At 38.1% G+C, this 60,948-nt stretch overlaps 5 protein-coding genes and 1 pseudogene across 5 annotated transcripts; all 6 read left to right on the top strand.

The window, feature by feature from the left end:
- Positions 1-1,359: 1,359 nt before the first annotated feature.
- Positions 1,360-10,673, top strand: LOC128528206 (extracellular calcium-sensing receptor). Its single transcript, XM_053500962.1, is given in 7 exon segments — positions 1,360-1,562; positions 1,801-2,086; positions 2,213-3,019; positions 3,095-3,322; positions 3,405-3,528; positions 4,533-4,779; positions 10,022-10,673. Coding segments are annotated over 7 exon segments (2,547 nt in total).
- A 673-nt stretch (positions 10,674-11,346) lies between these two features.
- Positions 11,347-14,899, top strand: LOC128528205 (extracellular calcium-sensing receptor). The gene is made up of 6 exons (XM_053500961.1): positions 11,347-11,552; positions 11,801-12,086; positions 12,437-13,249; positions 13,399-13,623; positions 13,730-13,853; positions 13,986-14,899. The coding sequence occupies exons 1-6, from the start codon at positions 11,347-11,349 to the stop codon at positions 14,897-14,899; spliced, it is 2,568 nt and encodes an 855-aa protein (XP_053356936.1).
- A 3,845-nt stretch (positions 14,900-18,744) lies between these two features.
- Positions 18,745-21,873, top strand: LOC128528204 (vomeronasal type-2 receptor 26-like; annotated as a pseudogene).
- Positions 21,874-26,979: 5,106 nt separating this feature from the next.
- LOC128528203 (extracellular calcium-sensing receptor-like) lies at positions 26,980-29,795 on the top strand. Its single transcript, XM_053500960.1, has 4 exons — positions 26,980-27,123; positions 28,227-28,454; positions 28,562-28,685; positions 28,888-29,795. Exons 1-4 carry the CDS (start codon positions 26,980-26,982, stop codon positions 29,793-29,795), a joined length of 1,404 nt encoding a protein of 467 aa, XP_053356935.1.
- A 4,329-nt stretch (positions 29,796-34,124) lies between these two features.
- Positions 34,125-37,453, top strand: LOC128528202 (extracellular calcium-sensing receptor-like). Its single transcript, XM_053500959.1, has 6 exons — positions 34,125-34,336; positions 34,469-34,760; positions 34,976-35,767; positions 35,907-36,134; positions 36,245-36,368; positions 36,546-37,453. Exons 1-6 carry the CDS (start codon positions 34,125-34,127, stop codon positions 37,451-37,453), a joined length of 2,556 nt encoding a protein of 851 aa, XP_053356934.1.
- Positions 37,454-49,471: 12,018 nt separating this feature from the next.
- LOC128528201 (extracellular calcium-sensing receptor-like) lies at positions 49,472-52,862 on the top strand. The gene is made up of 6 exons (XM_053500958.1): positions 49,472-49,683; positions 49,780-50,071; positions 50,257-51,048; positions 51,270-51,497; positions 51,652-51,775; positions 51,955-52,862. The coding sequence occupies exons 1-6, from the start codon at positions 49,472-49,474 to the stop codon at positions 52,860-52,862; spliced, it is 2,556 nt and encodes an 851-aa protein (XP_053356933.1).
- The last annotated feature ends 8,086 nt before the right edge of the window (positions 52,863-60,948 follow it).

The following is a 60,948-nucleotide window of genomic DNA, read 5'->3' as shown; positions in this document are numbered from 1 at the left end:
TGCACTCTATTTAGTCATTAGCACTTGGGCAATGTCTATGGGCAACTGACTGCACTCAGACCAAAGGGGGCTGAATAATTACGCACACCCCACTTTGCAGTTATTTATTTGTAAACAATGTTTGGAATCATGTATGATTTTCGTTCTACTTCTCAAGTATACACCACTTTATATTGGTCTTTTACGTGGAATTCCAATGAAATTGATTTATGTTTGCGGCTGTAATGTGACAAAATGTGGAAAAGTTCAAGTGCTGCAGAATATTTTTTGCAAGCCACTGTATATATATATATATATATATATATATACACACTACTGTTCAAAAGTTTTATAACACTTTCTAACACCATGGTCGTTCCCTGATTTTTATTTCTTTCTACATTGTAAAGGAATGCTGAAGGCATCCAAATAATGCATTAATCTCCTTTGAACAGTTTGCATTGAGATGTTTCTGCTACTTATGCCCTGTAAAGACTTCATAACGCCTCTAATCTGAGGTGCTGTTAATTGGTCGTTTTTCAGACTGATAACTCTAAATGAACTTCTCGTCTGTGGCAGAGGTAGGTTTTGGTCTCGCCCTCCTGGGATGGCCTTCATGAGAGCCAGTTTCATTATGGTGCTTGAAGGATTTTTCAAATGCACTTGACAATACTGTTCTTGCAAGAACTATTACAGAAGGGCTGACCTCTGTGTTTTAAAATAACAACTAACTGTTGTTTTTTTTTGTTGTTGTTATGTAATTACCATATGGTATTTTATAGTTTTGAAATTCCCAATATTGTTGTAGAATGTAGAAAATATATCACTAAACCAAAAATAGAAAGTGTTCTAAAACTTTCGAACGGTAGTGTGTATGTGTGTGTGTGTGTGTGTATATATATATATATATATATATTTTTTTTTTTTTTTTTTTACTTAAGTAAAAAAGAGTAAATGTAACTCGTTACTACCCACTTCTACGCGTGTGGCCAAATACAATAATAATTACTTGTATTCACACTAACATGGAAAGTGACAGACAACTTAACCATAAAGCATGCATTCAATATAATCACAAACATATTGTAGAACCTATTGCTTGTGTATCATTTCTTTCATTTATGATTGATACTAATTATTCATAAGAATATGTTCTGTCCTAATTTTTCTGAAAGGGCATTGTTTTGATCATTAATATTGTTAAATCATCTTTGAGTTGGCTATTCATAATTTTTTTTAATTTCATACTTAAAATGACACGTTGTGATATGTGATCACATGATTGCATACTAAATGCACCCAGAAGGATCCATCAATCCTTATATAGCTTGCTCTTCCATTTCTTACATGGAAAAGCATTTGTGCCTTAGAGCCTTTGTCATGTTTCTATGTACATTATTGTTCCTCAGCATCTATAAAGTCAATGGAGAAAAGGCTAATTGTCAAATGATTGGAAACCCAGAATATCCTCAGCTCTCTAAGGATGGTGATGTCATTATTGGAGGAACTTTTTCAATTCACAGCAAAATTGCATTACAGACACCATCATTTACTGAGAAGCCCCAACAGCTAATCTGCACAAGGTTTGTTTAGCTTTCTTTCTTTTTTACTTACTTTCTTTCTGTTTTTATATGTTTATACTTCTATTGTAATCCAAAGTCAACATTAAATTTATCAGGAACTGTTAAAGTACAAAGTCAAACACTACACTAAAATTTCAACAAGCAAATAAACAAACAATGTTAAAAATGTAGTTAAAAAAAGAAGTTATGTATGTGGCTAGTTTGAAACAGTATTGACATGATATTTTACTTTATTTAGTCTGAATTTTGAAGAATTCCGATTTGCTCAGACCATGATATTTGCTATTGATGAAATAAATAAGAGTGGCCTGCTTCCTAATATTTCCATTGGATATAAGATATTTGATAGCTGTGGCTCAGAATTAGCCTCAATGAGGACAGTGGTGGGTTTAATAAATGGCCAGGAGACAACAGCTCAAGAAACATGCCCTGGGCATTCAGCAGTGCAAGCCATCATTGGCGAATCAGAATCTTCCTCAACCATAGTGATGTCAAGAGCAACAGGGCCATTCAAGATTCCAGTGGTAAAAATATATGAACATATGTATTTATAATAATACTAATAATAATGATGATGATGATGATGATGATTATAATTATTATTAATTAGAATGTGTCACATGAATAATACTGTCTCTTACTTTGTTTAGATCAGTCATTTTTCAACCTGTGCTTGCCTGAGCAACAGAAAAGAATATCCCTCTTTCTTTAGAACAATCCCCAGTGATTACTACCAGAGCAGAGCTCTGGCTCAGCTAGTGAAGTATTTTGGATGGACTTGGGTAGGAGCAGTAAGAAGTGACAATGACTATGGCAACAATGGCATGGCCACATTTGTAGAGGCAGCTGGAAAAGAGGGGGTATGCATTGAGTATAATGAAGCCATTTTGAGGACAAATTCCAAGGAAAGCATTACTAAAGTTGTAAAAACGATTAAAAAAGCCACATCCAAAGTATTAGTAGCATTTGTGGCTCAAAGTGAAATGGATGTTTTGTTAGAAGAGTCCTTGGTACAAAATGTGACAGGGCTTCAATGGGTAGCCAGTGAGTCCTGGATAACTTCCAGATACTTAGCAACGAAAAGAACATCAAAAGTTATCAGCAGTGCATTAGGATTCACCATTAAGTAATCTAAAATTCCAGGTCTGAAGGACTTCCTTTTAAAGGTTCACCCATCCCAGATTCCCTTAAATTCTCTTTTGATAGAATTCTGGGAAATGACATTTGGATGTCAGTTTTCACCAAATACAGACAATGTGAAACTTTGCACTGGACTGGAAAAACTCGAAGAAATAAATAATGCATTCACTGATGTTTCTGAGCTAAGAATTGCTAACAATGTATATAAGGCAGTTTATGCCATAGCTCATGCCATACATAATTTGTTGGATTGCAATAATGATGTTGCCTTTGAAAATGTAAGCTTTGCCAAAAAGGATATGGTCCTACCAGGTCAGGTAAGAAAAAAAAAATTATTGCAACGGTACTGAAAGAATGACAAGCAAATGCATTTGCATGGTTTTCCCTTGCAGGTACTACAATCCTTACAGAGAGTAAACTTTACAATGCCATCAGGTGAACAAGTGTATTTCAATGCTAATGGAGACCCTACTGCAAAGTATGAGCTGGTAAACTGGCAGAAAGATTCAGCTGGAGACATAACTTTTGTTTCACTTGGTTACTATGATGCCTCTCTCCCAATTGACAGACAGTTTGTCATGAATTCTGTTAATATTTCTTGGGCTGGAACTAGTAATACGGTAGGTATGGAGTACATAACACAGAGACTTTATAGTAAATGTGTCATTTTCAAAAGTATAACTAAATCGAAATGTGTCTCAGAGGCCAAGATCTGTGTGCAGTGAGAGCTGTCAACCAGGATTCAGACAAGCACAAATTAAAGGAAGACCACCATGCTGCTTTGCCTGCATACAATGCCCTGTGGGTGAAATCAGCAATGAGTCTGGTAGGAGACTGTATGTTATTTACTGGTTGAAATATGAATGTAGCAGATACATATTACAAAAAATAAAAAATGTGTGCACTCCTATATACTTCACACACACACACACACACACACACACACACACACACACACACACACACACATTAGCATATATGCAGTATATATATATATATATATATATACTTAGCAAATAAAGAAACGTCCTCTGACTTTCAACTGTTTTTACTTTCAGTAAACTTAATGTGTAAATATTTGTATAAACACTAAAAGAGTCAACACCATAAGACATAAACTAAAAATGTTTCCCAATGTGTCCCTGAATGAAGGGAGGCTCAAAATCAAAAGTACCAGTCAGTATCTGGTGTGGCCACCAGCTGCTTGAAGTACTGCAGTGCATCTCCTCCTCATGGACTGCCTATTGCAGACAGTCTGAGCACTGATGGAGGGGTTGTGTGTTCCTGGTGTGACTCGGGCAGTTGTTGTGGCCATCCAGGTGTGATATTCAGATGTACCGATCTTGTGCAGGTGTTGTTACACGTGGTCTTCCACTGCGAGGATGATCAGCTGTCCTCATGGGCATCTTTCTTTGGGTGTTTTTTTACAGTCGGTAGACAAGTCTCTTTAGTGTCCTGCGTTTTCAGAACTGTGACCTTAAATGCCTACAGTACATTCTGTAAGCTGTTAAGGTGCATGTTAATTAATTGATTATGGTTAATTGAACATGCATGGAAAACATTGTTTAAACCCTTTACAATGAAGATCTGTAAAGTTATTTGGATTTTTACAACATTATTGTTGAAATACACAGTCCTGAAAAAGGGACGTTTCTTTTTTTGCTGAGTATATTTTTATTTTGAACAGTAGTGTGTGTGTATACATATATATGAGATGTGTCTGCTACTTATGCAATGTAAAGACTTCATAACGCCTCTAATCTGAGGTGCTGTTAATTGGTCAAGTTAAAATCATAAATGATTTTGCTAATTTCCTTTCATCATTTTTAGATTCTGTTGAATGTATCAGATGCCCTCTGGAGTACTGGTCAAATGAAAATCATAGTCTGTGTGTTCCAAAGAAAGTGGAATTTCTGTCATTTAAGGAAAACATGGGGATTCTCCTGACAGCTGTTTCATTAACAGGTGTTTCTATTACTGTAGCTGTAGGATTAGTATTTTTCTATTTTAGAGAAACACCACTTGTTAAGGCAAGCAACATCGAGCTGAGCCTCCTGCTGCTCTTCTCTCTTACTCTGTGTTCCCTTTCAAAGGCTACACTCGATGCTGCGTGAAAACGCTATGGGAATATCTTTTCGTGTTGCCGGTTGTGAAGCATGTGTGTACCAAACACGCCAAATTTTGGCTTATATAACCTCGGTCAGGTGACGTCATCTGATTAGATGCACCTGCAGGTTATAAATAGGAGTGAGCCGGCAACATTCCTCAGATCTTTTTCTTCACCGCATTGTGCGCGTGTGTGTGTCAGCAAGCATACCAAAATAAGCAGAATTAAATCTATAAAACTCACCAGTCATTATGGCGGAGTTTAGAACTAGATGTCCCCCTCCTTGTGAAAATTTCCTTTCGGAGGGCGATATGCACACATTCTGCTTCGAATGTTTGGGTGAAAAGCACGCTCTCGAAGGGCTTAATGGAGAGTGTGAGCACTGTGATCTTCTCCCCATGAAGCTGCTTCGCGCGCGTCTCGCGTTCTTTAGGGAACCACGAGCCGCGCTGCACTCATGGGGATCACAAGCAGATCTGGCCGAGGCGCGAGAGACGGAGTCCCTCCTTTCTCTCGCCCTCTCCCCCGATCCCGATGTCTCTCCTTCCACTTCACGAGCGCACTCCGGTGCTTCTCGCGGGTGTGTTTAAGAGACGCGTTCTCCTGCTTCTGTGGAAATGGAAGTTGCTTCCTCAGAACGCTCCTCAAAAGATGAAAGAGAATATGAGGAATTGCTCGAAGTCATAACTCGTGCAGTCGAACGACTGCATATTGACTGGCCACAGGAGCAGGCTCACCCAAAACAATCCAAATTAGACGACAGATTTCTGTCGGGTGGCCAGGAGATGGAGCCAAAACACCGCTCTCTCCCATTTTTTGATGACCTCCACAACGAGTTGTCTTGTTCTTGGAGAAATCCTTTTTCTTCCCGTATTTTTGTACAATCGACTTCGTTTTATTCGAACATCGTTGATGCAAAAGCACGAGGTTATGTGGTGATGCCCCAGATAGAAGAGACGCTTGCGGGCTATCTCTCTCCTGGAACATCATCCTCATTAAAGAAACCAACACTTCCCTCCAAGCCGTGTAGAACTTCTTCTACCCTGGTAGGGAAAGCGTTCCAAGCAGCAGGTCAGGCCGGCGCTTCCTTGCACACCATGGCGGTTTTGCAGGCGTATCAGGCTGATCTGCTGAAAGATTTGAGCACGAGCGGCACACTGAATCAAGACGCATTCAATGAATTACGCCGGGCTACTGATTTATCCCTGCGTGCGACTAAACAGACAGCCCGTGCAATCGGCCGTTCCATGGCCTCCTTGGTGACCGCTGAAAGGCACCTGTGGTTAAATCTGACAGGCATCAAGGACAAGGATAGAACATTCCTCCTTGATGCCCCTGTCTCACCTTCCGGCCTTTTTGGTGACGCTGTGAATTCCGTCGCCACTAGGTTCCGAGAAGCTAAATTATATGAACAGGCTTTTGGGAAATTTCTCCCACGCCGTGCTCAAGAGTCGAGGCCCTCGGCCACCCAGCCTCGGCCAGATCTAAATCTCACCAGGCGAGAGGCACAAAAAGAGAGCGTCAGCAGCCGGGCACCCCCCCGTAAGGACTGGGGTACGGCTCATCGCCCCCAAAAGGCTGCCTCCAAAAGGTCAGATCGACGCACTGTCTTCTTTTCAAAGAATAAGTCCTGAAGCCTACATGCCCAGGACTGTGGGGGTGATCCCCCCCGGGGAACGGCACTCAACTCTCTTTCCTATAAGAGCATGCCCTCCCGGGCACCCCCAGGGGGTTGGTGTTCAGTTTCCGCCGCCTCTGGTGTTTCGGACGACATTGATCTCCAAAGATATGTTAGTGCCTCGGCCTTATCCTGCTATATTCCAGGATGCCGAACCACTAACACCCCCCCGCGCACTAAAACTTGTACCCCTTTCGGAGAAACTGGCAGCGTGGAAGCTACTGCCAGGCATATCTCCCTGGGTGCTAAAGACTGTAGAGAAAGGCTACAGGATTCAGTTTGCTCATCGTCCTCCGCGTTTCAACGGCGTGGTCTACACTTCCGTGATACCGGAGAGAGCGCATCTGCTAAACTCCGAACTCCAGGTGTTGCTGGAGAAGGGAGCCATAGAACAGGTTCCCCCTCCAGACAGGGAATCAGGCTTCTACAGTCGCTACTTTCTGGTTCCCAAGAAAGGCGGGGGATTGCGTCCGATTTTGGATCTTCGCGGGTTGAACCGCTATCTCAAAAAGTACAGATTCAAGATGTTAACCATCAATATGATTGTCTCGCAAATCCAACCAGAAGATTGGTTCGTGACAATAGATTTAAAGGACGCATACTTCCACATAAAAGTTTTGCCACAACACAGGAAGTTCCTGAGGTTCGCTTTCGGGGGAGAAGCTTACCAGTATCAGGTCCTTCCATTCGGTCTAGCTCTGTCACCCCGCACATATACAAAATGTATGGATGCTGTCCTGGCTCCCTTGCGACTCCAGGGCATCCGTATTCTCAATTACATAGACGACTGGCTAATCCTGGCCCAGTCTCAGCAGCTAGCGCTCCGACATCGCGATGTCGTCCTAGCTCATCTTCATTCGCTGGGATTGAGACTCAACGCTACCAAAAGCGTTCTCGTTCCGGCTCAGAGGACAACATACTTGGGTGTCAGATGGGATTCGATCACTATGCGGGCACAATTGTCTCCCGCTCGTGTCGAATCCATCCTCAGCGCCCTCAAGGAAATCAGACTAGACCAGGAAGTGACTATTTATCACTTTCAAAAATGTTTAGGCCTCATTGCAGCTGCATCCACGGTGATACCTTTGGGCCTTCTGCACATGAGAGCTTTTCAGTTGTGGCTAAGAGCCAGGGGATTTCATACAAGGGCCAATCCCCGAAGGCGAATAAGGGTTACGCTCGAAGGACTTCGTACCCTTTCTATGTGGCTCAGACCCCAGTTTCTCACCTTGGGTCCCACTCTAGGTTCGTCTTGTCGTCGCAAAATGCTAACGACAGACGCTTCCCTTACCGGCTGGGGTGCGGTCTTGGATGGCCGTCCAGCTCAAGGGCGCTGGAGAGGTCATCTTCTCGCATGGCACATCAATTGCCTCGAAATGATGGCTTTATTTTTGGCCCTACAGCACTTCCTCCAGCAGCTGAGAGGCTACCATGTCCTAGTGCGGGTGGACAATACATCGGTAGTCTCCTACATAAATCGCCAGGGCGGACTGCACTCGCGCCGCTTGAACGAGCTAGCGCATCAGGTTCTGCTCTGGGCACAGGACAAGTTCCTGTCCCTCAGGGCGATTTACATTCCAGGGCACATGAATGTGGGAGCAGATTTGCTGTCCAGACAAGCTGTGACAAACGGGGAATGGAAACTCCACTCCGACATAGTCAGCCAAATCTGGGAAAGATTCTTTACAGCAGAGGTGGACCTCTTTGCCTCCCAAGAGACAGCACAATGTCCTCTCTACTACTCTCTGACTCATCCAGCTCCCCTGGGTCTGGACGCGATGGCCCATACGTGGCCCAATTTACGCCTTTATGCGTTTCCACCAATATCTCTGCTCCCGGGAGTCCTGGCGAGGGTCCGTCAACACGGTTTGCGCCTCTTACTGATAGCGCCCCGTTGGCCGGCCAGAGTATGGTTCTCGGATCTAATATCTCTCCTCGATGGCTCACCTTGGATGATTCCAGTGAGGAGGGATCTTCTGTCTCAGGCGCAGGGGACAATATTTCATCCCCGACCCGAGCTTTGGAACCTTCACGTTTGGCCCCTGAACGGGACCAACTAAGTCAAGCTGGTCTCCCAGCCAGCGTTATTGACACTATTCTAGCCGCTAGAGCTCCCTCCACTAGAAAAGCTTATGCCCTCAAATGGAATGTTTTTGAAAGTTGGTGCATGACGAAGCAGGTAGACTCAGTCCACTGCCAAATTGTTTCAGTGCTGAAGTTCCTGCAAGATAAGCTGTCCTCGGGCCTGTGCCCTAGTACCCTTAGGACGTACGTGGCCGCTATCTCAGCCTGCCACGTTCCAATCGAGGGGATTACTGTGGGAAAACACCCTTTAGTTGCCCGTTTTATTCGTGGAGCTAAACGGTTGAGGCCACCCACTAGAGCCACGACCCCTTCATGGGATTTATCTATCGTGCTCGAAGGTCTAATTGACACTCCTTTCGAACCACTAGAGTCAGCACCGGACAGGCTTCTGACTCTTAAGATGGTTTTTCTTATGGCCATTACCTCTCTCAAGAGGATTGGGGATCTGCGCGCCTTGTCAGTCTCCCCATCCTGCCTGGACTTTGCCCCTGGGCTAGTCAAGGCCATTCTGCATCCTCACCCGAACTATCTTCCGAAAGTTCCATTTTCAAACATGCACCCTGTTGTTCTTGAAGCCTTCTGTCCTCCGCCTTTTACAGCTTCGGAGCAGGAGAAACTTCACCTATTATGTCCAGTACGTGCTCTTCGGATTTACGTCCACCGCACCTGCCAGTGGCGTAGATCAGAGCAGCTCTTTATTTGCTATGGAGGCCGCAACCGGGGGGCGGCCGCTACTACGCAGACCATGTCACATTGGGTGAGAGATGCTATCGCTCTCTCCTATGAGGCGCGTGGGATCACTTCGCCTCTAGGAATCAGGGCTCATTCAACCAGGGGGATTGCTTCATCCATTGCACTAGCAAGAGGTATTCCCCTGCAACAAGTGTGTGACGCGGCGGGCTGGTCCTCTCCGCACACATTTATTAGATTTTATAATCTGGATGTTCCTGTTACTCCGGGCTCACGAGTCCTCGAGTCAGCTTCCCAGACATAGTTCTGAGACCTCTCAGCCTTGTGCGCACACGCTACACAATGCGGGGTCCAGACACTCGCAGTGCGGCGACGTTGGTACTCTCGTTCCCATAGCGTTTTCACGCAGCATCGAGTGTAGCCTTTGAAAGGGAACGTCTCGGGTTACTTTGTTGTAACCCTGTTCCCTGAAAAGGCGGGAACGAGATGCTGCGTCCCAATGCCGCACTGCCCACGTGACCGGACGTCCGTTTAGACAAATAAATCTGAGGAATGTTGCCGGCTCACTCCTATTTATAACCTGCAGGTGCATCTAATCAGATGACGTCACCTGACCGAGGTTATATAAGCCAAAATTTGGCGTGTTTGGTACACACATGCTTCACAACCGGCAACACGAAAAGATATTCCCATAGCGTTTTCACGCAGCATCTCGTTCCCGCCTTTTCAGGGAACAGGGTTACAACAAAGTAACCCGAGACGTTTTCTTTGTTCACTTACTTTCATTGGGCAGCCTTCTGAGTGGTCCTGTATGCTTCGCCACACAGCATTTGGCATTACTTTTGCGCTTTGTGTATCCTGTGTTTTAGCAAGAACAATAGCAGTAGTGATGGCATTTAAAGCTACAGTGCCAGGTAGCAGTTTCCCCAAGTGTTCAGTCCCTGTGCAGCGAATGAGTGTTTTTTGCTGCACCCTTTTTCAAGTCATTATATGTGCTCTGTGGTTAACATTTGCACCTCCAGTTCCTCATAAAAACATGGCTCATTTCACAGATAAAATAATACTAGAGTGTAATTTGGGCTCAACCATAGGTTTCTGGGCTGTACTCATATATATAGGACTTTTGGCTATTTTATGTTTTATTTTGGCTTTTCTTGCTCATAAACTGCCTGATAATTTTAACGAAGCTAAATTTATCACATTTAGCATGCTGATATTCTGTGCTGTGTGGATCACTTTTATTCCAGCATATGTCAGCTCTCCTGGAAAATTTACTGTAGCTGTAGAAATATTTGCAATTTTAGCATCAAGTTTTGGTTTACTACTTTGTATATTTACTCCAAAATGTTATATCATCATATTTAAGCCAGAAAAGAATACAAGGAAACATATAATGGGAAAAAACAAATAGTAAACAACAGTAATTTTTGTATATATGATACTCACTGTACTAACTGAGAATTTATACTGTAAATCAAATAAGGTTTTATTTTGTTGTTGAACTGTAATACAGTTTTTAAGTTAACACAAATACAATAAAAGTATACTTTTTAAATCAAATTTTAAATCTATTTTTTTCATATTTATCTTTATTAAATGCTAAATGAAGGAATTATATATATATATATATATATATATATATATAATATATATATATATAATAACTGAAATAAATTCTACATGTGCTAGAATTATTATAGCACATGTAGAATTTATTTCAGTATTACCTCAGGAACCATGATTAACTATTTTTATAAAATTTTGATTTTCAAAGAATTTATTGTTGATAAGCACGATACCTGATAAGCTGTGTTCTTAAAAAATACATTGTCATTATGTTGTATTTATAATAATAATAATAATAATAATAATAATAATAATAATAATGACAAACTTGCTAAATGCAATCCAAAACCAACTTTTTCTTTTTTTTTTTTTTACTAATCCACACACTTGCATTCATTGGAGAGAAATGGTAAACATGCAAATTACGTCCCATGTAACACAGTTATTAGAAGGACATAAAGACAGGGTGCATTGGGCATATTCCAAGGATCAGAGACTAATGCTTCATGTATAGCATCATGTATATACTAGTGGATGTACTAATAATTATATACTTTACTGCTAATGCTGAAGATCAGCAATGCATAGCATATGGAACAGATGAACTCCTTCATTTTTCTAAAGAGGGTGATGTATCCATAGGGGGGGTGTTTTCATTTCATCAATATCCTGTTGGTATAAATCCAACACTGCTGGTCAACCCAGGAAATATGCGATGCTATGGGTAAGTTGGCAGATGTAGAGTTAACGGAATATTAATGGAATATTGTAGACATAAAATTAAATACTTCTCATACTTCCCAACACCAAAATAGTGTTCAGATAACACTAAAATAAATTTTGCAAGCAAATTAAGAATAAATACTGCATAAATGCACACGTACACACAGACACACACACACACACACACACACACACACACACACACACACACACACACACTCATGAACACATACCTACATTTTCTTTCAGGATTGATCCAGGGGAATTGCAGTATGCCATGACAATGATCTTTGCTATTGAGGAGATTAACAATAGCACAGATATCCTTCGTAACCTCACACTGGGCTACAGAATTTATGGTTCCTGCCCCAGCATTCCTCTCTCTGTAAAGGCATCGCTACTTCTCATGAACAGGCCAGAAGTGAACAGAGAAAACTGCACAAAATCTTATAATGTGCAGGCTGTGATTGGTGAAACTACTTCAACAGCAACTATAGGTATTGCAAAGACCATGGGCCCATTTCATATACCAGTGGTGGGTAAATAGGCATTTTAAAATTGCATGCGTTTTTTATTCATGTTTATTCTGAAAAGTCATTTAACAAAAAACATAGTAAAAAAATATTTAATTATACAATTATACATTTTAAAAGTATAACTTATGAAGTTATAAATTAATATTTTGAATATAATGTATATCTAAAGATACATTTGAACATTTATTTTAAAATCTTCATGTTGGATCATGCTGTTTTTTTTATTTAGTCATCAGGCAGAATATGTGCTAGTAGCTTTGAAATTTATTTTTTAGGCATATTGTCTAAATAAATATAAACATAATCTGCAATGCAATAATAATTATAAGATTGTGCTTTTACATTGCAGATTAGCCACTCAGCTACCTGTGCATGTCTTAGTAATAGAAAAGAGTATCCATCCTTCTTCAGGACAATTCCTAATGATTATTACCAAAGCAAAGCACTGGCAAAGCTTATTAAATATTTTGGTTGGACTTGGGTAGGGGCTGTTAGAAGTCAAAGTGACTATGGAAATAATGGAATGGCCAGTTTTTTAGATATTGCTGAAAAGGAAGGAGTATGTGTTGAGTACTCTGTGGCTATATACAGGACAGACTCAAGACAAAAGTTTCTAAATGTGGTGGACATTATCAAGACATCCACATCCAAGGTTATTGTAGCTTTTGCAGATGGGAATGACTTGGACATCCTTATAAAAGAGCTTTACTATCAGAATGTTACTGGTTTTCAATGGGTTGGAAGTGAAGGATGGATTACCTACAGCTACCTATCCAATGCTATAAATTATGCAGTTGTTGGTGGTGCAGTGGGTCTTGCTGTGCCCAATACCAAAATTCCTGGCTTGAAAGAGTTTATTACAAGTAGACGACCTTCTTTAAAACCAGGTAATACAGGTCTGGTTGAATTATGGGAGAGTGTGTTTGACTGCACTCTAAGACTGCCCTCACAGATGATAAAAAAATCCTGCTCTGGAGATGAGTCTCTTGAGGATACAGATACACGCTTTACAGATGTGTCAGATGCTAGCCTGCTGAACAACATTTATAAAGCTGTATATGCTGTTGCTTATGCTGTGGATAGGCTTTTGGGCTGTCACAATGGAAAAGATCTATTTTCCAATGGTACATGTGCAGATATAGGAAGCATAGAACCATGGCAGGTGACAATGTCATTCCACTACATACTGTAAATGTATTCACTTTTGACATTTCTTTTGGTCAATTTAAGTGTAGTTAATAAGTAAGTATTCAGGTAAATAAACAAACAAATATTTTTTTTACAAAATTCTAAACCCTATAAATATTTCAGGTGCTCCATTCCCTGGCTCAGGTTAACTTTACCACTAAGAATGGACAGAATGTACTGTTTGACAAGTTAGGTGACCCAGTTGCACGCTATGCCATTGTCAATTGGCAGAGGAAAGGTGAAACAATAATATTTGAACCAATTGGCATATATGATGCTTCTTGGCAAGATGGCCAGGAGTTTCTAATTAATACCACCAGTGCAGTTTGGGCTGGGAACCAGCATACAGTAAGCAAAGCAGCAAAAATACTGATTCTATTATGACTTCTTAAAGTATTATATTACTGTGTTTACTGCTTAATAAAATCTAAATGGGATTACCTGTATACTGCAGGTTCCTCAGTCTGTATGTAGTGACACCTGTATTCCAGGGACCAGCAGGGCCTTTATAAAAGGAAAGCCAAGCTGCTGCTTTGATTGCATCCCTTGTGCAGATGGGGAGTTCAGCAACACCACAAGTGAGAAGTCCAGGCTCCTTTCATTTACATTACTGCTGTTGGTGTTTTTAAAAAGTCCACTAAAAACTCATATGATTTCACACCATCAAATAACATCTTCATTTTGCATTTTTAATATATCTGTGGTTTCAGATGCAGTGACATGTCTCCCATGCCCTCTTGAATACAAATCAAATGGAAACAAGACACAGTGTGAACTGAAAAACATTGAATTCTTGAACTTTAATGAACTCATGGGTATTTTGCTGATGACATTCTCTTTGCTTGGTGGATGTCTTACAATCACAGTTGGATTAATTCTCTTTCATTACAGACAGACTCCTATTGTCAAGGCCAATAACTCTGAGCTGAGCTTCCTGTTGCTTTTCTCTCTGAGTCTCTGTTTTCTCTGTTCACTTACCTTTATTGGCCAGCCCTCTGAGTGGTCCTGCATGTTGCGTCACACAGCGTTTGGCATCACATTTGTCCTCTGCATCTCCTGTGTTCTGGGGAAAACAGTAGTTGTGCTAATGGCCTTTAGGGCTACACTTCCAGGAAGTAATGTCATGAAATGGTTTGGTCCTCTACAGCAAAGACTCAGTGTAATTTCTTTCACTTCCATTCAGGTCTTCATTTGTTTTCTTTGGTTAATGATTTCCCCTCCCTTTCCTTATAAAAATATGAACCACTACAAAGACAAAATTATTTTAGAATGTAATGTGGGATCAATTTTAGGTTTCTGGGCTGTGCTAGGATATATAGGTATTCTTGCATTCTTTTGTTTTATTTTGGCTTTTCTAGCTAGGAAGCTGCCTGATAACTTTAATGAAGCCAAATATATTACATTCAGCATGCTCATATTCTGTGCAGTTTGGATAACATTTATTCCAGCTTATGTCAGCTCGCCTGGCAAGTTAATTGTAGCTGTGGAAATATTTGCAATTTTAGCCTCAAGTTCTGGATTACTCTTTTGTATATTTATTCCTAAATGCTACATAATTTTACTTAAGCCTGACAAAAACACCAAAAGAAACATGATGATTAAATCCCACCAATCACTCACTTAATGATTTAAACACTTAACGTTGTAAGTAAGGAAGGAAAACACACAAACAATATAATAAGCACATGTTCAGTTATGGATGTTTGCTACAATAGTATAAATGGAACCACAAACAAAATTACAGAAGTTATTACAGTAATTTGATCTATAATCATTAATCACATGAAAGTTTACATTTACCTCTGTATGGGTTTGTAAATATTTTTAAAAGACTGATACAGTAGGTAGTCAATCAGAATGCCTATTACCGCTGTGCTCACGTTACAATAACATCGTCCAAAATTAAAAAAGTCGCATTTCAATGTCATTCGTGAAATGACCACCAGGTGGTGCAAAGTGACATTTTTTCTGCAGTTTTGAAATGTAATTAGAGTTTAAGTCATAAAAGGTCATAAAAATATGTTGTATGAAAGAAATACTACAGTGATGGTAATTTCCACAGCCAAGTACTTTATACAAACATTAAAAATCTAAACCAGAGCTACTGATATTTACTGTACAATAATGAGTTTAAAAAAAACATTGGGTTTAGACAGACGATCAAGTTCACTAGCTGACAATTTTATTTGTACAAGGAAAACACTGTTATATATCCTGTCTTTGTTTGTATCTGTTCATTTAGTATTGTTTAAAAAAGTTAAATTTTAAGACATCAAACTTTAAATATAGAAATAAAAAATAGACTTTCAAAATAGAACATTAGAATAACTAAAGAATTAATTCTCTTACATCTGGGTAAATGTTTCATAGGATTTTTTATCAGGAATTTTGTTGTACTAAATAATATTTGTGCAGTATAATCAGGGCCTCTTATTTCTATTTATCCCGGGTTGTTGTTTTACTGTTATTGTGTGTGCTTTACAATGTCAGATAACATTCAAATACAACTAATTCACCCTTCCCCAGGTGTGAATATGTCTCAGCTGTTCACACCTATACATTCAGAGAAACTAAAAGATACCCCTCCTCACTTCAAGATATCAGCAAGTCAGCTTCTGGGACAATTGGATCTGAGGTCTTTCTGAAGACCTGCAGTGCTTCAGGTCTCATTTTAAATATGTGCAAATTTTAAATCTTCTGGATTCTAGATTCCAAAAAATAAACATTGTTACTGTTTTGAATTCCGGGAATTAAAGAAATTAAGATTTTCCTTATCATAACATGAGTTGTATTGTTTTTTTTAACTCTATACACAGTAAATTGTTGTTTTTTATAGAATATTTACATTTTATATTTAATATATATATATATATATATATATATATATATATATATATATATAATATTATATATATATATATATATATATGTATATAAAATCAATTAGCATTTACTTACATCTGAATAGAGTCGTGGGGGGCATTACTTTTTCAAGTAACTAATTACATTACAAAATTACTGTCATTAAAAAGTAATCAGTTACATTACAGCATTACTTTCTGATAAAAGTAACTAGTTTAAGTACTTTTTCCATTGCAGAAAATTAAATCTCCTTTGTGATTCCTCATGCATGTTGTTTTAGTCCAGACCATTATAATTATTCTACCATTATCACTTTGCGATGTTTGTACTATAATCTGTTAACTACTTATACAAAGAGCCATATAAGAACAGTGGCAGCTATTGGGCTATTGTTGTTTACTTACAATTTTTTGGTTAATTTACCAATGTAATTTAAATTAGGTTTGGGCTCCAGGATGTTAAGTCAGCATCGTGATCCTTCTCTTTAATTTTCTAATTAGTCTAATTAGTGCTCAACCGCACACACAAAGTTATCCAGAGCACATGGCAGAATTAGTGATTAATGATTATGAATGCACTGAGAAAAATAGCAACGAGACTGAATCTGACTATTTGAATAATTCATTGATAAATTAGTGATTGTTTTCGGCTGATGAAGGTAATCTTGTCATCTCGTCATGTCTGCAGCAGTGCATGTGCCTATATTCACGTTTCATATGAATTACATAATCTGCAATTAGTTTTCCATTAGTTTATGAAAAAGCATGCATTTTACGTGTCTGTGAGGCAAGTATACATACAGTATACTGTAGAGTTTCGGTTCATTTTTTTGGTGTGCTCAAGTTCCCTTTAAATCAAAACATAATAGTGCATCCTGTTTAATTTAATTATTTTTACAAAATAATAACGTTTTGCTGTCATCGTGAGTGCAATAAAATAAAAGTAGAGACGTATAAAGGTTATGTAGCTTATATGGTTTTATTATATAGTTTTTGCACATAAATCCAACAATAAATGTACACCCACTTTTTCCAAACCAGAGTTTGTTTTCTGGCTATGCTACACATGATAACAACTTAAAAGTTGTTGACATTTACTTTTGATGCAAATAAAAAGTGCCTACAATTAATTCAAATGTACTGTAATTTTAGTACTGTGATTATGAATTTGTTTAACTCAAATGTTTCACTTGAATTTATCTGCTACTACGAGCTGTGGCTCATTAATCCTTGAGAGAATGAACTAAGTCTATAGTCTATAGTTATAGTGCCACTTAGTGGTAGACCTAGGCTGGAAATCAGCCCTGTCAAGCCATTGGCTTACCTGCTATAGGAAAAAAGTCTACACCAAAAACACTCAAAGTCATATTTGCAACACTGTGTTGGGGTAATTCATTTGGTGTCATCCCAATGTTATGTCATCAATATTGTTAACTGATTATATGATCAGCAAAGCTACTGAGAATATCTGGGAAATCTCCTGTGTTTGTGGGCACAAATGCTAGGACCATTATCAATACCGCTGTTCTTCGGCCCAATTTCCTGACATCTCATTAAGGTCTCATTCAGTCTACCCTGGTTTAAAGTGATAAATAAAGCTAAAACAAAAGTATATCTTAGCTCACATTTTACATTTCAACACAAAAGTTTTTGTATGGGCCAATTTCCATATTTGGATGTTCACTCAGAGTATTTTTACTTGATTAACTTTTTTCCCCACTGCCACTAGAGCTGAGGAGTAGCAGTCAAACTAGCATACTCGGTAGTATGTGATGCCATGATGCTCCAACCTAATGACACAAGAACATTCAAGAACATTTCCACATGTTTAAACCATTAAAGAAGTTCCCTGGGAAGCCAGCATTTCAGACATGAAGCAGACAGTCTGCCTCATGCATACTGACTCCAGCATACTGAGAAAGCTTTTTTATTTTGTTGGTTTTCAAGCACTAGTGAAATGCTGGGACAAGAGCATTAGTGTATCAATGTAAAATGTTAAATGAAGATTGGTTTTACTTTCATAACTGCTTTGTTTTTTTGCACAATCAATAGTCCAAGTTTGATACGAACACCGCTTGTCTTGTTTTTAAAAGAATTGTATCTTATTTTGGGTAGCCATATTCTCTATATTGAGCTTCTAATTTTGCTTTGATTGTTTGTTTAGTTTGTGTAATAAAGATAATCTTCACTAACATCAACTCTGCTTTTTCATCCCTACCAAAGGGGGAAAAAAAGTAAGTAGCCCTGGGGTAAAACAAACAAAACAAGACATTAAGGGCAACTGACTCAAGAACGTAATAATGTTACACCTCCTTTGAGTGCAGCTCACATTTGTATAAATAACTGTTCAACAACCTGGCATTTATGCCATTTATACATACACACATTTACTATTTCTATATTACAGCTGTATGGATAAATGGAGTCATTGTTTACTCTGTTACATGTGTTAATGTCTATGATTAATTTTACCAGAGCAAATAAGACTACTTGTAACCTTTATGGGGAATCTGCACACCCACACCTGTGGAAAGATGGTGACATTATTATTGGAGCTATTTTTCCTTTTTATAGTAATTGGGAGATCAATGACTTATCCTTCTCAGTCATGCCACCCCCAGTGAAGTGCACGAGGTAAGTAAGGATTAAGAATGAACATATAATAATTTATATAACAATTATAAAGCAGCTATATGATCTGATATTATACATTAATGTATTTGTTTTTCTGACTTTTTAACCAGCATGGAATTCAAAGGTTTCCATTATTCACAGACTTTAATCTTCGCAATAGAGGAAATCAACAATAGTTCTTTATTACTGCCCGATGTCATGTTGGGCTACAAGATTTATGACACATGTGGCTCGACATCTTTGGGTGTTAAATCTGCAATGACTATTGTGAACGGAAATGAGAACTCAATCTTAGATGTGATCTGCACAAAGCCAGCTCAGGTGCAGGCCATAATAGGAGAAACCTATTCCTCAGTGTCCATGGCTATAGCAAAGAGTATTGGACCTTTCCACATGCCACTAGTAAGAAGTGATGTTTTTTTTTTAAATCAAGATTATGACTACTATAACACATTTTCAAGGGTTAGCAAAAATATATAGCAAAATGGTAATTTTGTTACTTTTGATGGTATGTGACTGTCTAATATACTTGTGTGATTTACAGATCAGTTACTACTCCACTTGTGAATGCTTAAGTGATAAACGGAAATATCCCTCATTTCTTCGCACTATTCCTAGTGATTACCACCAAAGCAGAGCACTTGCAGAAATGGTCAAGCACTTTGGTTGGACATGGGTGGGAGCAATTAGAAGAGATGATGATTATGGCAATAATGGAATGGCAAGTTTTTCTAAAATGGCAGAACAGCTGGGTGTCTGCTTAGAATATTCCCTTCCATTTTTTCCAACTTACTCATATGAGAAAGTGCTGAGAATCATAGAGCAAATTAAAATGTCCACTTCTCGTGTGATAGTTGCATTTTTCACTCAGTGGGACTTTGATGTTATGCTGCCCATACTTTCTGAACACAACATCACTGGATATCAGTGGGTGGGAACAGAGGGCTGGATCTCTGATCCAGTAGTAGCCAAATTAGATAAACACAACATACTACAAGGAGCTATAGGGCTAGCCATTCCCAAATCAAAAGTCACAGGTTTAAAGGATTTTATTCTTGACATAAAACCGCTGAAATCCGTAGGCAATGCAATTTTTACTGAGTTTTGGGAGACTTTATTTAAGTGCAAATTTGCTGTGCAGGATGATTCAGCTGACTCAGTGGTGTGTACAGGTGAAGAGAAACTCTCTGAGATAGAAAACACATTCACTGATATGTCTTTTATGCCAATTTTTAATAATATATATAAAGCAGTCTATGCCATAGCCTATACTTTACACAGTCTTCTTGGCTGCCAACAAAAATGTTCTACAAAGAGGCAGCCAGACTTGTTTACAGTAAGTAAACACCATTGCAGATTTTTTTTTTTTTTTTGTACTTAAGAATTTGGCACAAACGTGTACATTAATGAAAATAACTAGAGCTAGGAAAAATGTGTAGCTTTGAAACATATTAAACACAATAAACATAAAATAAACATATTTTAAACACAATTTGTTTTATTTTATTAGTTTCTAAAATACCTGAGACGGGTGCATTTCAAGACAAAAGAAGGAGAAGAAGTTTATTTTGATGAAAATGGTGATCCTCCAGCAAAATACGAAATAATAAACCGGCAAATGAGTAATAATCGGTTTGAATTTGTCACAGTTGGACTATATGACTCCTCTTTTCCTATTACTGACCGATTAACATTAAACATGGACTCAATTGTCTGGGCAAAAAATACAAATCAAGTAAGTATAAGTAAAAAATTGCATCGACTTAATCAAATAAAATATGAAAAATTCAATTAAATTATATTTTTTCTTAAGGTACCAAAATCTGTATGTGCTGAGAGTTGCCCCCCTGGTACAAGGAAAGCTGTTCAAAAAGGAAAGCCTATCTGCTGCTTTGACTGCATACCCTGTGCTGCTGGAGAAATCAGTAATAGAACAGGTACAACATTTCTCTAAAGAACAAAAAAAGTAGATAGCAGTATGTGATTTGGCTATGACTTATTTTTACATCACATCATTGCTGTCATTAATATTCTACAAAGCATCCTTATAGTTACATTTACTGCACTTGGGTAAAAAAAAATAGGTAAATAAAAAATATAACTAGACTTCATGAATATATGACATATTTTTGTGTATTATTTGTACCAAATAGCTAATATTTCATGTTCTGTATTTATTTCCTTTACTCTGACAGATTCAATTGAATGCAAACAATGTCACCAAGATTGCTGGTCAAATGCAGACAGAACAGAATGTATAAAGAAGGAAATTGAATTTTTGTCTTATGAGGAAACTATGGGAATGTTGCTAACAGTGTTTTCTATTGTTGGATCATTTATGACAATAGTAATAGCAATTATATTTTTAAAACATAAAAACACACCAATTGTCAAGGCCAATAACTCTGAGCTGAGCTTCCTTCTGCTCTTTTCTCTGACCCTGTGTTTTCTCTGTTCACTTACTTTCATTGGTCAGCCTTCTGAGTGGTCCTGTATGCTGCGACACACAGCATTTGGAATCACTTTCGTCCTTTGCATCTCCTGTGTTCTGGGAAAAACAATAGTGGTGTTAATGGCCTTCAGGGCTACACTTCCAGGCAGTAACATCATGAAACTGTTTGGGCCTCCACAGCAGAGACTCAGTGTTCTTGCTTTCACTCTCATACAGGTCCTTATTTGTGTGCTTTGGTTGACAATATCTCCTCCGTTCCCTTTTAAAAATCAAGTGCACTATAAGGAAAAGATTATTCTTGAATGCAGTTTGGGCTCAATGATAGGTTTTTGGGCAGTGCTGGGTTACATAGGACTTCTGGCAGTTTTATGTTTTATTTTAGCTTTTCTAGCTAGAAAGCTTCCAGATAATTTTAATGAAGCTAAATTTATCACATTCAGCATGCTAATGTTTTGTGCAGTTTGGATTGCTTTTATTCCAGCTTATGTCAGCTCTCCTGGAAAATTTACCGTAGCTGTTGAGATATTTGCTATTTTAGCATCAAGCTTTGGTTTACTATTCTGTATTTTTCTTCCAAAGTGTTACATAATAATTATGAAACCAGAGAAAAACACCAAAAAGAAAATTATGGGAAAAGTACCCGTTCAGTAAGTTACTGTAGCAGTTTAAATATACATAATTAGTATAGACCAGAACAAACCATATTGTATTCTGGAAGTGTAGCTTGATTTACCCCTTATTTACAGTAGTTCCATTAATATTATTTTTTTTTTATTATTATATTTTACTTAATTTGTCAATAATTAATTGTGTGTCCCATATTGTGTCATATAACACATTACATTGGCAATGAAAATAAGATGATATGGTTAAAAACAAAGCAAGAATGGCAATAAAACAAGTTATAATGGTACAAAAGGATCATAATTTGTGGCTTATTATTTTAGACTTTGTGTAAATAAATTTGCATAAATCTGTAAACCTTAGGAAACTTATTCAACTACCAACGAAACTAGATTAAGTTATTGTTTGCCAAAAACATCAGTTTTAATAAAGGAATAAATATGACATACAGTCCTTTACCAAAACTAATATCTCTCTTTTTCATACAAATTACATGTTTTACAGCAGACAAAAATGCAACACTTTTATAGGGTCAAATACCTGATGCACACCTATTGCACAACCATGCTAGGCATCTAACTGAAATACAACTGTCATACATTTTTGCTTTTTTTTTTGTTTGTTTTTAAAGATTGTCCTTTTGGTGAAAAGTTGGTTCTGCATACTTTTCAAAGTGCAGTACCTCCTAAAACCAAGTGGCACAGATGCGTGCCAGCAACTCAGCATAGGTCAATGACGATTAAAAAAAATACAGTACAGACACTGGTAGAGACACTGTCTGGCCTTTTTCACCAGTGTTGATGTGACAGGACCATGACACGTCTTGCGTGATGTGAACACCGAGGTATCTGAAGCTGTTCACTCTCTCCACTGGGCTCTCATTGATGATGGGGGTCTGGTAGTTCCTTTCCTGCTTAGTGCTGAAGTCCAGTATCAACTCCTTTGTCTTACTTGACGTTTAGAAGGAGGTTGTTCCTCTGGGACCAGTTCTCCAGATTCCCAATCTCCTTCACTTATTGTTGTCAGAGATCAGGCCCCACCATGACGGTGACATCAGCAAACTTATAATTATTATTTTTTTTACATATTTTTAGTGTCCACGTGAGTGAGTCATGTGTGAAGGGGGTGAGAGATGGCATCATCTGTAGAGTGGTTTGGACGGTAAGAGAATTGTAGTAGATCAAGTGTGTCCGCAGTGAAGAAATTATGAAGTCTCTGACCAGTCACTCAAAGCACTTCATCACTACTGAGGTATTTTTTACTGAATATCTCTGTGAACACAGGTGCTAGCTGGTCTGCGCAGGCTCTGAGGACTCAACCTGAGATTCTAAAGACTCTCCTTGAGTCCTCTCTTCTTGTTTGAGTCTTTGTTTGTATTTTGGCATGAGGAAGATGGCAGCATGGTCGGATTTCCCAAACAGAGGGCAAGATTGTGCCTTGTAGCCATCCTTGACCATAGTATAACAATGATTCAGTGTCCTTTCGCCCCTGTTAGGGCAGGTGATGTGTTAATAGAAGTTCGGTGTTGTGTTTGGTGCTGTGTGAGTTCCTCATGCAACTCACATAAGGCAGTGTCCGTGTTTGCATATGGAATATAAATGGCACTGATTATGACTGATGTGAACTCCCGAGGAAGATAAAAAGGTGAAACATGATGGACAGTAGTTCCAGCTTGGGTGTGCAGGAGCGTGTAAGAGGAACAACGCTCACGGTGTTGCACCAGTTGTTGTTCACCATTAAACACACACACACACCGCCTCTCCTTGACTTCCCCGAGACCCGTGTCCTGTCCATGCGGTGAACTGAAAAGAACTCGGCTGACTGGATGGTGTTGTCCGGCACTGCTGGGTTCAGCCATGTCTCTGTGAAGCAGAGGAGATTGCAATCACGAATGTTTCTCTGGAACTTTACTTTGGCCCTGAGGATAGAGTCATAGAGTTTGTTCTCCAGTGACTGGACATGTGTGGTGTGTGCACGGGCTCTCAGCCTGTTCCTTACGCCGGCTCGTTTCTCTCGGGGCCGCTTCGCGTCACATCCTTTGTTTCTTCCTCAGGATCTCACTTGGCCAGCTTGGATTCGAGTTAAAAACGTTGAATTGTGAGTACATTGTAAACCAATAGAAATAAGAGTATCTCTATCTTACTTAATGCACTCAACGGTGATGAAGTTGCAGATTTAAAGTCACTGAAAATTTACTTAAAAAACAAAAACAAAGTAAAATAGGTCGGAGTAGTCGTGACGGTAGCCAAACTCACCGGCGCCATCTTGGATTACCATATAAGGAATGAGGAAGCACAATAGGGGAATTTTTTTTATATATCTGACAAAGGAAATTTATACATAAGAGATACATAATAAAGTTCACACAATGTCAGAAAAGCAGTACTGCAACACTGAGCAGAAATGTTGTGAAGTAAAAAGTACAGACTTTTGTTGTAGGATGTAGTTGAGTTAAATTTAAAAGTATCATCTAATTAAACTACTCATGTAATTTACAGATATTTAAAATATGTACTTAAATACAGTAGAAAAATAAATGCACTTTTCTTAGATACTAAATTCATGGTTAAATCCCACCCCATGCACTAAAATACTTTTTGCTCTAGTCGTTACACTGTGTATGATGACATTGTTTTGCAGAAGTCCATGGTTGGAGCACCTGAAACAATGTGTAAAAAGTTTCTGGTATGTTGGAGAATGTTGGAGTCGGTTACATTCTAGAGTAATAATAGACCAATAGGTTGTGCTACAATACAATACTTTTGCAATAGTTAAGATAAAATACAAAACAATAAGTCACTTAAACAAAATGGTAAATTCTCACTACCACAACTGCATTTATGCAAAACTAAATATTTAAAAATGAAACTGTACTTTACATCATTTATGATATCAACTGTGGCTTTTATTTTAAAAATATTATAGACATTTTATTTATGGTATTGGTTTCATGAGAATTGGTGTTTTTGGATAAGAGTGTGAACATAGCTTTTTGTTGAGAAAGTCTGGATGCCTTTGGTCACCTGGTCATTGTAAACTTTACTTCTTCACATCAGACATAGACAACATAAAACTACAAACTCAGAAATCTGTATGAACCGATAACATCTGATACTTGTCTACAGTTTTCTACAATACTTATTGAGTCCAAACATGGTAACTTTTAAATTCAGTGTCAACATGTAAACTGAAGTAGTACATGGCATGAAAAACTATGGTGGATCCACAGCACCCTCACAAGGACAAGAACATACACATACACACACACTGATCAGCCATAACATTCTCTACAAGGTGAACAACATTGATCACTAATTATCAATTATATTGGTGACCAGGTAATGGACACTCAAGGCCCATCTACACACACAGGGACCAAAGGCCAGCCTGTCTGGTCCAGTACCACAGAAAATACAGTGTAGCACAAACTGCCGAAAAAAATAAACACTGGCCACAATAAAAAGGTATTAGAACACCGCATATGGCGTCCATAATGTTATGGTGTATATAGTTAATTTTGTGTTAATCGTGCGAATATATACTGTACTGCATTTCGAAAAACTATAAAGCAACTAAACCAAAATATTTCAAGCATTGTTTTGTTTTCATTTGGCATACAGCTCATGAAAAAAAAAAATCCAATATCTTAAATCATTAGAATAATTAGATCAACTAAAAAAAAATGTACAATACAGAAAATTATTTTAATTTAAACACTCAGACTCACAAACTACTTGTTTGTGGATCCTTTAAAACAGATTACTGCATCAATACACCATGGGATGGTAACAAACAGCCTGTGGAACTGGTGAGGCATTACTGAAAATCAGTTTACTTTGATAGCAGCCTTCAGGTAAACGGTATTGTTTGGTATGGTGTGTCTCATTTTCCTCTTGACAATACTCTATAGAGAATTAGGTCAGACTAGATGACTAGCCAATCAATTGCAGTAATATCATGGTTAGCAAACCAGTTAGTGGTAATTTTTGCACTGTGGGCAGGTGCTACATCCTGTTGGAAAAGGAAAAAATATATGTTTTTTGGGATTGGACTGGGTGGACTGGCCTTTGGTGTGGCCATTTTTGATATCGGAAAACCTAAAATAATTAAAAACCTTTTAAAACTTTTTTAAACTTTCAAAAGTTCTAACCCTTCTTATGTTAAAGATGTATGTTGTACAATCACTTTTGTACAAAAAAAAGACTAGCTCACATAAATAATTAATATGCATATATTGCCATAACATCCATAAACATGATTAGTGTACCTATATAAATTTCTGACCCAACAGTAAGTAAATAAATGAACAATTAGGTCATGTTTACGCAACATAATAAGTACCAATCATTTTGCCCATTTTTTTCCTTCAACACAAATTATACATAATGGCACTCTAAAATTAATAAATGTCAAATATGGTTTGCACATTTTATTTTACATGATGAGTTTCCCCCAAAATAAGTAATATGGCAAAACGACCATTTTTAGAACAGAGATGCCACACCTTCTTTGGCTGTTACCCACATCTATTACTTTACCATAGAGGCTCTACATTTAGATCTATATAAATACAACCTATTATTTCTACTCAGTAGGCTGAAAGATCAGATCTTATATTGTTTTTCTGCTTTCAAGAGCTGGAAGTATAGATGGAGTCAATGTTTACTCTCTTACATGTATTAATGGCCATCATCAACTCATATGCCACAAGAGAGACTATGTGTAGTCTGCGTGGATACCCAGAATATCCACAGCTATGGAAGGATGGTGATATATTAATTGGAGGAATTTTCCCCTTTCATTTTAAATGGGAGACTACAGACTCATCCTATGTGATCATGCCACCTACAATGAAGTGTACAAGGTAAGTGGTATAAACTTTTCTAATTAATTACTACTAATATCCAATCTAAATATATTGTTAAATTATTTACAGAATAATTTACTATTATCTATGTTTCTACCTGATTTCTTTTTTTTACAAGCCTGGAATTTAGAGCCTTCCAGTATTCACAGACCTTGATTTATGCAATAGAGGAGATAAACAACAGCTCATCTTTGCTGCCTGGAGTTTCACTGGGCTACAAGATCTATGATACCTGCAGTTCTCCTACACAGGGGGTAAAAGTAGCAATGGCACTTGTGAATGGAAATGAGAACTCAGTTTCAGATCAGATCTGTACAAAGCCAGCCCAGGTGCAGGCCATAATAGGAGAGACATATTCATCGGTATCCATGGCTATATCAAAGAGCATTGGAACATTCAGCATCCCTTTGGTAAGAATAAGTGCTTTTTAATATAATTCAGTTCTGATTATAAAATATTTATTGCTGAACATTAGGGAAAGATAAAAATACTTATTTAACTCATTAGCTCATTTAAAACATATGACATTATAACCAATAAAAACTATGTAAATGTAATTTAGATCAGTTACTACTCAACCTGTGAATGTCTCAGTGACAAGAGGAAATATCCCTCATTTTTGCGCACTATTCCCAGTGATTATTATCAGACCATAGCACTTGCAGAGATGGTCAAGCACTTTGGCTGGACATGGGTGGGAGCAATAAGAAGAGATGATGACTATGGTAATAATGGGATGGCTGCATTTATAAAAATTGCAGAACGACTGGGTATATGTTTGGAATATTCTCTTCCATTTTTTCGAACTTATTCACTTGAAAGAATTTTAAGAATTGTTGAGACAATTAAGACTGCTACTTCTCGAGTGATACTGGGATTTGTCACTCCTCGGGAATTTGAGATTTTGCTCCATGTATTCCATAAACACAATATCACTGGGTATCAGTGGGTGGGAACTGAGGGATGGATTGCTGATCCAGTGGCAGCAACTCTGGATAAGTTTAATATACTACAAGGAGCCATTGGGCTAGCTATTCCCAAAACAACAGTAACAGGCCTTAAGGACTTCATTCTGGATGTAAAACCACTAAAATCAGTAGGCAATGCTCTTTTCACAAAACTCTGGGAGGCTTTGTTTACTTGTACATATAGATGGCAGAATAATTCTGGGGATATACCGATGTGCACAGGTGAAGAGAAACTGTCTGAAGTGGAAAACACTTTCACTGATATGTCCATGATGCCGATTTTAAATAATGTGTATAAAGGAGTATATGCCATTGCTCATACATTACATGAACTTCTAGGATGCAAACAAACATGTTTTACACAGAAGCAACCTGATCCTGTCACAGTAAGTTAATAGCATTTTAGACATGGAAATTGGGTTTTTTAATAAACAATTAAAAAAAAAAGTGCCAAGCTCCATTAATTTAAATAAACAAGGAACAAAATGGAAATTTTGAAATGGCCATTATTTTCTTAAACTGTGACATTTAATTTATTACATCAGTTTCTGGAACACCTGAAAAAAGTCAGTTTTAAGACAAAAGAGGGTGAAAATGTTTACTTTGATGAAAATGGTGATCCTCCTGCAAAATATGAAATAATAAACTGGCAAAAAAGTAAAGACCACCAGTATGAATTTGTTACTGTTGGACTTTATGACTCCTCTATTTCTACTCAGGAGCGATTAACTGTTAATATGGCCTCAATAATCTGGGCACAAAATACAAATCAAGTGAGTATAAATAGGAAATGATAATTAATATCAATTAAATTATTTGTTAATCATATTAATTATTTAGGTAATGCCTGTACTGTAATGACTTATTTTACCTAAACAAGGTGCCGAAATCTGTATGTAGTGAGCCTTGCCTGTCTGGCACAAGAAAAGCTGTGCAGAAAGGAAAGCCGATCTGCTGCTTTGATTGCATATCATGTGCTGCTGGAGAGATCAGTAATATGTCAGGTGTGGAATATTCCTAAAGAACAATATTCTATAACAAATGCTGTTTTTACGGTTAATAATAAACCCCCCACCACAACATAACATTAAATTAATCATAATCATAAGAATAGCAAGAATTGGGATTTCTGACATGTATTAATTATTTAGTTCATATGCCATTTTTTAAAATCTTTTTTTCTGTATTTTTCTCTTTCTGTGACAGACTCAGTTGAATGTACACAATGCCAGCAGGATTATTGGTCAAATGCAGAGAAGAATAAATGCGTGAAAAAGGAAATTGAATATTTGTCCTATGAGGAAACTATGGGAATATTGTTAACAGTGGTTTCTTTTGTTGGCTCATTTATGACAATACTAACAGCATTCACATTTTTCAAATATAAAAACACACCAATAGTAAAAGCCAACAACTCTGAACTAAGCTTTTTGCTCCTCTTCTCTCTGACTCTGTGTTTCCTTTGTTCACTTACTTTTATTGGCCAGCCCTCTGAGTGGTCCTGTATGCTGCGCCACACAGCATTTGGAATTACATTTGTCCTTTGCATCTCTTGCGTACTGGGAAAGACAATAGTGGTGTTAATGGCATTCAGGTCTACACTTCCTGGGAGCAATGTCATGAAATGGTTTGGGCCTCCACAACAGAGACTCAGCGTTCTTGTCTTCACTCTAATACAGGTTCTCATTTGTGTGCTTTGGTTGATAATATCCCCTCCTTTCCCCTTTAAAAATCTAAATCACTACAAGGAAAAAATTATTCTTGAATGCAATTTAGGCTCAAATTTGGGTTTCTGGGCTGTGCTGGGTTATATCGGATTTTTAGCACTTTTGTGTTTTATTTTAGCTTTTCTCGCTAGAAAGCTTCCAGATAATTTCAATGAAGCTAAATTTATTACATTTAGCATGGTAATGTTTTGTGCAGTTTGGATTACTTTTATTCCAGCATATGTAAGCTCACCTGGTAAATTTACTGTGGCTGTGGAGATATTTGCTATTTTAGCATCAAGTTTTGGTTTGTTATTTTGTATTTTTTTGCCAAAGTGTTACATAATCATCCTGAAGCCAGAGAAGAACACCAAAAAGCAAATCATGGGAAAGGTTCCAGTTCAATAAATAAACAGTATAAATAAATATTCATTATTAATATTAATATCAATCAAATTAGCTATTTTGTAATTCATATTTTATGTAATTTAATTAAAATAAAAAGGTGACAATATAGCAATACTTGCCAGTGTTATTTGTGTTATTGTTTTTATTTAGTTTAATTTCTGTCTATAACTGTTAAACTTTTAATCAATAAAAAATAATAGCTATGAGGGTATACCGGTATTCAACTGATTATTCACTCTCATAGAGGAACGGGATTTAATCAAATCATTTCAACTTTATCTGTGTAGCACTTTCACTAAACGTTTCTACAATTTTATTAATTTAGATTCTTACAAAGCAGCTTTAAAAAAATATTTTATATATGTGATTGTGGTTAGGTGGTCACAATTAGCAATCAGGTGAGTTGAAGTATGTGCTTTCCCCTCCACTCCTATCTCTGGCTCTGTCGGTAAACTGGTGTGTGTGGTTGTGAGAAAGTCATCCTAGCACCCACCCCCTTCCTCCTCCTCTCCTCTCTCTGGTTTCAATCACTACAGCTACAATTCTTTTTAAAAGTGAAGTGCAGGTTAATTTGTTTTATTTTTATATGAATATTTTTGCATTGTGGAAAAAATTGTCAAAGTTTCCATATATTGTCACATTTCCTATGGGGAAATTCACCTTCATATTCATATTTATCTTTACCCTGTTTTGGTCAATGACATAGCCTAGAAATTGGACTGATGACTTGTGGAACATGCACTTTTTTCCCTTGAGAAATAGTTTAAACTTACGGAGGGGCTGGAGTACCCTCGTGACGTGAAGATTCTCGCGGTGTTCAAGCTCGGATTTGGAAAACATGAGTATGTCATCAGTGTAGACCAGTGGTTCTCTACCTTTTTTTGCAGTGGGCCGCACTATGTCCAAGTTCAAGTCTCACGGGCAGCATATTATTTACATATGATGACATCAACGCTCAATAACCAGATATTGTGCATCTAAAATTATTACAATTAGATGTATTATTATAATTAGAGAGTATAGTTCTACTTACCATTAATAGGACACCTGATGTTGTCGGGAGCCGACCAATTTGGTGAAATTTGGCTCAAAAAGAGTAACAGCACACAAGTTACAGTCACACAAAGTTGTGACTGTAAGTTGTAGTCTGTAAGACACGCACGGAAACGTGACTTGATGTGCGTCATTGCAGAAAATGTGCATTTGCAAATGTATGTGGATCCAAAAATGGAAAGCACTTTTGAACTTAATAATCTGAGGTTTTGTCCAGAGATGTTTCGCCATATTTTTGCAACTAAGAAAGACTGCTGTGCAGTTTATCTGTGTCCTCTTGCCTGAACATTCATCAGTTCATCTTCGAGTGCGTGGCGAGGCAAATCGAAAGTTGGCAGCCAAGTCCTTGATTTTTTCCACAGGGAAAGTGCTTCTTCAAGCACTCTCCTACCTTCACCGCTGATGCAACGACTCTTTTTGTTTGCATGTGTTCCTTCATTAGTATTTTTCTCACATCTTTTTTCTCCTCTAATAACAAATTTGTCCATTTTGATCATTAGTTGATGACTGTTTTAAATCCGTCAGAGTGCGCACGCTTGTAATTGTGTGCGCATTAACTGTGTAATTGCATCAGTTCATAGTTGTGTCAGTTCTGCACAAATATGACAACATGATCACCAAAATGATTTTATGTGACAAAAATATAGTTCAAAGTTTGTTTTATTACATTTATTTGTTTCATACATTTTTTAAAATGAACTGTAAAACCATTTATTATTATTTTATTTACTTTTAATATATATTTTTTTATGTGGTCAGGATCGCGGGCCGCATTTGCATTTGTGACGGGCCGGAGGTTGAGAACCACTAATGTAGATGATAACGAACTGGTGGAGAAAGTCCCAGAGTATTTCATGCATGAAGTTTTGGAAGACGGCTGGGGCATTGACAAGGCCATAGGGCATCACCAGGTATTCGTAATGTCCTGTAGGTGTTATGAAAGCCGTCTTCCATTCATCTCCTTTTTAATTATGGATAAGGTTGTATGCACTGCGAAGATCTAGTTTAGTGAAAATGTTTCCTTTTCGGAGACATTCCTAAGCTGCTGGAACCAGGGGTAATGGGTAACGGAATTTTTACGATGGCTTTGTTGAGGGTACGGAAGTCAATACACAATCTTTTTTTGCCATATAAAAAGAAACTGGATGCTGCAGGGGAAGTGGATGGGTAAATGAAGGCTTGTTGGAGAGCCTCTGTAATATATTTTTCCATGGCCTTTCTTTCTGGTATGGAGAGTGGATAGATTCACACTCATGGCACACTCGTGGTTTTTCCACTGGGCCTTCAATAGAGGTAGATTGCAGTTTCAAGACTTGGAGCTTTATTGGCAGTGTGGGGAAACAGGTTTGGTGAGCACGCCTTTCCCCACTTGAGTACCTCGGCTGTGGCCCAAGAAAGGATAGGGTCATGCTTCATTAACCAGGGGCGTCCAAATACAACATCTGCCGTCAATTCTTCCAGAACCAAAAAGGTGATATCTTCCTGATGGAGTAGACCCACTTGTAGCGTAACAGGGCCAGCGGATGAACGTTCAGATTTCCTGGACAGGGGTTTTTGGTTATTGATTGGACTTCAAAGATTCGTTCCGTCGGGGTGATCTTGATCCTGAGGTGCCAACACAAGTTGCCAGAGATGAAGTTCCCGGCTGACCCAGAGTCAAGGAGTGTCGCAGTAACATGGGAGGCAGTAAAGCTTACAGGAGTGGTAAGGGGTGGTATTCTTTCTATATTAGAAAACCAAACACTCACCACTGGACGAGGAGGACGGGTGGGGCACTCAAGCCTGAGGTGCCTTGCATTACCGCAGTACTCTGGGTCAGCATTCTCTGTTGTTCGGCCGGTGAGATTTGACCCCTGTACAGCTGCCTGGATTCCAGTACAGTTTCAGGGTTACCAGACATAGTCGGCGGACTTTGGAGGAGGTCTGCTGGATTCTGGGTGATGGAGTGGCAGAAAGCAAGATGTGCTGAGCAGCGGATGAAGAGTTGGATAAATTGCTCTAGCTCCAGAGAGTCGTCGTGGGTAGCGAGCATAATTCGCAAATTTGGGTCGAGCCCCTGACGATACGTGGTAATTAGGGCTTGCTCATTCCATCCACTGGTGGCAGCTAGCGTACTAAAACAGAGAGCATAGTCTTGTACAGGTTGGTTACTTTGTTTAAGATGGTAAAGCTGTTTATCTGCAGACCCCGTTGCTGTCAGTCCGTTCAAATACCTCCCTAAAATATAAGACAAAGAGTTCATAAGGAGTGGTTAGTTGTCCTGCCTGCGACCAAATTGACACTGCCTACTGAACATTGGAGCAAAAACCCCTTGCAATTCCCCGCCGAACTAGAGAAGCCCACCGGTCGCACCATGGGGCTGGATGCCGAGGGTGCCAAAGAACGGGATGGGATCAGGTTAGCTTCTCCTGTTTTGTTGTTATGGTCCAGGCTTCTGTAACAAAGTCGGACTCACACAGGATAGTAAGTTTTTTAAAATGAGCAAAGTTTATTAACAAACAGATAGAGCATGGCAGGTTCAAGAATTTGCACTCTGAATCAGGTAAGATTCAATGCAGAACATTACATTGCTGAGTGAGCGATGTAGACTTATCCTTCCCTTTTGTTCCTTTGTGAAGGACAGCAAGCGATGAGGAATCGGTGCTGGAACCACTGAGGAGCCAGCGAGAGATATATACGCACACACACAGAGTCACGGAGACAAAGACGAGGGAGACAGACAGGAAATACTTCTGAGGAGAACAAGGAGTACAGGTAAGTAGTTTAGGTAAGTATTCAATTCTTACTTTCTCTAGCGATTTGGTCCACTTTTGTTCATACGAGCCCGGATGCTGAGTGCTGTGTCGTGTGTGCTTATAGGTGTGATTGTCATCAGGTGTAGATGATCAGTATTCTGGAGATAAGGAGCGTTGTGATTGGCTGGGTTTGGGGCCTGGCCCGACTGTGACAGTCAGTAAGTAAGTTGTAGTGGGGGAGTTTATTTATTTATGAATTAATATATTACTTTTAAAACCTAAGACATTTTTATGAACATATTATTTTTAAACATAAATGTAAACACCCATAATCAAGTGTTACAACAGGGTACATAACACATCTTGGGGAAGGGAAATCCACTTTATCTATATTAGAAACAAGACACACCTCCTTTGGCTACTGTATATAAATATCTCAAACTCTTTCTCTTCAGTTGGCTACCAGATTGGACCAAAGGCACATTGGCTATACATTCTTTTTTCCCCTATTAACATACCTTTCCTGAACACAAATATATATATGGGGTCAGGCATTACACTTTTACATATACTAATTGCCATGATTAATGTGTACCCTGCCAAAGAGACTACATGCAGAGTGCTTGGTAATCCAGATGACCCACAGCTATGGAAGGATGGTGATATCTTAATTGGAGGAATTTTCCCTTTTCATAAATGGCAGATTATGGACTCATCCTATTCGGCCATGCCATCCCCAATGAAGTGCATGAGGTAAGTATAAGCAATAAGAGAAAAATAATTATAATTTTTAATCCTTAATTACTAATAATTCCAGCACAAATTCTATCATATACATATGTATCTGTATATTTATGTAATTTAAATATTTATGTCTGTATGAAGCCTAGAATTCAGAGCCTTTCAATATTCACAGTCCCTGATCTTTGCAATAGAGGAAATCAACAACAGCTCATCTTTACTGCCTGGAGTTTCACTGGGCTACAAGATCTATGATACCTGTGGTTCTGCATCACTGGGGGTGAAAGTAGCTCTAACACTTGTGAATGGAAATGAGAATGCAACCTCAGAGCAGAATTGCACAAAGCCAGCACAGGTGCAAGGTATAATAGGAGAGACATATTCATCAGTGTCCATGGCTATAGCCAAAAGCATGGGACCTTTCAGCATTCCCTTAGTAAGCATTAGAGTATATTTTATTAAAACCATGGCATTTATAATAATATTGTAAATTTAAGAAAAAAGGGAGGCAATTAATATTTTATTTATAACTAATAATATTATGTGACACTATTAAATTGATAATGAGATGATATGTAAGTTTACTTAGCTACCTTTTAAAATGATATGACTAATTTAATATTTGAGATGGCTGTGTTAATCTGTTTTTAGATAAGTTATTATGCAACCTGCGAGTGTCTTAGTGACAAGAGGAAATATCCTTCATTTTTACGCACTATTCCCAGTGATTATTACCAGACTTTAGCACTTGCAGAGATGGTCAAACACTTTGGCTGGACATGGGTGGGAGCAATAAGAAGAGATGATGACTATGGTAATAATGGGATGGCTGCATTTATGAAAATTGCAGAGAAGCTTGGCATATGCTTAGAATATTCGCTTCCATTTTTTTTGTCCTATCCAGAAGAAAAAATTTTAAGGATTGTTGAGCAAATAAAAAGTTCAACTTCTCGAGTAATACTGGCATTTGTCACTCGCTGGGACCTGGAAATGTTGCTTAATGTATTTACTGAATACAACATCACTGGATATCAGTGGGTGGGAACTGAAGGATGGATTTCTGATCCAGTGGCAGCCACACTGGATAAGTTCAACATACTACAAGGAGCCATTGGGCTAGCTATTCCCAAAACAACAGTAACAGGCCTAAAGGACTTCATTCTGGATGTAAAACCACTAAAATCAGTAGGCAATGCTCTTTTCACAAAACTCTGGGAGGCTTTGTTTACTTGTACATATAGATGGCAAAATAACTCTGGGGATATACCAATGTGCACAGGTGAAGAGAAACTGTCTGAAGTGAAAAACAGTTTCACTGATATGTCGATGATGCCGATTTTCAATAATGTCTATAAAGGAGTATATGCCATTGCTCATACATTACACAAACTTCTTGGCTGCAAGCAAACATGTTTTACAAAGAAGCAGCCTGATCCCGTCATAGTAAGTAGCAATATGTTCAGGCATGGACATTTCGGGTTCTGACTCTGACAAGCTTCACTTTTCTATTTAAATAAACAAAAACGTCTTTGAAATGCCCACTAATTTTTTTTAAACTATGAACTTTACTTTATTTAATCAGTTTCTAGAACACCTAAAAAAAGTCAGTTTTAAGACAAAAGAAGGTGAACATGTTTACTTTGATGAAAATGGTGATCCTCCTGCAAAGTATGAAATAATAAACTGGCAAAAAACTAAAGAACACCAGTATGAATTTGTCACTGTTGGACTTTATGACTCCTCAGTTTCTGTTCAGAAGCGATTAACTGTAAATATGCCCTTGATTATCTGGGCACAAAATAGAAATGAAGTAAGTATGAGTAGGAGAGAGTGAAATTTGTCAAATAAAATTATTACAGAATGACTTCATAATATAAATTACACTGCATGTCATGTAACAGCATATTTTACTTAAACAAGGTGCCAAAATCTGTATGTAGTGAAACTTGCCTGTCTGGTACAAGAAAAGCTGTGCAGAAAAGAAAACCCATCTGCTGCTTTGACTGCATATCATGTGCTGCTGGAGAGATCAGTAATATGTCAGGTGTGTAATATTTCTGAAGAAGAACAGTATCCTAATACAAATGGATACTATTTAGTATTGCTATTAAGAACAAAACAAAACCACAATAATAATAATGTTGGCAGGAATTTGTGACATGTATTACATTTTTTATTTTGCTTACATATTTATACCTTTTTTTCTTTTACTCTGTGACAGACTCAGTTGAATGTACGCAATGCCAGCAGGATTATTGGTCAAATGCAGAGAAGAATAAATGCGTGAAAAAGGAAATTGAATATTTGTCCTATGAGGAAACTATGGGAATTTTGTTAACAGTGGTTTCTTTTGTTGGCTCATTTATGACAATACTAACAGCAATCACATTTTTCAAATATAAAAACACACCCATAGTGAAAGCCAACAACTCTGAACTAAGCTTTTTGCTCCTCTTCTCTCTGACTCTGTGTTTCCTTTGTTCACTTACTTTTATTGGCCAGCCCTCTGAGTGGTCCTGTATGCTGCGCCACACAGCATTTGGAATTACATTTGTCCTTTGCATCTCTTGCGTACTGGGAAAAACAATAGTGGTGTTAATGGCATTCAGGTCTACACTTCCTGGGAGCAATGTCATGAAATGGTTTGGGCCTCCACAACAGAGACTCAGCGTTCTTGTCTTCACTCTAATACAGGTTCTCATTTGTGTGCTTTGGTTGATAATATCCCCTCCTTTCCCCTTTAAAAATCTAAATCACTACAAGGAAAAAATTATTCTTGAATGCAATTTAGGCTCAAATTTGGGTTTCTGGGCTGTGCTGGGTTATATCGGATTTTTAGCACTTTTGTGTTTTATTTTAGCTTTTCTCGCTAGAAAGCTTCCAGATAATTTCAATGAAGCTAAATTTATTACATTCAGCATGGTGATGTTTTGTGCAGTTTGGATTACTTTTATTCCAGCATATGTAAGCTCACCTGGTAAATTTACTGTGGCTGTGGAGATATTTGCTATTTTAGCATCAAGTTTTGGTTTGTTATTTTGTATTTTTTTGCCAAAGTGTTACATAATCATCCTGAAGCCAGAGAAGAACACCAAAAAGCAAATCATGGGAAAGGTTCCAGTTCAATAAATAAACAGTAAAATATTCATTATTAATATAAAAAAAATATAACATGTCCTAAAAGTTAACATAAGCTAATTTTGAATTAATATTTCATGTCATTTAACTAAAATAAAAATGGGTTAATATACCAATATTTGCCAGTGTTATTCGTGGTATTTATTTTTTATTTTTGTCTATTTCTGTTAATCATTTTAATGAATGAAATTGACAGTTATTATTGTATACCAGTACTCAACAAATGATTTACCAAATGATGGACCCTCACTTAAGTTTTACTTGTACATTGTCACAAATCAGCTTTTAAGAAATATATAAATGTAAGATATATGATTGAGTTTTAAATGGTCACAACCATGTGGGTGTTTTTTCCCAAAGGTTAGCAACATCTTCATGCCCTCTAAAAAAATTATTCTGTGGCGCTGTAAATTTTACAATAATCAAAAGGTTATGTTACTTTAATAAGTTAACTAAGAAGTTACTTTTCTAAATACTGTCACAGACGTGCTCTATAACTAACATGCACGATAGCAACCTAGTAATAATTGTGATGCAAATACATTTTTTTTCACCAGCCAAATGTTGTGATTTTGTCCAGCCTACCGGAAAAATAAAACTAGCATATTTAAATAATTAAAACATTTGTAACGGTCCACCACGCACACCAAATTGGAGTCTGCTTGTTTCAATAGGACACTAAGAAGGAAACCGCAGACTAAACCAGGTTTGAATAGCAGAATGTGAGGTACAGTGTCCGGTACTGCAGTCAGTCCCGAGGCTTTGCACACCCGGTTATTTTTTTGTATTTAAAACTTCTTTAAACACCGAGCACACAGACGATGGTGTTAAAGACGTTGCCAAATAGGCCAGAAGGCAAAATGGGGGCATCAAGGAGGAAAGTGCAGTCTTTATCATTGATGCCTGTGAGCACCAGCCTGACCCGATGATTGAAAAGTAGAGTACAGTAGTAGGAAACTGTTTGAAAAACTTAAATGCATCAAGCTCGGCATCCAGCCTCATTAACACTGCATTACAGCATTACCGATACAGCTCCAGTCACGTTGTACAGCATTATAGGTAGGGACAGCAGGGAGATAGTCTGAGTTTATTAGCAGTATAACGCTGCATCTTATTTTAAATTATAGGGTTTAAAATCCTAAGTACACAATGCTTTAAAATTTATGTAAAGTGCAAATGTACCACAATTACTTCACAAACAAAACAGTGTACTTAAACAGTATTAAATTTGTCTTTGATGACATGAATGTGCTAGTCTATGATTTTTAGATAATTTTATAAAAATCTAAACCTGTAATAAGTAACTAAAGCTGTGAATAAGTGTACTAAAAATACAACATTTCTCTCAGAATTATAGTTGGGAGAAATTAACATAAAATGGAAATATTGAACTGAAATATGTTTGTTATGATATGTAATTAAAGTAACTAAAATACATGTTTATATTTTTTATAATATACTGTATATAAACTCACCTAAAGGATTATTAGGAAAACCTGTTCAATTTCTCATTAATGCAATTATCTAATCAACCAATCACATGGCAGTTGCTTCAATGCATTTAGGGGTGTGGTCCTGGTCAAGACAATCTCCTGAACTCCAAACTGAATGTCAGAATGGAAAAGAAAGATGATTTAAGCAATTTTAAGCGTGGCATAGTTGTTTGTGCCAGACGGGCCGGTCTGAGTATTTCACAATCTGCTCAGTTACTGGGATTTTTACGGACAACCATTTCTAGGGTTTACGAAGAATGGTGTGAAAAGGGAAAAACATCCAGTATGCAGCAGTCCTGTGGGCAAAAATGCCTTGTTGATGCTAGAGGTCAGAGGAGAATAGGCCGATTGATTCAAGCTGATAGAAGAGCAACTTTGACTGAAATAACCACTCGTTATTATAACCACTTGGCACACTTTAGGCCTCTTAGTGCCAATTGGGCATCGTTTAAATGCCACAGGCTACCTGAGCATTGTTTCTAACCATGTTTACCTTTTATGACCACCATGTACCCATCCTCTGATGGCTACTTTCAGCAGGATAATGCACCATGTCACAAAGCTCGAATCATTTCAAATCGGTTTCTTGAACATGACAATGCAGTAGCTTCCACACTGCCAGTTTCTTTGAAAGTGGCAGGAGGTGACCAAACACTTAACATTTTACTGGAGACCACTGCTCCCCGAAACACCAATGGTGGTGGAGAACAGCCTCCTGAGGGTGCCAGGAAGAAGTTTTTATTCTCTGTTGGAATTTTATGCGCCCCTCCTTAGGGCAGACTGTGAAGCGTGGTGAGCCGCACCCCAGTCCCTACAAGGGAATGCTCGACTCGCCACATTCTCTTTCTGTGCTTCACGCCTCAAAGGAACCTGGTCAGGACTGGGTGGCCGAAGGCCCGACTCTTGAGGACGGCGGGAAAGAAACCCCACAAACGGTTCCTCGTAGCACTCCGCCTCCCGAAACCTAGTGACGATGGTGTTGAAGGCGTTGTCAAATAGGCCAGAAGGCAAAATGGGGGCATCAAGGAGAAAAGTGCAGTCTTTATCATTGATGCCTGTGAGCACCAGCCTGACCCGATGATTGAAAAACACATAATAAGGTGTTTGGTCACCTCCTGCCACTTTCAAAGAAACTGGCAGTGTGGAAGCTACTGCCAAGTATATCTTCTTAGGTTTAAAGGACTGTAGAGAGGCGCTACAGAATTTAGTTTGCACATCGTTCTCTGCGTTTCAACGGCATGGTCTCTACTTCTATGAAACCGAGCGCATCTGTTGACACAAGAATTGCAGACTTTGCTGGGAAAAGGGGCCATAAAACATGTTTTTCTGGCAGACAGACAGTCAGGCTATTACAATCGGTATTTCTTGGTTTTCAAGAAAGACGGGGGGTTGAGTCTAATTCTAGATCTTCGTGGGTTGAACCACTATCTCGGAATATACAAGTTCAAAATGTTGACAGTCAAGATGATTGTTTCTTAAATCCAACCAGAAGAACGGATATTTTTATTTAGAAATATTGCCACAACACAAAAAGTTTTGGCTCAGTCTCAGGATCTAGCGCTTCAACTTGGGGATGTCATCCTATCTCATCTCGAATCTTTAGGGTTGAGACTCAATGCCAAGAAAAGCGTTCTCTCTCCTGCTCAGAGGACAACGTATTTGAGGGTCATATGGGATTTGATCGTAATGCAGGCACAGCTGTCTCCTGCACATATCTAATCCATTCTAAGTACCCTAAAGAAGCTAAGCCAGATGTTGTCTGGTCCAGCAGCTTTACATGGGTTGACTCTGCGTAGAGTTTTCCTCACCTCAGCTGTAGTGAGACACAGCACCTGGTCGTTCGGAGAAGGGGTGGTCTTCCTCGCCGCCACGTCGTTCTGCCTGTCGAACCGAGCGTAGAAGTTGTTCAGCGCATCTGGGAGGGAGCCGTCACCGTCACAGGCAGGGCCACCTTGTCTCCCGCTCTGAAGGCAGAGTCTCGGGTCTCACGCACCTCCGCAGTATAAACAATTATAATTATAAATAATTGTGTAAACAAGATCCAGTGTGTTTTCCCCTCTCGTTGCAAAGTCCACATACTGATGGAATCTAGGAAGCACTGACTTGAGATTTGCATGGTTGAAATCTCCAGCAACAATAAACAGTCCATCCGGGTGTGTATTTTGCAGTGGGCATCTCCACCACATCACGTATTTTCCAGACCTCGGACTAAACTCCGCGCCTTGCTTTTATAATGTGGAGCAAGCCCGAAATCATATTAACGTTAATTATCGCCAGCCGGAACGAATAAGCGGCTCCGTCCCTTTGCCGCCTATTCAGGGAGCCTACGGAGTAAGCGAGTAGTGATAGTAGATTTGGGCGCACGACGTGACAGATCATCATAAGTTTCTTTAATAGTAAATAATGACCCACGTAGCGCTGTACCATCGCTGGCAAAACCTTATGAAATACAAGTTAAACATTAAACGAATTTACAAAACTTGTAAGCGTGGTTAAGCGCTGATTCTACGTACAGTAGGAAAGTAAAGAGGAGCAGTGGTGGACTGGCCATCTGGAGCACCGGGAGTTTTCACAATAACAAAAAAACGTTGTGATTTTGTAAATGTTTGAAAGCAAATAAGGTGCGCTGTTCTGTATTGTTTTTGGTGAACTTGAGCGCGTCAGAAAATTAAAAACGTTTTTTTTAAATGGTCAAAGTCAGTCTACTTGCTGTTTTCCAGACACGTTCATAATCATTAGTCTACTTCTGCCGCTGCGCTCTGGAAAACTTTATGCGTGCGGCTGAGTGCTGATTAGACTACATAGGAAATTAAAGAGAAGGATCACGATGCCGAATCAAAATCCCGAGCCCAAACCTCATTTAAATTAAATATTATAGGTTAAAAACAATAGCCAACGTTTAAAAACATTTATAAATTCTTTCCGACATGACTTGGCCCGGTGTTATGCGCAGAGCGCCGGGAGATTTTCTGAAGCTTGGGCATCTAAATAGATGCTATCTTTAATAACTGATGGAGGTTTTGAGCTGTATACACACACATTTTTGAGGGGTTTAAAACGACTTAATAAGTCCGAGGAGACCTACATAAAAGGTGAGAAGTGAGTAACTGAGCGCGCTGTCGCGTTGTATATACTGTACAACACACGTTGATCAACTTTTTGATAAAAACGCTGCCTTTTGTAAAGTGAAAGTACTTTACAAAAGACAAACAGCTTTATTTCAGGCATGAATTCACAATCACATCACATTCCAGCTATTATTTTCAGCCGTGGTTAAATAATGGATGAAATAATTATTCAATGCTGGACACAAACAGCAAATATGATGATTATTATAAAAAGCCCGAAGAACTTTGTGTTCATAAATAATATATATATTATATAGTTCATTCATGTCTTCTGATTATGTCGACACATTTTTACGTTTTAAATAAGATATGTTGGTATATTCACGAATCAGGACATTTGCATAGTTAACACTATCAGATAGCCTAACAGAAAATTAAATTAATTTCAACACCATTTAAACCAAGGCATTGCCATGTCTTTCACTGTTTTGTCCCTGTTAAGACATTACAAAAACTATATAAGAAACTTTTAAAGCACGAATTTGGGCATCTCATTTTATCATTGTGAAAATAATATGAAGCACATATACACACATTAATCATGAAAGATCTGTTGTAAAACAAAATAAAATTCATGTTTGCTTCAGCATTGGAAACAATATTGTTTTAGGCTAAGTAATTATATACAATTCTTCATTGTACAGTACTTGGTCCGGCTTTTAGATAAAGTCCTTCCATGCGCCATCTGGCGGATATTCAGTGAAGCACAACACATTTATTTAAATTCCCGAATGTTGCTTACGGCAAGTCGCAGCACGCCGCATGCTAAATTGTGGCATCTCGCGGGAAAACACACGCAGTCTTAATGGCCACATCTGTATGCAGCAGATTCTGTTACTAAACAGGATGGTCACTATCAACTTCGACTTCCATTCTATCAAGAGAAGGTCTATTTACCTAATAATAGAAGGGTAGCTGAACATCGAGCTATTACCTTCATGAAGAGGTTTCAAAGAGATGTGTTTTTCTCTGACTATAAGGAGATCATGAGCGATATCTTGGAGAAGAAGCATGTTGTAGGGGCCAGTAGATCAGTTGTCCAGAACATTTGGAAAGGTCTGGTACATACTTCATCATGGTGTGTACCATAAGAGAAAGAAGAAAATTAGAGTTGTTTTCGATTGTGGGTCTTTGTTTCAAGGTACATTGCCAAACCAAGAGCTTCTCCAAGGTCCTGACCTTTCAAACGGCTTGCTTGGAGTTATCCTTTGATTCCGTCAGGAACCCGTGGCAGTCATGGCAGATATCGAAGGAATGTTTTATCAAGTTAAAGTTGCACCTGAAGATGTGGACTTCTTACGATCCTTGTGGTGGCCTAGAGGTGACATTAGTCAACCATTGGCAGAGTATCAGATGTTGGTGCACCTCTTTGGTGCTGTCTCTTCACCTAGTTGTGCAAATTATGCACTCAAGAAAACAGCAGAGGACAATGAGGATAGAGTTGGCAAGTAAGTTCTTAATACCATTAGAAGGAATTTCTATGTTGATGACTGTCTTACTTCCTTACTGGATAAGGATGCGGCTATTTCTCTAATTCAGGATTTGGGAGTTGTCTGCTCCACTGGCGGATTCAGACTAACAAAGTGGACTAGTAATAATCCTTCTGTTTTAGCCTCTATTCCAAATGAGGAGAAAGCTAAAGAAGTTAATGAGTTGGATCTGGATAAAAATAAACTTCCCGTGGAAAGAGCTTTTGGAATTCAGTGAAACACTGAAGCAGACTCCTTTTATTTTAAGATTAATTTAAAGGAGCAACATCCAACCAAGAGGACTATTCTTTCCACTGTGAATTCTATCTATGATCTGATTGTATTTCTTGCTTCATTGATTTTCCCTGAAAAGAGAATACAACAGGAACTTTGCTGAGTCAATTGTGGCTGGGACGACAAGATTCCAGATGGGTTAATAAAAAAATTTGGAGAAATGGCTTGATGGCTTGAACATACTAAACAACCTAAGCATTTATACAAGTTTTAAACCATCAAATTATGGCAAAATACAAACAGCCCAGTTACATGATTTTAGTGATGCTAGCGAGGAAGGGTGTGGTATAGCTAGCTATTTGCGACTTGGGCCATTTATGTTGCCTTTGTATTGGGCAAGGCCAGAGTTGCCCCATTAAAGCCTGTAACTATCCCTAGGCATGAGTTTACAGCTGCCGTCCTTGCTGCTCAGATTGACAGGATGCTCAAGAGAGAGATCGAAATCCCATGTATGGAATCTGTCTTCTGGACCGATAGTATGTCGGTCCTGAAATACATCTTTAATGACACAACATGGTTCAAAACATATGTTGCAAATAGAATCCGAAAAATATGTGACTTGTCTGAGAAATCTCAATGGCGTTACGTTAATGGATTTTTGAATCCTGCAAATGGCCATCACATGGCCTTTCGATTGATTTGTTCCTCGGTTCAGACATTGTTGCACGGTCCAGAATTTTTTTTGTTGTCTGAATTAAATTGGCCTTGTTTTCCAGAGGAACAAATGAACAACTCTGTAGATGATTCAGAAGTAAAGAAGAAAGCTATGGCCTTTTCTACCATTTTGACAAGAGCCCACGATTCTGTCATTGAGTTCATTGAGCATTGACTTCATGGAGTAGCCTTAAAAGGGCTACTGCATGGATCCTGAAGTTTAAAAAGATGCTCCGGTTATTGAGCCACAGGAAAAAGGATGCACACATGTTTTATCTACAAAGCCCTGATCCTAGTACAGTGGAACCTCGGATTACGAGTAATGCGGTTTATGAGTGTTCCGGAAGACGAGCAAAGATTTTTAATAATTTTTTACTTACAAAAACGAGCGTTGTCGTGGTTTACGAGCACCGAGTATCATGTACTTGTATAACGCATGCGCTTCTTGTTTTGACACCGAGCGTCATCACAACTAAGTTTTTTCTCTCTCTGGCGCTGCGGGTATTTATCTCCCCTGCTGGGTCTTAGTGCTTGTCTCTTACTGGTATAATCAATCCCTGTGTGTATGTGTGTGTGTTTCTTTCTCTTGCGCCTCAGAGTGTGTGTTATGTGTGTGCGCACGTAATTTGACACAGTGCCGGTTCTCTCTCTCTCGCCTTTAATGTGTTTGTGTGTATGTGTGTGTGTGTGTGTGTGTTTGTGTGTGTGTGAAACAGAGAGGGGGGTGCTTCACTCAGACACAACTGGCACGGTGTCAAATTACGCTCGCGCACACACAACACACACTCAGCAGCGCAGGAGAGAGAAAAACACACACACACACAGCGCCTGTGCGCATACATGGAAACACTTATCTGTCGGGATTTGAATTTTTACTTTTTTTAAGGTAACGTGCAGGTTAATTTGTTTTATTTTTAATAATGTTTTTATATTTTGTGTTAATTATTTTTATGTATTTATTTTTTGGGGGCTGTGGAACAAATAATTTTAATTTCTATTATTTTTTATAGGAAAATGTGCTTTGATTTACGAGTGATTTAGAATACGAGCCTGCTTCCGGAATGAATTATGCTTGTAATCCGAGGTTCCACTGTAATTTAGATGGCTTCAATAACAAGAAAAACAAGTAAAACAAGTAAAAGCTCAGTTTGGAGATAAAGAGCTTTCAGTCGAGGATCTTATCTATGCGGAGAAGGCGTTCGTATGTTTTGTTCAGCAACAATCATTCAAGCCTGAAATTTCGTCTCTGAAGAAAGTACATACTATTAAGAAAGGCAGTAGCATCTACAAACTTAATCCTTTTCTTGAGAATGGGATTTTAAGAGTTGGTGGGAGACTGCAAAAGAACCTGAAAGTTCGAAACATCAAGCCATCTTGCAAAAGAATAGCCATCTGTCCACAATTCTTTTAAACCATATTCATCAAACAACAGGTCATCTTATTCAAGAGATTCTGGATAGTTCATGCCAATTCGGCTGCTCGAAGGTTGGTCAGAAACTGCCTAATTTGTAGACGTTAGAATGCTCCACTGATGGAGCAAAAAATGGCACATTTACCTCTAAGTCGTCTAACTTGTGACTCCCCTTCTTTTACGTGCTTAGGTAGTGATTATTTTGGTCCAGTTAAGGTAAAAATGGGCCGGAGTTTGGTAAAAAGATACGGGGTGTTGTTCACATGCTTGGCGAGTAGAGCCATTCATCTTGAGTTGGCCTTTTCATTGGAGACCAATTCTTGTATTATGTAGAAGAGGCCAAGTTCAAGAAATTATATCAGATAATGGAACAAACTATGTAGGAGCAAAGTGAGAAATTCAAAATTGCCTTGCTCAGTTGAATCACAGTAAAATCAGAGATACAATGCTGAATGAAGGAATCAAATGGAGCTTTAATCCTCCTTCAGGGCCTCATTATGGTGGAGTCTGAGAGAGGCTTATTCGTACCATCAATAAGACTCTGTATTCTGTTTTAAAACAACAAGTTTTAGATGACGAAGGACTACAGACAGCTCTCTGTGAGTAGAGGCTATAGTCAACGATCACCCTATTACCACCATATCTGACGATGTCACTGATCCTGAACCTTTCACACCCAATCATCTCCTGCTGTTAAAAGGAAAGCCAATTCTGCCACCTGGGTTGTTCACTAAAAATTACTTGTATTCCAGAAGGCGATGGAGACAGGTGCAGTATATCTGTGATCTCTTCTGGAAGAGATGGACAAAAGAGTACCTGCCATTAATGCAGGAAAGGCAGAAATGGCATAAAGTGAGGAAAAACCTTAAATCAGGAGATATAGTTCTTATTGTAGATGATGCATCTCCAAGGAACTCTTGGCCTGTTCACTTGGCCTGTGGACAGATCACTAAGATCTTACCCGATAAAAGAGGACATGTTCATCGTGTCTTGGTCAAAACAAAGTCCAATATACTTGAAAGACCTGTGCCTTCTTCATGAGTAATTTTTTATACATTCTGTGGTATAAAATATAAAGGCAACACCTTTGTTTCTGCTCCGATTTTTCATGACATGGACTTAAAAATCTAAAATTCATTCCAGATACACAATATTACCATTTCTCTCAAACATTGTTCACAAATCAGTCTAAATGTGTGATAATGAGCACTTCTGCTTTGCTGAGATAATCCATCCCACCTCACAGGTGTGCCACATCAAGATGCTGATCTGACATCATTAGTAGTGCACAGGTGTACCTTATACTGCCCACAATAAAAGGCCACTCTGGAATGTGCAGTTTTGTCTCACAGCAAAATGCCACAGATGCCACAAGCATTGAGGGAGCATGCAATAGGCATGCTGACAGCAGGAATGTCAACCAGATCTGTTGCTCGTGCATTGAATGTTCATTTCTCCACCATAAGCCGTCTTCAAAGGCGTTTCAGAAAATATGGCAGTACATCCAGCCGGCCTCACAACCGCGGATCACGTGTAACCACACCAGCCCAGGACCTCCACATCCAGCAGGTTGACCTCCAAGATCGTCTGAGACCAGCCACTCAGACAGCTGCTGAAACAATTGGTTTGCATAACCAAACAATTTCTGCACAAACTGTATTTTTTTCTTTTTTGTGTTTGGACTATTATTTATTCAGAGGTTTGAGGGGACATTGTACTATGCATTCTTTATGGCTCCTTAATATATATATATATATATATATATATATATATATATATATATATATATATATATAATTGCCTTAATATGGCCAAAGGGGCTGGGATGTAGGAGCCATAAAGGCATTAATATTGTTGTATAGTGTTTTTTTTATTGCTTATGTACTTTTGATTATATTTTGTAGATATTTTCTGTGCACCCCCTGGGGTGAATGAGATTAATTGTAACCCTTTTGGCATTTCTGGGGTGGTAGCCATTTTAAACAGGAAGTGATGTGTCAATGGCAGGGAGACAGTTTTTTGACCTGCAGCCTTTATTTCTCACTACACAGTTTGGTCTTATTTTTCAAGTATTTATGTCTTTGTTACAATAAACACAAGTTTTTGATCAAAGGAGGCTTTGGAGCAGTGTCAATTTTACTTGACCACATGTAAGTGGTCAAATGTTGAATAAGAAGCCACTACAGGAAGTATAATTGCTTGAAGATGTATGCCAAATTTTATGACCCTAAGTTAGTATGATGTTCAGCCTTGTGGTTGCTTGAAACCATGGTCTTGCTTAGCTTAGCTCATTTGCGGAGGTGTTATGACTTTTCTGGCATCATGGTATGTATCCTCACCTTTTTTAGGCCCTAATTTTTTTTTTCCAAGGTTCCATTATAAAAAAAAAACACACACACACACAAAAGAAACAAAAGTTATTTCCTAGTTCATCTGGTTTATACAAATTTTTTATCAGGTTTTACTGCAGTCACCTGCGATCAGATCTACATATTACCAATCATATCTTCTCATTATATTATTATGAGAGTGGGACTGAGTTCCAGATAGAAAGTTTGAGCATTTTAGAAACTGCTGATCATCTGGGATATACAGGCATATACAGAGCAGCCTTCACATAGCCTCACACGTTTTTTAAATGCTCTGCTTTAAATTGTTTTAAAGTTGTTTTCCTGAACTAAAACATGCTCTTGTTGAAACATACTTCACATATTTCTGTCAGCATTAAAAATATTAATTTTGCTCTCTTGAGCTCTTACATTGTTAGAGAAATAATTACTGCCCAATTCATACTTTCAATCATTTTGGTTACATATAAAGTATATGACTAAAATGTAATTTTATTAATATCATTTTGATTGATGTTGATCATTAAAACATTTAAAATGTAAACTTTTAAAACTAACTGTTGCCATCGGTCAATGAAGCTTTATTCTTTGTTTTATTGATGTGATGGAGCATTCCAGATATTTTGCCAGGTGGAATCTGATTACAAACCAAATGTTTTACTGTGAAACAAAAAGGAACTAAACAATTCATGTGGGAAACATACTTAGCTGGTAACTATAAAAGTAAAAATATAAAAATTTAAAACAATATATGTTTTATTGTTAGAGATTTAAATCTATATTACTGATTTTGAGCAATGAGCTTGTTGCATACACTCTTTTACAGTGTGTGTGTGTGTGTGTGTGTGTGTGGGTGTATGCACGTGACCAAGGTTTCTCACCAAAGTCTGTAGGTCTTTCAAAATGGTCAAATATGGTCTCCACAGGATACCTTTTAATAGTACATTTTCACCCAAAATAACTAATATAAAAAAATAATTTTATTCATCTTTAATTTACTAGGATTATTTTTAACAATCAGTTAAAGAAGCAAATGATGCAATAGATTCTTTTTGTAACTCCTGTAGAAATATGTCACACCTCCCATTGCATATAACATGGAAAATTTGCATTTCCTTGTATATAAATACCACAGACCATTTCTGTTCACTCAGCCAACATATCAGACCAACAAAGGTCGAAGTCTTTATTTCTTTCTCGCACAGTTCGTAGATGGAGTCAATCTTTACTCTCTTGCAATTAATAATAACTATCATTAGTTCTTCCAGTGCCCAAGAGACTACTTGCAGCCTTCATGGCGAGCCTGCGTACCCACATCTATGGAAGGATGGTGATATCAACATCGGAGGAATTTTCCCCTTTCATAAAAAATGGGAAATCACAGACTCATCCTATTCAGTCATGCCATCAATGAATTGCATAAGGTAATCAATAATGAATTGTGATTAAAACAATTTTATGAGTAATCATATTCAGAATAATGTGTATAAAGGTGTATTTCTAACTTTTTTATGTACAAGTCTGGAACTTAGAGCCTTCCAGTATTCCCAGTCCTTAATATTTGCAGTAGAGGAGATTAACAACAGTTCATCTTTATTGCCTGGAGTCTCACTGGGTTATAAGATCTTTGACTCCTGCACTTCTCCAGCAGTGGGAGTGAAATCAGCAATGGCACTTGTAAATGGAAATGAAAAATTAGTCTCAGACCAGATTTGTACGAAGCCAGCCCAGGTCCAAGCAATAATAGGAGAGACTTATTCATCTGTGTCTATGGCTATTTCTAAGAGCATTGGACCTTTCAGTGTGCCCTTAGTAAGTTTTTTGTTTGTTTGTTTGTTTGCTTGTTTGTGATATTGACGACAAAAGGTGATGAGTTGATTTAGAGGGTTTTTTTATAAATAAAAAAATTGTGGGACTATAGGAAAAATACTACCTGTGATGCCTAATATAACTATGTAACAACTACTATATGACTATAACTAATAATTTAATTTTAGATCAGTTACTTGTCTACCTGTGAGTGTCTCAGTGATAAAAGGACATATCCTTCATTTCTGCGCACGATCCCCAGCGATTATTACCAGACCTTAGCACTTGCAGAATTGGTCAAGAATTTTGGCTGGACCTGGGTGGGAGCCATAAGAAGAGATGATGACTATGGTAACAATGGGATGGCTGCATTTACTAAATTTGCAGAGCAACTGGGCATATGTTTAGAATATTCCCTTCCATTTTTTAGAACCTACTCACAAGAAAAAGTGTTGAGAATGGTTGAACAAATTAGGAGCTCCACTTCTCGAGTGATAGTGGGATTTTTTACTCTCTGGGACCTGGAGATTTTACTTAATATATTTTATGAACATAACCTTACTGGATACCAGTGGGTGGGAACTGAGGGATGGATCACTGATCCGCTAGGAGCCACAATGGATAAGTACAATATATTGCAAGGTGCCATAGGGCTTGCTATTCCCAACACAACAGTAACAGGCTTGAAGGACTTCATTCTAAATATACGACCACTGAAAGATGTTGGCAGAGCCATTTACACAAAATTTTGGGAGGCTCTCTTTACTTGTACATATGCAGTGCAAAACAATTCATCTAACATACCAGTATGCACAGGACAAGAGAAAGTGTCCGAGGTGACAAACACATTTACTGATATGTCATTGATGCCGGTTTTCTGTAATGTGTATAAAGGAGTGTATGCAATTGCCCATACACTACATGACCTTCTTGGCTGCAAACAGACATGTTCTACAAAGAAACAGCCTGATCCTGCCACAGTGAGTTAAGAGTATTTTCAAGGCTGATTACTATGTACTGAAAAGCTTTTCATAGGCATGAGCTGCATTCATATAAATAAACATTTACTTTTTAAAAATCTATATTTTTGGCTGAATTCATTTTTATTTTTATAGCATTGTCAGAAAGCATCTTTACTGAAATCTGTTTGTAGGTAAATGTTTAGAACAATATAGTAGAAATAATAACTTTTTTCTATCAGTTTTTAGAACACCTTAAAAAGGTGCGTTTCAAGACCAAGGAAGGTGAAGAAATTTATTTTGATAGAAATGGTGATCCTACAGCCAAATATGAAATAATAAATTGGCAAAAGAATAAAAGAAATCATTATGAATTTATCAAAGTTGGACTTTATGACCCTTCTCTTCCCACTCAGGATCGCTTAGCAGTAAACATGACCTCAATTGTCTGGGCACAAAATGCAAATCAAGTAAGTATTTGGTAATGTATATAATTTGCTGCAATATACTGCAAATGTTTATGATCAGGTGTTCTTTTGTGCACTTCAAGTAAGTAACAATATTAAAATAAAGCCAGCATTTGCAAAAACACTCAACAAATGTCAATGTATTCCTTGGGTATAGATTCCAAAATCTGTATGCAGTGAGAGGTGCCCCCCTGGCACAAGAAAAGCTGTCCAGAAAGGAAAGCCTATCTGCTGTTTTGACTGCATAGTATGTGCTGATGGAGAGATCAGTAATATGTCAGGTACAAATATTCAACTCAGTTCAACTCAATATGTCCATGTACACAAATTTAAAAAATCCTATTTATAAATGTATAATAATAATAATAATAATAATAATAATAATAATAATTATTATAATAAAAGTTTCATGTTCTGACATCTTTGTGTGTGTGTGTGTGTGTGTGTGTGTGTGAGACAGACTCAATAAAATGTGAGCAATGCCAGGAAGACTACTGGTCAAATTCAGACAAAGTTAAGTGTGTAAAAAAGGAAACTGAATATTTATCTTATGAAGAAACTATGGGGATTTTGTTAACAGCAGTGTCTATTGCTGGTGCATTTTTGACCCTGGTAATAGCAATCATATTTTATAGATATAAAAACACCCCAATAGTCAAAGCAAACAACTCTGAACTGAGCTTTCTGTTGCTCTTTTCTCTAACTCTGTGTTTTCTCTGTTCACTTACATTTATCGGACGACCCTCTGAGTGGTCCTGTATGCTGCGCCACACAATGTTTGGGATCACCTTTGTTCTCTGTATCTCTTGTGTTCTGGGAAAAACAATTGTGGTGTTAATGGCCTTCAAAGCTACACTTCCTGGGAGCAATGTCATGAAATGGTTTGGCCCTCCACAACAGAGACTTAGTGTACTTGTCTTCACTCTTATACAAGTGTTTATTTGTGTGCTTTGGTTGACAATCTCCCCTCCTTTTCCCTTTAAAAATCTTATGTACTATAAGGAAAAGATCATACTTGAATGCAGTTTGGGTTCAGTCATAGGTTTTTGGGCTGTGCTTGGTTACATAGGATTTTTAGCACTGTTAAGTTTTGTTTTAGCTTTTCTGGCTAGAAAGCTTCCAGATAATTTTAATGAAGCTAAATTTATCACATTCAGCATGGTAATGTTCTGTGCAGTTTGGATTACTTTTATTCCAGCTTATGTCAGCTCACCAGGAAAATTTACTTTAGCTGTGGAGATATTTGCTATTTTAGCATCAAGCTTTGGTTTGTTATTGTGTATCTTTCTTCCAAAGTGTTATATAATCATCCTAAAGCCACAGATGAACACCAAAAAGCAAATCATGGGGAAGGCGCCAGGTCAATAAATAAATATATATAATATTATTTTATTTATTTATTATAAATTATATTATAATATACAGTACATTTTTTTTTATTATTATTATGTATTCAGTCAAACCTCATACCAAATTAAGATTTATTAATTTACATTTTACATACCCTAATTTAAATAAAAAAATAAATATCCTAATTTTGAAGTTATATGATGTAGGTACAATTACATACATTAAACTGGCATTTGGGGTGTCAAACTTCACCATAGTTGTGCAAAGAAGGAAAAATTTAAGGCAGACTCAGAGGAGAAAACATCCCTCAAGATTGTGCCTACTCTGATTGAAAATATTTTTGACCACCTGGAATAAAAATGAAAATTGAGGGGGTGGGGAAATTAGATAATATTAACCTTTATATTATATTTTTTCTTAACTGACTTCTGAATATTTTTCACCATACTAAATTATGTTATGTGTAACTGTGTCATATGAGTATGTTTCTAAGATAATGCTAAGTGTTCATTCATAGGGATGCATGTCAAACAAAATAGTTAGCCTTTTCATTTAGGCTCATTTTTGCATCCACTCTTCCGACAAGCATTTTATATAATATATGAAAACAGTGACTTCATTCCAGATAGAGCATGATCAAGATCAATTGTACAAATTCTGTTGCAAAGACAGGTTATCCAAAGTTAAGGCAATCAGCAACCTACAGTATGAATCTTAGTGAGGTGATTGGAATACCACACCTAAAAACACTGATGACTTTTCATGACTTTTCTTCGATGTATTACTTGGATGCAGATACATTTGTTAATAAACCTCTGTTAGCATGATTGTCTCTGAGTCTTTAAAATTTCCACAATGCATACATTTAATGTTTCACTTTTAAAACTGATCTTTCCATGCATATTAATGTGGAAGGTTGCAATCAGACTCAGGAAATTTGGGGATAAGCTGATTTTCTCTGGCACATTAAACAGTTAAGGCCAGAAATAGTCTTGTTGAGTATAAAAATACCTAACCTGAAGCTGCACTGCAAATCTTCATGGATATAAACTTCCAGCCTGGAATATATGCAGTCTGTTGATCTGACTGCCCCAACCCCCCAACCCACACACTCATTATGTTCCCAGTCACTTTTGACCGGGATCATTTTATCCCACTATAAAACCACAATAATACATATAAACTTCAGCTTTTGTAAACCTTACAAGTTTTTTTTTTTTTTGTTTGTTTAGGAAAATTTATTTATTTATTTATTTATTTATATTGTTTTCTCACTTTTTACAACAGATAAAAGAAAAAAGAAGAAAAAAAAGCAAACATATACATACCTTAAATAACATAACAAACAACATAACATATATACAAAGTGCTTTTCTATTCTGTACAGGAAATAGCATCAGAACATCATAAGCAAAACCTGGTAACAGCCACATAGTTTTGTCCTCTGTAGTCATATTTGGTTCTTGATGTAATCTATGAAAGGACGCCACCTAGCCTTAAACTTGGATCTTGAACCACTTAAATTCAGTCTTATTTTTTCCAAACTAAGGAAATACAGGACATCGTTTGCCCATTGTTTAAAAGCAGGGGGAAATGATTGTTTCCAATTAATCAAAATCAGGCGTCTTGCCAACAGGGAGGTAAAAGCAATACAGTCCAATTCACTTTTTGACAGGTTGTTGTCTTCGTATACGGTGCCAAAGATAGCAGTTAAAAGATTTGCACAGACATCTTTACAGAATATTTTGGAACAAAATAGAAATATGTTTGACCAAAATACAGATAGTTTGGGACACAACCAAAACATATGGGCCAATGTAGCAGGGGACTGCTTGCATTTCATACAGGTAGGTTCTACCGAGGCATGCATCTTTGCTAGTTTGGCTTTAAAGAAATGAAGTCTATGCACCACTTTAAATTGGATAAGGCTATGTCTAGTGCAAATAGAAGATCCTATATATATAGCCTCATCCCAAACCGCATCTGTCAATGTAACCTTGAGACCCCATTGCCAGGGCCAGGGGTAGCTCAGTGGTTAAGGCATTGGACTACGGTTCGGAAGATCCCAGGTTCAAACCCCACAACCACCAAGTTGCCACTGTTGGGCCCTTGAGCAAGGCCCTTAACCCTCAACTGCTCAGATGTGTAATGAGATAAAAATGTAAGTCGCTCTGGATAAGAGCGTCTGCCAAATGCCCAAATGTAAATGTAAATTGCCAGGAGTCTCTTTGTATATTATTAGAGACAGATAGTACTGACGCAATTTTAGTGTATAAACCAGAAATTTTTCCCTTTTGGTCCGGGTCGTCAGGAAGGAGCTGATTAATAGGATTTTGTTCAGGTAGTGCTGGAAAAGAGGGAAAGTTCTTGTGTGTGAAATCTCACACCTGTAAATACCTGAAAAAGTGTGTTTTGGGAATATTAAACTGGGATTCTAATTGAGTGAAGGATAGGAAACATCCATCCATAAAGAGGTCTTTAAATGTTAAAATACCTTTTTCTTGCCATATTAGTAATGCTTGGCCATTTAAAGGCTGAGGAAATCTATGATTATTGGCAATTGGGGTAAGTACTGATGCTCTCTGCCAGCCAAAGAATTTGCGGATCTGATTTCTGGAACAGGAGAGCTGGGAGCGAAGAGGAGAGACAGGCAGCTGATTTTATCTGAACCCAATCTGGTGCCTGGTTAGTGAAAAGCATTGGTTCTCAAAGTGTGGGGCGCGCCCCACTAGTGGGGAATACAGACATGACAGGTGAGGCGCAATGAACAGGAGGGAATTAGTGGAAAATAATAGGAAAGTACCTATTATAATTTATGCTTTTCTTTATTGACAATAAAGATCATACACTCGAAACTAAACAATCACACGCAAAGAAATGGATCATTAATACAAGTAAATTAAAATAACATCAGAGAAAAAGTGGAACCATAGTGCAACAATAACGGTTTAACATCGGCATTTTAATTGCAGAGGAACAATATATAAGTAAACATTCGGTATTATGTATGTAATTTCATTTATTCCAATGTGTATGCTGATGTTTCTGTATTTTATCAGGCAGTATACTAGTCTGGCATTTCTAGTTTCCAGTGTGGTTACAAGGTTGCTTTTTGATCCTTCAGGCGCTGAACAGAAGGGAAGATCAATATCGTTCTATGCTTTTTGTTGGTGTGCGGCATTTTGCGATGATCCCTAAATCATTCGTTGCGCCATAGAGAATAATGGTGTTTATGCTTTTAAACATGTATAATTTAAGGCGGATGTAGCTGAAAGACAATGTAGAGAGGAAATATATCTGGGTATCTTATTCGCGGGTTTATTTACGCAGCTATTGAATTCGGAGATGCGAATATCAAACTAACTTTACCGCGGACACAAACCGGTGTTATGCGCTAAAATGCCCCCCTGCCACGGATTGCCCCCCCAACCACACACATAATCTCTATCAAATATTATATTAGGACATACATTCAAAGGTTTATTATTGATCTTCTTGGTTTAAAAATTGATATTTCAATAAATAGTACACTTGGCCGTTTTTGTTATCATTTTGTTGACAAGTGGAGCTTGAAAATTCGCCTTCCCCTCTTAAGTGGGGAATGACAGAAAATGTTTGAGAACCACTGGTGTAAAGTGAATTCTCCCAGTACTTCAGAGCCCTCAAGTTACAGGCCCAGTAATAAAATTTTAAATTTGGTAGCGCCATTCCCCCACCATCTTTAGGTTTTTGGAGATATTGTTGACGTATTCTGGGGGGTTTCTTGTTCCAGATATAACACGAAATTATTTTATTTAAATAGGAGAAAAAAGATTTCTTAATATAAATAGGTATAGTTTGAAATAAATACAAGAATTTAGGAAGCATATTCATCTTAATAATATTGAATATACCCACAAAAGAGGTGGGGAGGTTAGACCATTTTTTAAGGGATAGTCTGGTTTGTTCCAGAAAGGGGGTAAAGTTAAGTTTAAATAGCTTGGATACATTGTTTGAAATATTCACCCCTAAATATGTAAATTTATTCAGAGGCTACTGCAAATAGGTAATGAGAGAAGGAGGAGGTTTTCGCTCTGTAATTTATGGAAAATAGCTCGCTTTTAGAGAGGTTGAGTTTATATCCTGACATGTAACTAAAATGTTCAAGAGCAGTCATAATATGGGGGGGATCTGTAATAAATAAAAGCAGGTCATCCGCATATAATGACAGTTTATATTCTCTGCTACCTCTAGATATACTGAGTATATTTGTATTTGATTTTAACAGAATAGCTAAGGGTTCAATTGCCACTGCAAATAGTAAAGGAGACAGGGGGAAGCCCTGTCTAGTTCCTCTACCTAGCTTGAAATATTGTGAGCTGGTGCTGTTTGTGATTACAGAAGAGAAGGCTGAAGCATATAAAAGTTTTACCCAGTTCAGAAAATTAGACCCTAGACCAAATCTTTCAAGACAGTAGAAAATATATCTCCACTCTACTCTGTCAAAGGCTTTTTCCGCATCTAGAGATTAAAATTTCTGGTTTATGCTTATTCGGGTTAGGGGAGTACATAATATCAAATACTTTACGTATGTTAAAAAAAGAAAATAATTTTTTAATAAAACCAGTTTGATCCGGATCTATAATAATAGGAAGAACGTCCTCCAATCTCCTGGCCAGGACCTTCACCAGTATTTTACAGTCCACTTTTAGCAAAGATATAGGTCGGAATGAACCACAGTCCAAAGGGTCCTTGCCGTTTTTGGGTAAAACTGAAATCGTTGCTTGATAAAACGTATGAGGGAGAAGACCTTTAGAGGCTGATTCTTCAAGTACCCCAAGTAGCAGCCGCATTTAAAGACATTTATCTTTAAATGTTTTATAAAATTCTAAAGCCATCCGGCCCAGGAGCTTTTGAATTTTGCATGCATGAGAGTGCTGCATTAAGTTCTTTTAGTGTTAAAAGTTTCTCCAGTCCTGTTATATCATCCGGTGGGATTTGGGGTAAATTGATAGAATCGAAGAAAGAATCAAGTTCTTGAGAGTTATAATCGATTTCAGATGAATATAGGGTCGAATAGAATTGTTCAAAGACAGCATTCATTTCTAACCCATCTTTTGTGATCTTGCTATCACTCTTACGAATAGAAGTTATAGTATTTGCAGCAGAATGCTGCCTTATTTGCTGAGCGAGGATCTTTCCTGATTTGTCTGATGATTTATAGAATTTGGAACAGGATTGGAGTAAAAGTCGTTCCGTTTGCCGATTTTTTATTTTTTTTTTATCCCACGAAGCAAATGAAATTATTTCTCCCCTGATATAAGCTTTTAAAGATTCCCAGACTATAGCTTTACTGACATCTGGGGTCATGTTGACAGCTAGAAAAAATTCAATTCTACTATTAAATAGGCCTACAAAGGATGGGTCAGAAAGAATGAAATTATCAAAGCACCATGTCTTACGAATTGACGATCTGGGAAATGTCAGTTTTAGTACGACTGGGCAATGATCTGAAATTACAATAGATTTATATTTACAATCAGTGACAGAGGTGAGAATTTTATAGTCTATTAAGAAGTCTTAAGAGTGTGTTGTGATGAAAAAAGTAGGGAAGTGTGTGTGTGTGTCCATGCAGGCATTTATGTGTATGCAGATTCAGTGTTGCCAACTCGTCAGTAAGGAAAGTAGCTATTGGCTGTAGTAGAAGTCGCTAGAAGTCGCTAGATGACGTCATCACGTAATTTTCGCATAATGCACGCTGCACAAGTGTGAAAAAGCAGCTTTACATGCTTCCCCAATGTGATCACATGCCAGCATAGAACAGTGTTCAGCAATAACTAATGCCATGGTGGCTTCAGCTTTTTTTGAAGAGTCTTTTTTTTACCATAAATGGCAGTTTGTTTTGTGTGAACCTATTGTAAGACTTTGCCTTTTGTGTATGTTTCTGAGTTGACGTGTTTTTTTATATCGCAAAGTTTGGCATTAAAATCAGTCTTGCAATACAGGCAGTATGCCCGTGTATTATCTCCAATAAAAGGCTTCAACCATCTGTTGAATTCAGGATTTGGTTCCCACTCCTTTCTGAATTTCTGAGAGTATAGTTTTGACTGAGACATTATGAACTAGCGACCTATATGTTTATGCTAAAGTCACAGAGAAGCACACACACAGTGGATGAGGTAATGAGGCTGTTTGAGTCAAATGCAGCGATTTATTCTTGTGCAGCAATTTATTTTAGACAAAGAAAATTTTTTAATATGCATCGGAACAGGATATTTTTAATTTACATCCCGCTTACAAGCCAGGGCGGGATCACTTAACGGCGGATTCGCGCATGGGCAATTCATTTGCAGTCGAGACTCGTAGGAGTGAGCATCTCCTGTTGTAACTGCAGCTGTGGGGGGGGTTGGGGGTATGGGGGGACTCTTGTGAGAGGACAGGCCTGTCTGTGAGTGCTTTGGGACGGGGGAGGGGCCAGCGGCAGCTGCTGTGGCAAGTTGAGAAGAGTCAGTACAGACACATCAGAGTCTCCAAAAGTCTCCAGTAACATAAGAAAAAGTCGCCAGATTTGTCGCTAGTCGCTTTAAAAAAAAAAAAAATGTCGCTAGAGGGATTTGAAAAGTCCCTGAATATAGCGACAAAGTCGCTAAGTTGGCAACACTGTGCAGATTATATGTGAGGCATAGAATGGATGTCCAGTTAGATTGATTTAACCTTCCTCTTGTGTTACGGTCAGCACCGACCATTTTACCATTTTACTTTTTAAATTTTAATTTTTTTTAAAGACTACTACCTAATTTAGTTTATTGCATCAAAGCTTTTTGACTTTGTCAGGAATCTGTATTTAATTAATAAACATTTTTTTTTTTTACTAAATTATAAAATGCTCTGGTGAAAATTATGACCGTTGTGTTGTTATGGTAAGACTCGCTGTGGCGGCTTGTGTGTTTACATCAACACGAAATGGTGCAAAAACTCTGTGCTAGTTTCTAGTTATTGCTAGGGGAGTTTGTGCCTGTTAGATGCAGACCTTTTTATTTACCACGGGAATTCACCACTGTTTTCATTATCGGAGTCTACATTCCACCTAGCGCTAATGCTAAGGAAGCGCTATGGGAACTGTATACAAAGATCAGTGAACTGCAAAATACACACCCAGATGGACTGTTTATTGTTGCAATCTCAAGTCAGTGCTTCCTAGATTCGATCAGTATGTGGACTTTGCAACGAGAGGGGAAAACACGCTGGATCTTTTTTACACAAACATCCCCGGCGCATACTTGGCTACTCAGACCACATCTCTGTTATGCTAATTCCAGCATACAGACCACTCGTCAGGCGTTCAAAACCGGTTCTGAAGCAGGTGAAAACCTGGCCAGCAGGAGCCATCTCTGCTCTTTAGGGCTGTTTTGTGAGCACTGACTGGATCAAGTTTAGGGAGGCTGCAACTTACGGCGACTTCACTGACTTGGAGGAGTACAAGTAATCAGTGACCAGCTACATCAACAAGTGCACTAATGACATCACTGTCTCCAAGAGCATCATCTCACGACCCAACCAGAAACCGTGGATTACTGCGAAAGTGCCTGCACTTCTGAGGACCAGAGACTCTGCCTTCAAAGCGGGAGACAAGGTGGCCCTCAGAACAGCAGGGGCCAAACTTTCTCGGGCCATCAGAGAGGCAAAGCGTGCACACGCCCAGAGAATCCACAATCACTTCAGGGACAGCGGCGACACACGGCGCATGTGGCAGGGCTTACAAGCCATCACAAACTACAGGACATCACCTGCCTGTGACAGTGACGGCTCCCTCCCAGATGCGCTAACAACTTCTATGCTCAGTTTGACAGGCAGAAAGACGTGGCGGCGAGAAAGACCACCCCTCCTCCGAACGACCAGGTGCTGTGTCTCGGTACAGCTGAGGTGAGGAAAACTCTACGCAGAGTCAACCCACGTAAAGCTGCTGGACCAGACAACATCCCAGGCAGAGTGCTCAGAGAATGTGCTGAACAGCTGGCAGATGTTCTCACCGACATCTTCAACATCTCTCTGAGCAGCGCCGTCGTTCCCACGTGCTTCAAGGCCACCACCATCGTCCCCACGCCCAAGAAGTCTACTGTGTCCT

The sequence above is a fragment of the Clarias gariepinus genome, chromosome 7 (assembly GCF_024256425.1).
Source record: "Clarias gariepinus isolate MV-2021 ecotype Netherlands chromosome 7, CGAR_prim_01v2, whole genome shotgun sequence".
NCBI classification, from domain to species: domain Eukaryota; kingdom Metazoa; phylum Chordata; class Actinopteri; order Siluriformes; family Clariidae; genus Clarias; species Clarias gariepinus.
This window is presented reverse-complemented; position numbering and strand designations above follow the sequence as displayed.

Excerpts from the sequence above, each read along its gene's own strand:
- LOC128528205 (XM_053500961.1), top strand. The coding sequence starts at position 11,347 with ATGTATATACTAGTGGATGTACTAATAATTATATACTTTACTGCTAAT. Across the intron at positions 11,553-11,800 it reads GGAAATATGCGATGCTATGG|GATTGATCCAGGGGAATTGC; the intron begins GTAAGTTGGCAG and ends ATTTTCTTTCAG. Across the intron at positions 13,250-13,398 it reads GAAGCATAGAACCATGGCAG|GTGCTCCATTCCCTGGCTCA; the intron begins GTGACAATGTCA and ends TAAATATTTCAG.
- LOC128528203 (XM_053500960.1), top strand. The coding sequence starts at position 26,980 with ATGGCACTTGTGAATGGAAATGAGAACTCAGTTTCAGATCAGATCTGT. Across the intron at positions 27,124-28,226 it reads GAACATTCAGCATCCCTTTG|TTTCTGGAACACCTGAAAAA; the intron begins GTAAGAATAAGT and ends TTATTACATCAG. Across the intron at positions 28,686-28,887 it reads AGAGATCAGTAATATGTCAG|ACTCAGTTGAATGTACACAA; the intron begins GTGTGGAATATT and ends TTTCTGTGACAG.
- LOC128528201 (XM_053500958.1), top strand. The coding sequence starts at position 49,472 with ATGGAGTCAATCTTTACTCTCTTGCAATTAATAATAACTATCATTAGT. Across the intron at positions 50,072-50,256 it reads GACCTTTCAGTGTGCCCTTA|ATCAGTTACTTGTCTACCTG; the intron begins GTAAGTTTTTTG and ends ATTTAATTTTAG. Across the intron at positions 51,049-51,269 it reads AACAGCCTGATCCTGCCACA|TTTTTAGAACACCTTAAAAA; the intron begins GTGAGTTAAGAG and ends TTTTTCTATCAG.
- LOC128528202 (XM_053500959.1), top strand. The coding sequence starts at position 34,125 with ATGGGGTCAGGCATTACACTTTTACATATACTAATTGCCATGATTAAT. Across the intron at positions 34,337-34,468 it reads TCCCCAATGAAGTGCATGAG|CCTAGAATTCAGAGCCTTTC; the intron begins GTAAGTATAAGC and ends GTCTGTATGAAG. Across the intron at positions 36,135-36,244 it reads GGGCACAAAATAGAAATGAA|GTGCCAAAATCTGTATGTAG; the intron begins GTAAGTATGAGT and ends TACTTAAACAAG.